The sequence below is a fragment of the Emys orbicularis genome, chromosome 9 (genome assembly GCF_028017835.1).
Source record: "Emys orbicularis isolate rEmyOrb1 chromosome 9, rEmyOrb1.hap1, whole genome shotgun sequence".
Lineage (NCBI taxonomy): Eukaryota > Metazoa > Chordata > Testudines > Emydidae > Emys > Emys orbicularis.
This window is the reverse complement of record NC_088691.1, coordinates 71,701,486-71,761,873: the sequence shown is the minus strand read 5'-3', so window position 1 is coordinate 71,761,873 and position 60,388 is coordinate 71,701,486. Positions and strand designations below refer to the sequence as shown.

General features: G+C 43.6%; 2 protein-coding genes across 6 annotated transcripts; both read right to left on the bottom strand.

Moving 5' to 3' along the window:
* Positions 1-13,924: 13,924 nt before the first annotated feature.
* Positions 13,925-23,620, bottom strand: MRPL44 (mitochondrial ribosomal protein L44). The gene is made up of 4 exons (XM_065410778.1): positions 23,445-23,620; positions 19,518-19,986; positions 16,332-16,510; positions 13,925-15,267 (listed from the first exon to the last, which is right to left on the bottom strand). Exons 1-4 carry the CDS (start codon positions 23,618-23,620, stop codon positions 15,096-15,098), a joined length of 996 nt encoding a protein of 331 aa, XP_065266850.1. The 3' UTR covers positions 13,925-15,095.
* A 1,916-nt stretch (positions 23,621-25,536) lies between these two features.
* MFF (mitochondrial fission factor) lies at positions 25,537-60,158 on the bottom strand. Of its 5 annotated transcripts, XM_065410699.1 has the most exons (10): positions 60,018-60,158; positions 56,235-56,281; positions 55,935-56,100; positions 52,239-52,456; positions 50,314-50,486; positions 47,552-47,640; positions 39,148-39,306; positions 31,276-31,338; positions 26,981-27,065; positions 25,537-26,418 (listed from the first exon to the last, which is right to left on the bottom strand). In XM_065410699.1, exons 3-10 carry the CDS (start codon positions 55,970-55,972, stop codon positions 26,287-26,289), a joined length of 957 nt encoding a protein of 318 aa, XP_065266771.1. In that variant the 5' UTR covers positions 55,973-56,100; positions 56,235-56,281; positions 60,018-60,158; the 3' UTR covers positions 25,537-26,286. The 5 variants fall into 5 exon arrangements, with proteins under 5 accessions (XP_065266771.1, XP_065266773.1, XP_065266775.1 ...); XM_065410701.1 differs by lacking the exon at positions 31,276-31,338; XM_065410703.1 differs by lacking the exon at positions 39,148-39,306.
* Between the last annotated feature and the right edge of the window lie 230 nt (positions 60,159-60,388).

Here is a 60,388-nt window from a genome sequence, read left to right as displayed (position 1 = left end):
GTGCTGCGCATCAGAGAAGCTTTGAAAACCAGTTTCATGACTGACCAGGCTACGGTGTGAAAGTTCTGTTTGTTTCTCCTTGATGAAAACCCGCCCCCTTGATTGAGTCTCCTTGATTGACTCATTCCCTGTAAGCAACCCACCCTCCCCCCCTTTGATCACAGCTTGTTTTCAAAGGAAATAAAGTCACTATCGTTTAAAAATCATGTATTCTTTATTAATTGATTATAAACATAAGGAGAGAACTGACAAGGTAGCCTGGGTGGGGTTTGGGAGGAGGATAGGAGGGAAGGAAAAGGCCACTTCAAAAGTTCAAAATAATGACAGCCTTTTGCTTGGGCTGTCCACTGGGGTGGAGTGGGAGGGTGCACGGAGCCTCCCCCGCCTACATTCTTGGGCATCTGGGTGAGGAGGCTATGGAACATGATGCGGGGCGAGAGCGGTCATACAGGGGCTGCAGCGGCACTCTGTGATCCTGCTGCCGTTCCTGAAGCTCCACCAGACGCCGGAGCATGTCTGTTTGATCACGCAGCAGCCCCAGCATTGCAGCCTGCCACCTCTCATCTCGAGCATCCCTCATGGCCTCACATTCACTGGCATCTTTCCTGTACTTTGATACCGTGTCCTTCCACTCATTCAGATGAGCTCTTTCATCGCGGGTCGATTGCATGATTTCCTAGAACATGTCGTCTCGCATGCGTTTTTTTCACCGCCTTATCTGAGATAGCCTTCGGGATGGAGGAGGGAGGCTTGAAAAATTTGCAGTTGTGGGAGGGAGGGAAAAAAGGGAGAGAAGTATTTTAAAAGATACATTTTACAGAACAATGCTTATACTCTTTCACGGTGAAAAACACTATTCACATTACATAGCACATGTGATTTCGGTACAAGGTCGCATTTTGCACCTTAATATTGAGTGCCTGCGGCTTTGGTGTTAGAGATCACAGATGCAGGTCTGGGCAACAGAATTCGGCTTGCATGCGGCCATGGTATGCCATTGTCTTTCGGCTTCTGCAACCTTCCTAAAAGCAGCGCCCTCCTTTCCCACATACCAAGCAAAGCCCGTTGAGTGCTGCGGTTTTCCTGTTAACGTGCAGCAGCAGAAACCAAACTAACCCCCCCCCCCCCATCCAATTCTCTGGGATGATCGCTTTATCCCTCCCCCCACCGCGTGGCTGGTATCAGGGAAGATCCCTGCAGAAACCAAACTAATCCCCCCCCATCCAATTCTCTGGGATGATTGCTTTACCCCTCCCCCCACCGTGTGGCTGGTATCAGGGAAGATCCCTGCTACCCAAACGCGAAAAGCTCAGCACCAATCCCCCCCCCCCCCCCCGCTTGGCTAACTACAGGGAAGGATTTCTTTTCAGCCACAGGCAAACAGCCCAGTAGGAACTGCCACCTCTGTCCCCTTCATTAAATTCCCGTATTTCAACCAGGTTACCATGAACGATATCACTCTCCTGAAGATAACACAGCGAGATAAAGAACAGATGTTGCTTGAATGCCAGCAAACACTGGGACCATACGCTGCCAGGCTTTGTCATGCAATGATACCAGATTACTTGCTACTAGCATGGCGTGGTCAAGTGTCCTACCATGGAGGACGGAATAAGGCTGCACTGCCCAGAAACCTTCTGCAAAGGCTTTTGGAGTACCTCCAGGAGAGCTTCATTAGATGTCCCTGGAGGATTTCCGCTCCATCCCCAGACACGTTAACAGACTTTTCCAGTAGCTGTACTGGCCGCGAATGCTTCCCAAGTCCTCAGGGCAAATTAATCATTAAAAAACGCTTGCTTTTAAACCATGTTTTATATTTACAAAGGTACACTCTCCAGAGGTCCCTTCCATGGCCTCATTGTCTGGGATACCACCTTGGGAGGGTTGGGAGGGTACTTCAGTCAGGCTGAGAAAAAGATCCTGGCTATTGGGCAGAACGGAGTGCTGTGTGCGCTCCGCAAGCTCGTCCTCCTCCTCCTCCTCATCTTCCCCGTCGGCAGAATCCTCAGGCATGGCTGAGATTACCCCCTCCTCGGAATCCACAGTCAGAGGTGGGGTAGTGGTGGCGGCCCCCCTAGAATTGCATGCAGCTCAGCATAGAAGCGGCATGTCTGTGGCTCTGACCCAGAGCGACCGTTTGCCTCCTTTGTTTTTTGATAGGCTTGTCTGAGCTCCTTAACTTTCATGCGACACTGATATGAGTCACTATTGTGGCCTCTCTCCATCATGCCCTTGGAGATTTTTTCAAATGTTTTGGCATTTCGTCTTTTGGAACGTAGTTCTGCTAGCACGGAATCCTCTCCCCATATAGCGATCAGACCCAGTACCTCCCGTACGGTCCATGCTGGTGCTCTTTTTCGATTCTCGGACTGCATGGTTACCTGTGCTGATGAGCTCTGCGTGGTCACCTGTGCTCTCCACGCTGCGCAAACAGGAAATGAAATTCAAAAGTTCGCAGGGCTTTTCCTGTCTACCTGGCCAGTGCATCCGAGTTCAGATTGCTGTCCAGAGCGGTCACAATGGTGCACTGTGGGATAGCTCCCGGAGGCCAATACCGTCGAATTTCGTCCACACTAACCCTAATTCGAACCGGCAATGTCGATTTCGGCGCTACTCCCCTCGTCGGAGAGGAGTACAGAAATCGATTTTAAGGCCCCTTTATGTCGAAGTAAATGGCTTCGTTGTGTGGACGAGTGCAGGGTTAATTCTATTTAACGCTGCTAAATTCGTCCTAAACTCATAGTGTAGACCAGGCCTCAGAAAAAAGGAGAACAAGAGGCAGAAATTTTGCAATACAAGCTTTTGAGATTGCTGAGCAGAACATACCACTTACCTGTACAGATGCTGATAGCTGGAAAAAGGCACATGCCAAATATAAAGCTTTGAGTTTTACCATTGGGAACAGAGTTAAGCCAATGTTGAGAACTTTTGGAATCCCATTCTTTAAACCCTCCCTATTTCCCTTGATTTATCAAAGCTCTTAAGCAGTTTGATGAATAGGCTTACCCTAATGGGTCAGGAGCCAAAGTTTGCCAACCCCTGAAATATAGGGTTGGCTTATGAAAGGGTCATACAGTTTTTGCTATTTTTACCTAACCATCTTGGGGGGTCGGCTTATAAACGAACGGGCTGATGAACAAGTATATACTGTACTTAGATTCCTAAAGTTAAGCAAATGTTTAAGTACTTTGATGAACTGGGGACCATAGACCTTACTGTCATGAATAGTTAAACTTTCTATTTACTTTACTGGGAACACTCAGGGCCGGTGCTACCATTGAGGCAAACTAGGCGGTTGCCTAGGGCGCCAAGATTTGGGGGCGCCAAAAAGCGGTGCCCCCAATTTTTTTTTACAGCGTTCCTACGCCCCCTCCCCGAGCATGCGGTCGCCGCTCCACTTCTCCCGCCTCCCAGGCTTGCGGCGCCAATCAGCTGTTTGACGCTGCAAGCCTGGGAGGGGAGGAGAATTAGGGGAGGGCGGTGTGCTCGGGGAGGAGGCGGAGCAGAGGTGAGCTGGGTGGAGAGCTGCCGCACGGCTCCCCAGGCCGAGGGGGTGGGGAGCTGCCGCGGGGGTGCCTCAGGGTGGGGGGGGAGCTGCCGCAGGGCTCCCCACCCCAGCTCACCTCTGCTACGCCCCCTCCCCGAGCACGCCGTCGCTGCTCCACTTCTCCCGCCTCCCAGGCTTGTGGCGCCAATCAGCTGTTGGCGCCGCAAGCCTGGGAGGGGAGGAGAATTAGAGTGGGGGCGGCGTGCTCGGGGAGGAGGCGGAGCAGAGGTGAGTTAGGGTGGGGAGCTGCCGCACGGCTCCCCGCGGGGGGGGGGGGGGGAGCTGCTGCAGGGGGGGCGCCTCAGGGCAGAGGGGGGGCGGGAGCTGCCGCAGGGCTGGGGCGTGTCGCAAGGTGGAAGTTTCACCTAGGGCGCGAAACTTCCTTGCACCGGCCCTGGGAACACTCACAGTAATGAGAACTAGATTTAGGAGTAAGTGCTGGCAGCACTGGGCCCTAAAGTCACATATTCAGTGGGCCTGACCCTGCAACATTGGAGTAAAAGGGATTTTTGCCATTGATTTCAAGGGGAGCAGGAATAGGCCTTAATCCTTTATATTAATTTGTGTTGTACATCTTAATCACTTCTGGTAAATACAGGAAACCCAACTCATTTCTGAAGATATTTCTCCTCAAAACAAGCGGATATTTCCTCATTACCAAAGAAACATGCTGATGCCACAAAAAGCCACATACTGGCTATTGAGCAGAAGCCAAGTGGTGAAATGCAGAAACTGTGTGACAGCACACCGCAGAGCTACAGGAGAGGAAGGGAGGATCAGCTGATTACCAGATCCAGCTAGAACTAACGGGAGGCAAAATATATTCAAACTGGAGCTTGGTCTTACTCAAAGTTCCACCGGACCTCTAACAACCCCAAGTGGTGATGAGCCTAGTAGTCCGCAGTTCAAACCTTCATTCCATGGTAGGAAATTAGTTCAGGTCTGATTTGGCCATAGAGCCTCTAGCAGTACTCAGCCCCCTAGATTCATCCCATCATATTCCTGTTTAGTTTATAACAGCTAGTAAGAAGAGTATGACCTGAGCATCAGGCAATGTGTGAATGGCTTATACTTCCTGTTCTGGTTGCAGACAGAAGTATTTAGTCAAGAACATTCACATTCACGTCATGTCAAACTCTCCATTGCCTGAGTTTTTTTGAAAGGTTCCTGTATTACAAGCACTGGAGCCAGGGAACAGCCGTGTGCATGACCTTGTAAAAAGTAGCAACAAAATTAATTCAGAAAATAATTGGAAGGATCACTCACGTCTCATCTGCAGCTTTGCTAGAGATGGGCCAGTTAGTTATTTCATAGGAAAATATTACACCACCGAAAAAAGGGGGACAAATACAAAGTAGAAGAAATTTGAAGACATTGTATTACAGATATTTTTAATGGGAGCACTATCCTTTAAATGGGATAATTTTAGCTTTAAAATAATAGTCATGTCTCTTCAGACTAATTCGTAATCTGCTAGTAATAATATTTAGTCACATAATGCCAGAATGTTTCAACATTTACATGAAGCTAGCTATCTGGCATCGTCGTCTACTTTTGGTCCATTTTGGTTTTTTGATTAGATTATTTACTCAGTATGTACTTATTCTTTTTCTACTGGGCCCTAAATCCTGAAATGCTGAGCCCCACCAACTTTCAGTGAAGTCAATGGGAGGCTAGGGCTTACTCAGCGCTTTGTCAGATCAGACTGAATTTGTGTAATATTTCTTTGCAAACTCAAAATATAAGACCTAAAAGAAAGTACATGATGGAGATAGGAATGGTTAACATCCTTGAACCTAGCTGTAGTCTGTTTCCCTGCCATATAAAAGGTAAGGAAGTTCTCAAGTGGCAGTAACTTAATCAGGGGAAGATGTGTAGTGTACTGAGAACTGTGCTGGAATTGCAAACTATTGCTCTAAGGGTTTATCTCAGGGGTGGGCAAACTTTTTGGCCCGAGGGCCATATCTGGGAATAGAAATTGTATGGCGGGCCATGAATGCTCACAAAATTGGGGTTGGAGAGTGGGAGGGGGTGAGGGCTCCTGAGTGGGGCCAGAAATGAGGAGTTCAGGGTGCACAAGGGGGCTCTGGGCTGGGGTGGGTGAATGGGGTGGGGGGAATGAGGTCTCCGGCTGGGGGTGCAGGCTCTGGGGTGGGGCTGGGGATGAGGAGTTTGGGGTGTAGGAGGGTGCTCTGGGCTGGGACCTAGGGGTTCGGAGGGTGGGAGGGAGATCAGGGGTGAGGTGCGGGGGGAGACTCAGGAGTGCAGGCTCTGGGTGGTGCTTACCTCAAGCAGCTCCCAGAAGCAGTGGCATGTCCCTTCTACGGCTCCTAGGTGGAGGTCCAGCCAGGCAGCTCTGCACGCTGCCCTGTCTGCAGGCACTGCCCCTGCAGCTCCCATTGGCTGCGGTTCCTGGCCAATGGGAGCTGTGGGGGCAGCGGTTGGGGCGGGGGCAGCTTGCAGAGTGGAGCCCCCTGGCTGCCCCTACATGTAGGAGCCATAGGGGGGCCATGCCGCTGCTTCTGGGAGCCGCGTGGTGTGGCCCCTGACCCTGCTCCCTGGGCGGAGCACCGGAGCAGGGCAAGCCCCAGACCCCACTCCCCAGCGGGAGCTTGAGGGCCGGATTAAAACGGCTGGTGGGCCGGATGCGGCCTGCGGGCTGTACTTTGCCCACCTCTGGTTTAGCCACACTGCAATTAAAAACCCACAGCTGGTCTGTGCCAGCTGACAGAGGCTTGGGGGGCTCAGGCTAAGGGGCTGTTTAATTGCCGTGTAGACATTCAAGCTCGGGCTGGAGCTGCAGTCTGCGCTCTAAAACCCTGCGAGGTGGAGGGTCCTCAACCTCAGGCTGCAGCCTGAGCCTGAATGTCTACATCACAATTAAACAGCTCCACAGCCGGAGTCAGCTGGCATGGGCCAGTCATGGGTGTCTAATTGCAGTGTAGACGCACTCAAAGAGCAGCGGGTATGGGAAGGGTTCTAGGTCCTGCTTGTAGGCTAAAGCAGGGGTTCTCAACCTTTTCTTTCTGAGGCCCCCACAACATGTTATAAAAACTCCATGGCCCACCTGTGTCACAACAACTGTTTTTCTGCATATAAAAGCCAGGGCTGGCGGTAGGGGGTAGCAAGCAGGGCAATTGCTGTGGGCCCCACACCACAGGGAGCCCCACAAAGCTAAGCTGCTCAGACTTCAGCTGCTGTCCTGAGTGGTGGGACTCAGGGCAGTGGGGCTTCAGCTTTCTGTCTTGGGCCCCAGTGAGTCTAATGCTGGCCCTGTTTGGTGGGTCCCCGGGCCCTGAAACCTGCTTGCAGTTCCCTAAGGCAGGAGTTCTTAACCTTCTTCTGTCTGAGCCCCCTCCCCAAACATGCTATAAAAACTCCATGGCCCACCTGTGTCACAATAACTGGTAGCAAGTTGGGCAGTTGCCCGGGGTCCCATGCCACCAGGGCCCCCACAAAGCTATATTGATCAGGCTTTGGCTTCAGCCCCCGATGGTGGGACTCAGGGCTGCAGGCTTCAGCCCCATGCAGCGGGGCTTCGGATTTCTGCCCCGGGCCCTAGCGAGTCTAATGCTGGCCCTACTTGGCAGCCCTCCTGAAACCTGCTCGTGGTCCCCTAGGGGGGCCCAGACCCCTGGTTGAGAACCACTGCTCTAAGGGGCCTTGGACTCTTGGTTGAGAACTGCTGGGCTAAAGGGCACTGGACTAGCAAAGAGTGGGAGTGGGAGCACAGTCAGTCTGGAAAGAGCCTGCTTAAAGCTAGATGGGGTGTGTTGTGCCTCTCTGCCTGAGGGATTTGCCAGGTTTTTTCTCTTTCTATTTGGGTTCTTGGGTGTTCTGAATTCTAACCTGAATTCTGAATTCATAACATTGTGTTATGTTGCCACCTTCCTGCAAGAGTATTTCAGTTTTTATCTAATTTCTCTGTGTGTATACTGTGAACATAACAAGAGGGAGGCTCAGGATGCATGTTTAGAAGCTCTATAGCACGTGGCAATGGAGCAAGTACAAGGTTCCTTCTTAGCCTTCTTGCACCCCATTACATAAACTCTCTTACTTCTGTAGCTGCTCCACAGATTGTCTTTTGGTGGCTTGGTGCACAGACTGTGTAAGCTTCCCCGCAGGACTAACTCATGTGCACAATGTGCTTTGTATATACCAAGCTTCACTCAAAGGTGGATTTGTAGAGTCAGGTTATAAACCCATGGAAGAGGGCAGCATTTTAAAAGAAAGACTCTTTTTGTTTACGACAGATTTAATCTCTGTGTTTTTTCACCGTGACAGCAATATAAGGGTTTGTTAGACGACAGCTAGAAACTGTTATTAGTGTCATCAGTAAGGATGATAACATATCTATGTTGTTAGCTTTGACCATTTGTTCTGTGATGTCACATGCATAACAAATCAAGAGACATAACTGGTTAGCTGGAAGGGTGGGAGCACAATGACTCAGCACAATGCGTCAGTGGCAGGCACCAAGGTCTTTTCCTCAGGGATTAGTGATTATATCAAGAAAGTAAAATAATATAACATGATCCTCAGTAAACAGAAAAATTCCCCAGCTGGGGCTTCTCACCCATTCTTATGACCTTTGGATGTCAGCCCTACCTTCCCCAAAGCAGCCTCCTTCCTTTGTCTCCCAAACAGCCATTCCTTTGGCCCTTTCATTGAGTAGCAGTGACTGGAAAGGGGCAGCTGTGCTGGAGTTGATTGCTTGTTCACCAGCTAAACAGATGTTAACCCCTCCATCCCCTCGCAGAGGGCTCCTTTGCCTTGAAATCAATCTGGCAAGTCAGGGGGAAAACTCACGCTGCAAGAGTCTGAAGACTTCCCTCTTCTTCCAGTGACTTCAAAGGTACTTGGAGGGGGGCATTAAAATAAGGCTAATCAAAATTCATACTTACAGATGCAAGCTCATTACTGGCATGGTTTACAAAGCACCTTTCCATGCCCTCCCATGTAAAGCCTCACACAAATGGTGAGGTGTACTATGTATGAGGTTTTGTTCTGTCTACTTTTTCTTAACATTCGGGTATTGACTGCTACAGAAGGCAGGAGACAAAGACTTCTTAGATAGACCAATCAAACCCATGGTCTGATGCAATATGGAAAAGCCTGTGTTAAGATTGCCTTTTGTCACCTTTTTTTGCTGGTGAAAATAGTGCAGCTCTTAAAAAGATGGCAAACTGGTGTAATCTGAAGAAGCTGAAAGCATTCTGCACTACAAAAATGTGTCTTCCCACAATTTTTGATGAAGCAAATAGAAGATTTTCCCCAGTTCTAGCACTGAATATTATGCTGGGCTATCAGGAAATGTTATTAATCCAATTAAATTAGATGATAAACACCTGAATTGCTTTTTTATTGCTCATGTATGTTTCAGCTGTTAAAAGGCAGACAAGGTACTAACTAGGAGGGTGAGAGTTAGTGTTGAATTCTTGAGTCTATGGTGTGGGATGGGAATAACAGGTGGAATATTTCAAAACTTTAGTATGTTAGCCCAGGGGTTGGCAACCTCCAGCACGCGGCTCGCCAGGGTAAGCATCCTGGCGGGCCGGGCCAGTTTGTTTACCTGCCGCGTCGGCAGGTTCGGCCGATCGCGGCTCCCACTGGCCGCGGTTCGCCGTCCCAGGCCAATGGGGGCGGCGGGAAGTGGCGCGGGCGAGGGATGTGCTGGCCACGGCTTCCTGCCACCCCCATTGGCCTGGGACGGCGAACCTCAGCCAGTGGGAGCCGCGATCGGCCGAACCTGCCGACGCGGCAGGTAAACAAACTGGCCCGGCCCGCCAGGGTGCTTACCCTGGCGAGCCTCGTGCCGGAGGTTGCCGACCCCTGTGTTAGCCTATGAAACTGCTTTTTAGAACAGATAAAATGGACTGAGACCGAGGAGGTAAGACTAAACTGAGGGTAATAGCAGTTATCTATGTTAGGCAGGAAGAAAGCATAGACTTCATCACGCTTGTTTAATGAGCGGAACTTCTTACTATATTACCAGCTCCAAGTGTTCAGGACTCAGGCCTCAAAAAAAATCAGAAGACTGGCTTAAAAATCGTAAGGGATTTTTAAAATTAAAAAATGGGTTTTTTAACCTTTTGAGTTCACATTTTCAAGTTTTCTCTGAAACCACAAAAGCTAGAAATTTACATTTTAAAAGAACGAAGGCTGAGATTCCCATGTAATCACTTGACTCCAGGAGCTGGGGCTTTAAAGAAAATATCAGCTATCAAACAGTTGGCCCCATGAATCATGCTAGCATTTTTTAAACTTCAAAACTATAGCTCTGTAGAGGACAGAAATTCCATTTTGTGACAGATTTTGAAATTTAGTTTCATTCCAAATCAGAACAAAACCCTATTTTGAAACTCTCCAATTTTTTTTTAAAAAAGTGTTTTGACAAAAGATTTAATTTTGACTTTTTTATTCTATAATATAAAATTAGAAAATTCAAAATGAAAAGTAGTGACCCTTTTATTTATTGTTTCTGTGATTTATTGGTGCTCCCTGCAGTGGCAATGTCTTTGGCTGCCAAAATCAGAGCAAGTTGCATCTTCAGAATAGGGGTACGTACAGAGCAGAGGTTGTGATACTGAATGGTTTAAGGTGCAGCACCAGCAACTCTTGAGATCAGACATAACTTGTTAAAAGTGCACAAAGTACTGTGTGCAACAGCAATTTATTCATTTTAGATGCCCAGCCAGGACTTCAATACAAGGAAAAGTATCTTCCCTTTTTTAAAATAAAGTCAGCTTAATAATATGGTGAGAGAAAGGAAGGAGAGTTCTCATGGTTACATATAAGGAGAGATGAATCACAATCAGAATATTTGATCTTAGGGATGAATTCCTGATTCCAAACAGCAAAACTCCCTACTGACTTCAGTGGAGTCAAGATTTCACCACTGATATTCAATCCACTTTGTATATTTATAAATTGACTTAAATCCACACTAAAGTATATTTGCATGTTAAATATCAATAGAAAGTTCAAGGCAGGGTATTATTTATTAAAGAAACTGGAAAAGAACCAACACAGAATACTGTGCTTTAGGCAAATTTGATTGTTAAAATAGAGATGACTGAATATTGCAGGTTATGTAAGAAATTATTACTGTGACCTGATGTATTAATTGTAACTGTTTTATAATCCTTACTAAATGCGAGGTTTGAAAGAGTTAAAAAAGTGCAGTATAAAGAAAAATGTAACAAGTTGACTAATTAGGTGATTTTAACAGATTATATATTTCCATGAGTGCTAAGTATCTAACACATCCTTAGTTCATGCCAAGTTAATTTAGTGGCCATGATAATTTCCACAATGAACATCAGTGATAATGGAACTGGATTGCAGTAATGGACTGTATTGATTTTTTAAAGTGACATATACATTTTAAAAGCTGCTTGATTTACTATCTTCTCGGCCTGTCACATGAAAAAATATATGAGGGAGGATACATTGGCTGAATGCGACCTATGCAGTTGTGCTGAATACATGCAATCAGAATCTTTGCCAGCTAGTTACATGGCTCCTTCCACAGGGCTTAATCCTGCACCCATGGAAGTCAGTGGCAAAATTCCCACTGACTTCAGTCATGCACAATCACTCCTGTAATCTCCATTTTCAGAGGAAATGAGCATTTTTATCAGACTCTGTAGAAATTGACAAGGGTCTTTTGAAAAAATGTTTTAAAGGTATTTCCCCCTAGATATTTGTTATGGCCGGATTTCAGCAAAACACTTAAGCATGTGATTAATTTAAAGCATGTGAATTATCCCATTCCTATAAAGCATTTAAGCACATGCTAGTCCCACTAAACTAAATACATTAGGTATGTGCTTAACTGCTTTGCTGAATTGCAGTCTAGCTCAGACTCTTGGAAGCTGGAAAATAAATGTTTTTTGGTTTTTTTTTTTTTAACCAGAAACCCTCTTTTCTGTCATCATATATCCACACTCTAGTCTGTTGACAGGGTTATTTTGGGTGCTGAGCTATTGACCCACATAATACAGCATTGTAACATTTGATTTGAAAAGGGGCAGGGAATGTAAAGCTCTTGCTTTCCAAACATTAGCTACATGTGAAATAATACATAATGGGGTGGTGTGGGCTTAAGCTTTTATTAACATGAGTTTGGGATAGCTTTTACTAGACCTGAGTTACTGCAAATTATGACAAACTCACGAAACCAATGAAATCTTAAAAAAAAAAAAAAAAAAAAAAAAAACCCACCACTGGGTATTCTGTATATACCCTGGGTCCCACCCAACTTCTGTCTAAATGAATGGAAAGACTCCTATTAACCTGAATAGGAACTGGATCCGGCCTATGAGTCCTACTGTCTCAGAGGAAAAGAAAAATAACATTTTGGAAACCTCAATTACCAGAGCAGCCTTTCTAGACATAATAATGTTAGTTTTAAAGTCCAATATCTCAGGATCGTCCAGAGCTAGAAACAATAACCTGTCGGAAACTTAGGCATCCCTGGCTTTCCAATGGCATAAATCTTACAATGTTAGTTCTCACCTTAAACCAGGGGTCGGCAACCTTTCAGAAGTGGTGTGCCGAGTCTTCATTTATTCACTCTAATTTAAGGTTTCGCGTGCCAGTAATATTTTAACATTTTTAGAAGGTCTTTTTCTATAAGTCTATAATATATAACGAACCTATTGTTGTATGTAAAGTAAATAACGTTTTTAAATGTTTAAGAAACTTCATTTAAAATTAAATTAAAATGCAGAGCCCCCGGACCGGTGGCCAGGACCCGGGCAGCGTGAGTGCCACTGAAAATCAGCTCGCATGCTGCCTTCGGCACTACCCCTGCCTTAAACCATCACTGGTCCAGGGCTGAAAATTGCTTACCCTACATCTCAGATCAGTGTAACTATTTTTCTGAAGAGTAAAGGAAGCCTCACTTCACCAGGTTGTTTGAAAAAGACATACACATGTGGCATATGAAACACTGCAAAGCCAATTGAAAAGTTCTTGCTTTAATATCTTCATTTTGTTTGTTTCATTCCTTAAATCCTCTGCTTCCTTCCTTCCTTCCTTCTGTCTCCATTTCACTTCATCTGTTCCCAAACTGTCCTTTACTCAGAAATCCAGGCTTCTGACTGGAGCAATTCCACATACTTATTACACGATAAATTCAATATACCCCGCACCATTCATTTTCTCACCTGCACTCACCCCCCAAACTCATTTCTACTATGACATTCTAATTTTCTGAACTGTGGAGTAGCTTCATGCAGTTCTTTTTTAAAGCCAATCTGCAGGCAAAATGTTTTCTTTTACACACACACACACACGCACACTAACCTTTTGGAGGTAAAAATTCTGAGAGTCCTTTTAAAACAGAAATACTGCACAATTGAAAAATAGAAGCATGAACTCTTTTTCAGTTTCCTCTTTTCAGATGCTATCATCCATTCTGAATGGAGTGCTGCATTGTGGGTAAATGTCTATTCTTTTTCAGTGGACCTCAAGTTTGTCATAGCGAGAGCAGCATTTTCTTTAGCTGTAATTTTTCAGATAAACCTAAGGTAGGCAACCAGACCTTCCTGAGCCCATATCTTATTACTCTCATTTCATGCTATATTGACCATGATGCTGTGCATTTTAGTCAGAAGCTATTTTTTCCACATACGTAAATTGCAGTACTAGAAGCAAGCAGAAAGACTACACTTATCTACTCACAAGCGTTTCACATGTGCAGAGATACATGTCAGAACAATGACAGATTTGTGGCTTTCTTTGAATTGACTAACTAGGCTACAGTTTTATTATAACATATCTTAGGGCCAAACCTTCACCTCTGAAAAACAACCCTGGTCAGTAGGACTTGACTAGGGAGCTCCGTGGATATTGTGGGATGGAATTCTCACGCCCAGGCTATAGAGCTGTTTCACAGTCACTACTGCAATCTCAGGACGGTGGAGGATTTTGTACCTGCTTTGCCACTGCTCCCGCACCCTACACTGGGGTTTTGGCCAGCAGATACATATGGCTACTTGCCCCCTCCGTCAGGCAGCACAGCCACCCATAACTGCTCAAGTAGATACACCTAATGAATGCATTTCTCAAGTACCATCAGCATGGTATCAGGCAAGGGAGCACCAGTGAACTATCCTCTGAATTTCCCACACATTCAGACTCCCTCCACCAACACCACTATGCTGGTTCTCTCCTTTTATGGGAGTTTCATGCATAGATCAGATTTTGGCCATAAATGACCATTTTACCTGGAGTGGAGTCTTACTGGTGACTGAGATGAAAAGCTCCATATCACAAAACCAAACCTGAGTTATCTAGTCCTGCCTGACTACCCCTGTTCCAAACTGTAGGTAATCACAGACTTATTTGATAAAGATGAGTTAGACTAAAATGAATTCCAGATGCAAATCTTTTATTCACATTGGGAATGTACAGATGCAAACTTTCAGAGATTCAACTGCACACAACAGATTTTGAATGTCAAACGGAAAAAAAGTTATTTTCTGTATGATCAACAGTACCCACTGCTAAACCATCAGACTGTATTGAGCATGTAATGATGTAGTAGCATCCTCATTAAAGCAGCTTTTTGAGCCAAATGTTTTGAGTGTTAGAAAGGGGTGGTGCAAAGGCAAATAGATTTTCATATAATCCAATATTGTGCAGGCCTAGAAAACTGTTCAGTCTGAGCCGTTCAAAAGAAGGGGTGAATTCTATTGGATGGGTGAAACAAAAGTTAGCGAATATGAAGCACCAAGATCTTTTGTCAACCTAATATTAGCAATCACCAGGCCAACAAGAAAAGAAGGTACTCTGTTGATTTACTTTTATATCATGTAGAAACTTAAGCTCTTTCCTCCCTGTCACTCCAAACACAATTTTTTCTAATTAAGAATACGCTCTCTTTCAGTGTCTAGAAACAAATGGCAAATGTCTACGGCAAATGAACAGTAAATTACCAAATTAGCAAGCAAACTGTTGGTAAGGCCTTAACAGCATCAGTGTATGCAACTGATGTCAGAGCATATCCTGTATTCTGATCTGTGGATTTTACCACAACTCAAGGCCAACTGACTTCAGATGCACATCTCATGCTAATGTTACATTTTTAATTCAATGCTGATTAGTTGTTAATACTCTCAAAACTGGTCCAGATACCCGTACATAAGTTTTTTTCCTATACGGAGACAGTTTGTTTAAAAAAAAAAAAAAAAAAAGGCAGTCACAGATTACAATACATTCTTAAGAGTTATGTGCTTGGACATATGATCAAGTTCTTAGACAAATAGTGGGAACTCAGTGGGGAAAACCCTCCTGCTTTGTTACTGACAAGAAATATCACATTTTCCTCAGTTACTTTATAATAGGAAACATTTTACAGAAGGAAATAAATCTATTCTAGTTTGGAGAATTCTAAAAGTATATGGATGGCTGGAATTTTCAAAACATATCCTTTATACCAAAGAACTGAATTGCTGAAGTTTGCTTTTCTGAAACACATTTATACTTAGCATGGAGAACATGGCTTTTGTGGATAGAGAGAAGAAGTAGGCTTAGTTGTCTAAGTGTTGCTAATAGCCTTTTCTGCTCTCCATCCCTCTCTTGGTTTAGAGTAGTCCCACGGTTGCCTGTTCTCAGTGAATCCATACAGTTTCCGCAGTGCCACACGGGCAGCTTCTTCCTCTGCAGCTAACACTGTTTCGCCAGGACCTTCAGCTATAAGCTTCTTATCGCTGGGAGAAAAAAAAAATCAAGTAAATGTCCTCATGAGAAAATTGTGAACACCACCGTGCACCATTAATATATAATAGGAGTCCTCTAACCAGCATTTCATATTTACTGGAGGGAAAACATTTAGATTATAGTGGTCTTTTGGGCAACTGTACATAGAATCATAGAATCTCAGGGTTGGAAGGGACCTCAGGAGGTCATCTAGTCCAACCACCTGCTCAAAGCAGGACCAATCCCCAAACAGATTTTTGCCCCAGATCCCTAAATGGCCCCCTCAAGGACTGAACTCACAACCCTGGGTTTAGCAGGCCAATGCTCAAACCACTGAGCTATCCCTCCCCCCATACATGCGTATATACTTATTGATGGACACTCAAGTAAGAATTACACTGAATTCCTGAAGAAGTACAACAGTGTTAATTCAGATTCACATTCCATTACCAATTGCCTGAACTATCCAATCTCTGTTAGAACTTTAAAAAAAATATACAAGTACATCATCGTGATATCCCTCTCTCTTTTCCTTGTAAACAATCATTTTAAAGTGTCCTTTCTTTACACAGTTCAGCAATAGATTTATTCAAAAATAGTTCAATTAGCAGAGAAACAATCTTCATGGCTACATAAATGAGGCCATGATTTGGCCTTAAATACTCTAAAATAACTCTTGTACTTCGAGGATTCTCTTGTCAATCCCACTTCCCTTTTGCATCCTCCTCCCATGCTACCCCTGAAGCATGGGACAGTTTCATTCTTTTTCAAAGCTGTTCAACAACGTCTGCAAGAACCCTATTAAAATTTGCACCTGCATTCAATGTACTGCATATGTCTATACTAGATTATAAACTCCTTGAGACAGGGATTGTCTCTTTATACATTTGTATGAGAAAAAACATGTCAATCCTCAAACGTTTATATAAAGTCCATTGCATAAATTGCATCTTTCTTCTAAAATTATTTTTACATGGCAACTTTAACAAGGGCAACTTGTGAAAAACAGACCATTTCCTTCCTCCCTCCCCCCAAAACTGGAATCCGTTTGACTTCAGATGAACGTTTTACTAACCAGTACAATCCAACAAAGTACAGTGGAAGAACTGTACTGGCTCCTGACTGCCTGGTAAGTCTTGGTTCTGGAGCAGACATATTCCTCTTGGCCAGTTCCTCCACTAGCAAACCCATTGGGTTTATAACATCCCAGATCTCAAAAAGGTCTTTTCCAATCAGCTGAGGAATTAAGAAGTCCTGAACAAAAACATTACAATTATCAGAAAGGAAGAGGAATGAATGCTCTGGTGCCTGGTGTCCCTGCCAACAAAAGTAATATAAGGGGGAAGGGAGGAGAGGAGCAGTTAACAGTAAGTTGCTAGCTTCGCTATGTGCAGTGTGCCTTTAAATTAAGGTTGATGAATTTTTATGGTACCAGAGTCTCCCATGCATTCTTATAGTGAAAGACAACACAGCTCAGCGGATCTGGTGCCAACCCATGTGCCAAAATACATACTCATGTAACTCCCTAGCTATAGTTCCTACAGAATACTTATGAACGAACCTGTAGGGATATTTTGCGTTTTCTAAATGTACATTTCTGAAATAAATGGTACTTTGACTGCTCTGTGCTTGTGAGGCACTTTAGATTTTAATTCACTTTTACCTGGGTCACTCCTTTATTCAAAATTACATTAAGAAACCACCCAAGGCTAAATATCACTGCCATATAAGGGATTCTAATTAAAGGGAGAAATGGGATCAGGCCACCTGGAAAATAAAAGCCTTCACAAAATCCAGATTAAAATCACAAATATTGAAAGTGCTACTCAGGGCTTATATAGGATGGTTGAGAACTACAATGAGACCTCTCACCATCTGAGACATTCAAATTGCTAGGACTTAACATTAAAATAGTCTTTACAAACTGTTTTGCAAAAAGATTAAAGACACTTCACTTTTTGTTTCTTTTCAAATATTTTGCTAAATAATAGCATGAAGAAGGATAACTACAAAAAATTAATTCTTAACATAGTTATGAGACCAGCAGGGCTTCCACTACCCTCCAATTAGCCTGCTGCCTGTTGTTCTGTACTGAAAGGCAGTACAAGCTGAAATTCCTAGGTCGCAACTAAATTAGCATATCTTGTAGCTCCAGTTCACCACTGGTGACAGCGACAGTGGATGCTGTAATATAAACAGGACTCGGGTGGTTTAGACAACAGTGGAAAAAATTCATGTTCAAGTCCTCTAAACACTGCAGCTTCTACCATTGCTACCACTGGAGAAATAGAACCAATGCTGAATCATGGCTATAAAGCTAGCTAGTGTACCCAAGCCCTGGAACTTTAGGCTTGACTCTGCCATTGACTTGCTGCTTGGCTTGGGCAAGGTCACTTAATCTCTCTGTCCCTGTTATTCCCCCAATTATAAAATGGGAATACCACCACCTGCATTCCAGGGATGATGTGGGGATTAGCTACGCAGTACTGAGTGCTTTGTAAGTGCTAACTAACTACAGAGTTGTGGTAGAAAATCCAATACAGAAATGTATTACAAGATATTTTGAATGAAATTCATGATCCCTTGAACAATGAGACAGAATTTTCTAAATAGTTGCTTTTTCCTACAGACATATCTGAATGCTATGCAGCAGAAGTAACATGGTTTTGGTTGTTTCATATTATGTCTCTTAGCTGACATTTCTCTGATACAAAATAAAAGTAAGTAAATGGCATAAACTGGAAGGATAGCAACTGCTAAAATGACTTCCTTCTCACAATATATTTTAATAAGAAACCTTTCGATGTTTGATTCCAGAGAGACTCTTGTTAACAAATCTCTGAACTGATTTGACTTTCTATGTATAATGTTAAGAAACTGAAGAGTTTTTCGGGAACAGTTTCATGACTGTACTAACCATCAAATAACTGTTTTAAAAGTTATACTGTAGCCACTGATTAAGCCATAAAATATCTAACAAATCAGGCCAAAAGCAAACAGTGCTACTTAAATAAATAAGTAAGTTGCTATTCCTTGAAAAGTAGAAGTTGGCTTAGGTAAAGTAGAATCATAGGACTGGAAGGGACCTCTAGGTCATCTAGTTCAGTCCCCCGCACCATGGCAGAGCTATGTATTATCTAGATCAGTGGTCCCCAACCTTTCCATGTGGTGGGGGCCGGATGACTAGCCGCCAAGGAGCGTGGCCGCCGGACAAGCAGCTGCAGAAATGCCGCCAAGAGGCGTCGCCGCCAAAAATCAGCAGCATTTCAGCGGCAACGCTTCTTGACGTTGCCGCTTCTCGGCGGCTGCTTGTCCGGCGGCCAGTAGGCGGGCGCACATAGATGCCCCGGCGGGCGCCATGGCACCCGCGGGCACCGCGTTGGGGACCACTGATCTAGACCATCCCTGACAGGTGTTTGTCTATCCTGCTCTTAAAAATCTTCAATGATGGAGATTCCACAACCTCCGTAGGCAATTTATTCCAGTGCTTAACTTCCCTGACAGTTAGGAAGTATTTCGTAATGTCCAACCTAAACCGCCCTTGCTGTAATTTAAGCCCATTGTTCTTTTCCTATCCTCAGAGGTTAAGGAGATCAATTTTTCTCCCTCCTCCTTTGAACAACCTTTTATGTACTTGAAAACTTATGTCCCCTCTCAGTCTTCTCTTCTCCAGACTAAACAAACTCCGTTTTTTCAATCTTTCCTCATAGGTCATGTTTTCTAGACCTTTAATTATTTTTGTTGTCCTTCTCTGGACTTTCTCCAATTTGTCCACATCTTTCCTGAAATGTGGTGTCCAGAACTGGACAAAATACTCCAGTTGAGGGCCTAATCAGCGCAGAGTAGAATGAAAGAATTACTTCTCATGTCTTGCTTACCAAACTCTTGCTAATACATCCCAGAATGCTGTTTGCTTTTTTTGCAAGTGTTATACTGACTCATATTTAGCTTTTAATCCACTATGACCCCCAGATCCCTTTCTGCAGTACCCTTTCCTAGGCAGTCATTTCCCATTTTGTATGTGCACAACAGATGGTTCCATCCTTAAGTGGAGTATTTCTCCTAGCTCTTGCATATATGCATATGTCAGTTAGACCTGAATGAGGGAAATAAGTTTGTAGGGGGTCTGGCTTTTGCTGGCTGTCAGAGATAAGCTACTATTTATTTATTTTTGGTCTTATAATTTGATACTGGGATCCCGCTACAGCCTTAGAGAGGTGCCAAAGAAATAAAAATAATACCTGTAACTGGTAGTACTTACCCTGATAAATATCCCTGTTTTCTGCGGCCCACTGCTTTCAAACAATGCCCCTATTACAGCAAAGAAAGTCTGCTGCAGCACACTGGGTGGGACAGGAAACTCTGCACAAAGTGTTAAATCCTGTATGGATAGGTTTCTGGCCACATAAGACACAAGTTCCTGGCGCGTGAGAAAATCAACGAGGGCTTGTATCCCTTCAGAGGGCATCTTTGGATAAGCATCTTCAAAGCACTGAGTGAGGTAAGAGCGTGAAAGAGATACCCCTTGTTCAGAAAGTTTGTGATTATCCTGGAGATTGAGGGCAACCGCTTCTTTGTCTAGCCCAAGTTCTTGGCGTCTGGTCTCCTCACTTTTAATATAACAAGAATTAACAAATGCAGTTTTGAGGAGGTCCAAGGAAAAGGTTTCCTGTAGTCGGTGGCTAAAAGCCTGTATCTCTGCATGGTAATCCCAGTTAGGCTTCTCTGAACTATAAACATACAAGAGAGAAAGAACTCAAGAGTAGAACAGACCTTCCAGACAGATAGTCATCTGTTCCACTAAACAGCTTAGATATGAAACCATTTATTAAAAGGAAATGTAAAAATAAACAGAATATTTCAGACATCTTCAAGTAGGCTTATTGCTAGAGCCCTTGAAATCTATGGATATCTGCATCCGGACAGTTTTTGCGGATCGTGGTTTTGATGCTGATACAAATTTTGTATCCATGCAGGGCTCTAAATATAGCATCTCAAAGGCTGGGAAGAAGTTGTCTGCCGCTCATAGCCTATGAGGCTGCTGGCCCTTAACCTGCCCTTCTCCCTTCTTCAAAAGACATGTCCCTGTGTGAACCCTTTTGACAGATGCCATGCAGGGCTGCCAGCACCTCCTCCCACCAGATCACATGCCCCCAAATATTATTATTTGTTGTTTGCATAACTATAGTCCCTAGGAGCCCTGGATCAGGACCCTGTTGTGCTAGCCCTGTACAAACACAGAACAAAAAGACAGTCACTGCCCCCACACTGCTAATAATTTAAGTATAAGATAAGAAATGATAGATACAGAGAGGGGAGTAAAAGGAAACAATGAGACCATACGCCTCAGCACCATAGATCAGGGGAGGCCAAACCACGGCTCGAGAGCCAAATGCAGCTCTTTTACAGTTAAAGTGCAGCTCACGGAGCCCCCCACAACTTCCCATTCTCCATCTACCAGACGGGGGGGAGGGGCTGACTCAGGGCTTCTGCCCTGCAGCAGAGTGGTGGGGCTAGGGCAGAGGTGGGCAAACTACGGCCCGCGGGACCGTCCTGCCCAGCCCCGGAGCGCCTGCTGTCTCCCCTCCCCCACAGCCTCAGCTCGCTTGCTCCGCCGCCGGCACAATGCCCTGGGCAGCGGGGCTGGGAGCTCCTGCGGCAGCGCAGCTGCTGAGCCTGGCCTGACCCGGTGCTCTGTGCTGCGTGGTTGATGCTGCGGCTGTAGCGCTGCCAGTCACCGGTGCTCCAGGCAGCGCGGTAAGGGGGCACGGGGGGGGGGGGGGGTTGGATAGAGGGAAGGGGAGTTCGGGGTGGGGGTCAGGGTGTGGGGGTGTGGATGGGGTTGGGGGGGAACAGGGGGTTGAATGGGGGCAGGGGTCCCGGGGGGGCAGTCAGGAAGGAGAGGTGGTTGGATGGGGTGGCAAGGGGCAGTCAGGGGACAGGGAGAAGGGGTGATTGGATGGGGCAGGGGTCCTGGGCGGGGCCCGTCAGGAATGAGAGGAGGGGTTGGATGGGGTGGCGGGGGTCTGAGGGCAGTGAGGGAACAGGAAGCGGGGGTGTGTGGATGGGGCAGACGTCCCGGGGGGCCATCAGGGAACAGGGGGGAGGGGGTTGGATGGGGCAGGAGTCCGGGGTGGGGGGGAGGCAAATAGGAGCAGGGCCAGCGCTTCCACTAGGCGACCCTAGGCAGTCGCCTAGGGCGGCAGGATTTGGGGGGCGGCCTTTTGCTGTCCTTGGCGGAAATTCAGCAGCGGGGGGGTCCTTCACTTGCTCCGGGACCCGCCGCCAAAGTGCCCTGAAGACACGGAAGGACCCCCGCCGCCGAATGCTCAGAGGAGGAGCGCTACTGCCTACGGCGGCAAAAACCCGGGCGCCGCTCCTGAATAGGAGGTGGGACTAAGCCACGACCCCCTCCCCTAACCGGCCCTCCATACAATTTACGAAACCCGATGAGGCCCTCAGGCCAAAAAGTTTGCCCGCCCCTGGGCTAGGGGCTTCTGCCCCATGGGGGGTGGGGGTTTTGGGCCTCAGACCCGGGGGGGCCCTCCCATGTGGCTGACACCCCGAGCCTCGGCAGGCCCCTCCTGTGTGGCTGACGCCCCGAGCCTCAGCAGGCACGTGCCCCATCTCACAAAACTAAGTGATTGGGCAACAAAATGGCAAATGAAATTTAATGTGGATAAATGTAAAGTAATGCACATTGGAAAAAATAACCCCAACTATACATACAATATGATGGGGGCTAATTTAGCTACAACAAGTCAGGAAAAAGATCTTGGAGTCATCGTGGATAGTTCTCTGAAAATGTCCACGCAATGTGCAGAGGCGGTCAAAAAAGCAAACAGGATGTTAGGAATCATTAAAAAGGGGATAGAGAATAAGACTGAGAATATATTATTGCCCTTATATAAATCGATGGTACGCCCTCATCTCGAATACTGCGTACAGATGTGGTCTCCTCATCTCAAAAAAGATATACTGGCACTAGAAAAGGTTCAGAAAAGGGCAACTAAAATGAATAAGGGTTTGGAACGGGTCCCATATGAGGAGAGATTAAAGAGGCTAGGACTCTTCAGCTTGGAAAAGAGGAGACTAAGGGGGGATATGATAGAGGTATATAAAATCATGAGTGATGTGGAGAAAGTGGATAAGGAAAAGTTATTTACTTATTCCCATAATACAAGAACTAGGGGTCATCAAATGAAATTAATAGGCAGCAGGTTTAAAACAAATAAAAGGAAGTTCTTCTTCACGCAGCGCACAGTCAACTTCTGGAACTCCTTACCTGAGGAGGTTGTGAAGGCTAGGACTATAACAGCGTTTAAAAGAGAACTGGATAAATTCATGGTGGTTAAGTCCATTAATGGCTATTAGCCAGGACGGGTAAGGAATGGTGTCCCTAGCCTCTGTCTGTCAGAGGGTGGAGATGGAAGGCAGGAGAGAGATCACTTGATCATTGCCTGTTAGGTTCACTCCCTCTGGGGCACCTGGCATTGGCCACTGTCGGTAGACAGGATACTGGGCTAGATGGACCTTTGGTCTGACCCAGTACGGCCTTTCTTATGTTCTTATGTTCTTAACTTCTGTAGATTGTCCTATGCAGCTCAGAGGGTCAGTAAGTTTGGCTACGCCTGCCATAGGCCAGAGCCTCAGCACATCAGCACTCTAATGGTCAAGTTTTGTGTTGGCATTATGCAAAAGGAGCCTGTGAGGGAGGATTTTGAAGGAGGAGAACGAGGGTCCCATGCACCTTGTCTGCACTAAAACTGAGCTGCGGGGGGCAGGCCCCAGCCCACGCTACTGTAATAGTGACAATAAACAACAATGTTGGTCTGGGCCGGGCGCCTCCGCGCCCTGTGCTGGTTCCCGATGGGGCGCGGGGGTCCAGCAAGAGGAATGATGGTGATAAAGCCCCAGTACGGGGTGTGTGTGCGAAGAGATGCACAGACCCGGGACAGCCTAGCATGGGCCTACCAATGACCTTCCTCCACCTACGCCCGGACTCGGGGGCCAGGAGCGGCGGGAGCTGGGGGCAGAAGCGGGAAGGGGCGAGGAAGAACGGAGCGACCGGGAACGAGGCAGGGGAAGGAGCCGGGCCCCGGGGGGAGGGGGGGAGAATAGGGAGCCCCCAGCACGGGGCGGTAGGGCCGGGGGGACCCAACCCGGGAGCGCTGGATCCGGCTCTTACCGGCGGGTAGCGGGCGCCCGCAGCCGCTCCTGCTCCAGGTAGGCGCGGAGCCAGAGCTTTTTGTCTCGGCGCTGCTGATGCTGGAGGCAGAGCGCGGCCCGCCCGGCCCCGCCGGCAGCGGCCAGGAGGCGACGAGGCGCCCGCAGTAACAGCCCCTGCAGCAGCCCCGTCGCCATAGCTGTTCGGCGCGGACTGGGAACAGGAAGAAGTTCACCATGAGACCCGGCCGCGGGAACCAGCCCTCGGCTCTTCAGTTCCGGGAAGAAACGTTCCGGGCGCGCCTTAGCGCGTGACCCGCCCCAGGGACAGGGCGGCTCTGGGGACTTCAATTCCCAGCAGGCGCTGCTCCAGCCACAGCCCTCCCCCCATGCCTGCCGCGTGCCTGGAGCTGTAGTGCTCTGGGTCCACCTCTACCCAGCAAGGGCGCCCAGGCCAGCGTGTGCACGGGCGGGGACAGCGCCCTATAGGGTGACCAGATGTCCCGATTTTATAGGGACAGTCCCGATTTTTGGGTCTTTTTCTTATATAGGCTTCTATTACCCCCCACCCCCATCCTGATTTTTCACACTTGCTGTCTGGTCACCCTAGCGCCCTAGGCCCAAGTTAGCCCGATGCTGCGCCAGGCCTCCAGGAGCTCAGGTTATGCCGGTCCCTCCCCCCTTTGCAAGCTCAGAGTCCCCGGACCCCGCCCAGGCCGCGTTCCTGCCTTGGTGCCCCAGGATCACTCACAGCCAGGGGAAGAGGAGGGACCCGCCCCTTTACCGTAACCTCTTCCTGCCCCTGCCCTGTCTAAGGGCTGGTCTACACTAGGGGGTGGGGATCGATCTAAGATACGCAACTTCAACTACGCGAATAGCGTAGCTGAAGTCGAAGTATCTTAGATCGAATTACCTGGGGTCCACACAGCACGGGATCGACGGCCACGGCTCCCCCGTCGACTGCGCTAGCGCCGCTCGCTCTGGTGGAGTTCCGGAGTCGACGGTGAGCACGTTTGGGGATCGCTATATTGTGTCTTAACGAGACGTGATATATCGATCCCGGATAAATCGATTGCTACCCGCCAATACGGCAGGTAGTGAAGACGTACCCTAACAGCTGCCTAGGCAAGGGCATATGCACCTGGGCACTGCTCTGACCCCAATTTAGGGTTGCCAACCTTCCAGGATTGTCCTTGAATCTCCAGGAATTAAAGATTATGTCATGTGATGAAACCTCCAAGAATATGTCCAACCATAATTGGCAACTCAGGCCAGAAAGCTGCAGTGCTGCCTCATCCCAGCACACAACAGTCTTGCAGTTGCTGCATTAATGCAAACAGCAGCACAGCACCCAGCTAACTCTTCTCAGGAGCTCTAAAGCACTCACCGCTGTCCTAGATCAACAGCCTACACTGCCAGTGAAGGGCTGCACTCTCATCTCATCCCACCCTCTTTCAGCTGATCATATACATTTTAAGGATAAAGACTGGTGGGGGAGGCCAGGCTGTTTAAATAACTAAAAATAAACAAACACACTAGGCAATTGCTTGTAGCACAGTGTGGACAAAACCCAAAGGGTGTGCATGAGCGGGGTGGTGATGAACATATAACATTCAACAAAATGGGAAACCTGCTTCCAACCAGAAGTTACTGAACGCTAAGATATTTTGCCTTTAATACAGACCCTACAGATTTTCTTCCTTTGCCTTTTAGAAAATTCTTTGGCTGCCTTTTAAAGTTAAAGATAATTGATTTAAAATTTAAGAAATAAAAAGCACATGCTGAATCTCAATAAGTTTCCAAATTGGATGTTATGAATAGCAAGTTCAATAAACTTGTTTCTACCTATGAGAGAGGTAGATGAGATATCTATGAAGACACTCAACATCTCTAGTTTTACGTAATGAAACAGATAAATAGTTTTGGGACAGTGATTCTGGAAATGATGCCTGGCTAGAGGAAGTGAAGAGGAAGCATATTTAGCATTTTGAAGGAAGAATATGTTTTTGTCTGAAAATACAGGATTCCTGCACATTTGAATGAAACAGTGTTTAAGAATTCCCAAGATAAGACAGGTAATGAAAACCTTTTAAAAACTTACATTAAATTCTGCGTTGGTTTGACAGATTTATTAAATACACTACATTGGTACCTTATATTTCATAATCTTTAGATCACTCACAGACAGACTCGCTTAAAAATGTCTTTTATAGAAAAACATCTGCAAAATTAAAGCTAAAATATGAAAATACATATTACACACTGGATAATCTGCTGAATCATGTTAGCAAAGAATGCCTTTCATTCAATCTGTACATGTGCATAAACAAGGGATATATTCATGAACTAAGGTTGCTGGGGTTTTTTTGTTTTGTTTTGTTTTTAAATCTGGCACACTGCTGTAACTAGTTTGGCTAAAGGAAAACTAGTGCAATAATGTTTAACCATAAAATTACTGCATCTAACAAGAGAACAACAATAAAAAAACCTCATACTTGTATTATGTAATTTGTTTACAGAGACTTTCTTTTCCAAATCCATTCTCTTCCTACCACAAGAGAGACAATGATTATTTCTGCAGGTCACCATCCTTACATAGCAGAGAAGCAAATTCCTTTCCAAAATGAGTCTATCTATATTTACATTGAGACATGCAAAGGGACAATACTGTAAGTATGTGAGTACAAACTGATAAAAATAAATATTACTGAGTCACAGAATGTCCCTTTAACACTGTAACTCTACAGCCTTTTTCTGTGGCAGAAGTTCTCAGTGCATGGATTATAAAACAGCATACCATTTAGAGACAAAAAATTTTGCAAATTTTTATATTTCCAGCTATTAAATCTTTTGGAGAGCTGTGTCTAGCGCCGAAACCATAGCCAGCTATTGAGTAGCCAGAAAGCTACAGTAATTGAGTACATGATCATTTCTCTTTTAGCGCGCTCTTTGTTTTCTTCTTCCAGAAGCTGTAGACGGCGATTAAGTTTGATTATCTAAAAAAAGAAAGTCTGCTTTAGTGCCTGGTATAAGACTGCTAGATTCTCTAAAGAATATATAAAAAAGTATGTAGACTGCATTATTCTTAAAGATTAGATTGCACAACCTCATTGTTTAGGAGGTTCATTGACTGAGGACAAAATTTTCCAGTTTTTGTTCAGTTCTTTATTAGGAAAATAATTTGCATTGATCTTGTAGAAAGCTGGGTCCCCCTCCTCTTAACTGTTACATAGTCATGCTATATTTAACTCTTTTCTTCTTTCCTCATCAATCAGTCCACTGATCAATCAATCAAGACCACTATACACCATACTTGTTATTCTTCTATGAATTCCTTTGTGTTTGCCAACATCCCTCTGACATTGAGATGTCCAGAATAACACAGAGTATTTTAGGTGCAATTGCGCCAGTGAATACAGAGATGACCAATTACCACAGATGTGATGTCAGAGATATTCTGCCTTTGCAAATTATAGAGAAATCACATATCTAACCTGTTCTCCCATTTTCAACTCTAAATCTTTTTCTTTATCTCACCAGCAAGCTTATTTTAAATACCTGTCTTCTTAAGGAAGCAGCATCCACAACTGACATGTCATCTGGAGTTCCCTCAAGTGTTGTGTCCAAGTTTGAAAGACCATACCTATCAGAGGGGGGGGAAAAGTTTAGATGCTCTACATGTTGAGTGAAGAGTAATTGGTACATTATTTGATGTTCTTTGTAACAAACAGGAATGTTCAGAAAAAAAGCTCTTTTCCAACTTTTAAAAAAGCATCTGATACTTTAGGGCCCTAATTCAAGAAAACACTTAGACACGGGCTCATGTCCCATTTACTTTAATGTTTGCATGTGCTTAAGTGCTTGTCTGAATTGGGGCTTTAATGCTTTCCAGGACTAAGTATTTTGTAGATGCTCCACAAAACAAAGAGCTGGGGGAAGTAATCTTTATTGTGGCTTGGACCGTAAGGTAAATCTCTCAGAATTGCTTGATCTAATATTGAAACCTGCAAAGAGCTTGTGCCAAAACCTCAAAAATATATCCTACATGAAGGAACAACAAATAAATACGATATTCAAACTAAATGCTTATTTTGACAAAAAAAATAAACTTGAGAATGTGTATTAGCTTAGAACAGGGGTTCTCAAATTTCACTGCACCACAACCCCCTTCTGAGAAAAAAAATTACATGACCCCAGGAGGGGGGACCGAAGCCTGAGCCTGCCAAAGCCCGGCTGCCCCGGGCTGGGGGGTGGGATGTCAAAACTGAAGCCCATGGGCTTCAGCCCCAGACAAGGGTTCTGTAACCTAAGCGCTGCCACCCAGGGCTGAAGCACAGTTTGAGAACTGCTGGCTTAGAAACTTTGCAAACAAAGAAAAGCTACTATCCCTGAGGTCATAATCCAACAAAGAGCCTTCTAGAGAAGAGTTCAGAAATAAATCATTTTTATATAATTCTGAAGATGCTGGAAGAGAGTATTTTACCCTAGAGAGCTAATAATAATCTCCCCCAAACTGACAGCTGTTGAGGCTGGAGCTCCTGATACTCTTAGCTCTCAGCCAGAGACTGGGAAGCTATTAAAGCCCTTGCCAATGAGTTCTGAATCACTGCCACTGAATTTCATAAACCCTTAGGGTACAGCTACACTGCACACTTCTTGCAGCAGCGTTTAGAGTACATATGCTGCATGCCTCCCCAGCATGAATATAAAGAACAGGATAGATGATGAGGCACTGCTTACACAAGTGAAGACTTGCCTGAACACTGTGGGTGTGTACCCTAGCAGGCTTTCTACATGCTCAAGCAGTACCATCCCCATCTGCACTGCTATTTTTAGCAGTGTAGAGTCCCACTGCCTCCCCGCTGCCAGAGTGGAAAGAGAGCTCTCCACTGCCACAATCTTTCCTTGCTGCCTCTCCCCGACAGAGCCTTTCACTGATGTAGCTACACACCAGAGTGTGAATGCAGCGTGTAGCTACATGTACCCAACTGCCATCAGTGGCGTGCAGTATAGACGTACCCTTTAGAAAATAAATTAGTTTCCAGGCCACTTCCTGGACAGCCCGCTCAATATGATGATTATTTTATGCTTTAAAAGAAGGACAAAGAATGCCCTAATTTAACTCTAGTGTAGATTTAGCTAATTAACTCTACATTAATCAAGAAGGGTTTCTATCCAAATTAACCCTGACTAAAGCACATTTATTAGAGGCTGGCATGGTGCTTACAGTTCAAGAAACCTGGTAAACCTGGTAAATGACCATCAAAGGCAACCTCTTAATCAGATTTTCTTGCAGCAAATAACAGTTACAAGTAATCTCAGGTACTACACCTTTATCTGAGTGTCTGACCTTTTTTTTTTTTTTTGGCTTTAAAGTCACATTTTCCTATTTTATTTATTTATTTCTCTTTCCTGTGGTGATGTTATGATGTGGGGAAAAAAACCCTGCAAACAGCATGGGAAACTGACTGCTTAACTGGAAAAACAATGAGACTTAAGATACAGAGTGCTGGTAAATGCAGAAAAGAAATAAACTAGAAAATGAATTTTTGTACATAATCCCTCAATTATAGTAAATGTAGGTTTCACTTAATAAAAAATCAGATGCAAGTGGGATTCTTTTAATTGGCAGTGTCCCTTTAAATAAGGAAAGTTCTTTTGTATTTAACATTTTCTTGGGCCACTTATAGCGAAACAAGTTTCTGTAGAGTGCAATTAGCTGAATACACAATTGAACTAGAATTCATAATTTCTTCTAGTTACAGATCAGTTACCCTGTAGTTTGTCAATATTTTGGTGGTTTAAAAAAATTAAACTGAAGCTTTGATAACCATGAGAACCCTGAGAGATGCTGTGTCTGAAAGAGATTGGCAGGATTATCAATTGATATGTGAAAAAACTAGTTTTTGAAAGGCAAGGAACTGTAGTGAACTTTGTTAAGGAACAACCTGATTAGGCAACCTCCTGTCAAAAGAGCCACTGTCATCCTCAGTCACTATACAACAAACATTTCCTTACCTATAAGGATAATTAAAACAGGGGGACTTTTAAAATTCAATTTACTGTGTGTTATTTATGCTGTTTACTATTTCCATTTCCCTCAGCTTGGACTATATGAAAATCAATAAAGTGTTTCACTTTCAGGATCTCTCTACTGCAGCAATCAGGTTGCAAATACAGCAGAGGAATGTTTAAATCTACATTTCAGTATGTTAAAAACCACTGTGAAGATTTCTGCTGGTCTAGGTTTTATAAAACATTGTAGAAAAAACTAAATTTGAATCCAAGGATCCTTTCTCAGAGATAACCAGTATCCATAGACTTGATGAGTACAATTGTGTTTCATCTTTATTGGGCAGATTTCCTGGAGGAAAAAAATATGAACTAGGCACAGTCCCCTAAACCAGAGAGGGAATGTACCTGTCCTCGAGCTGTTTTAAGGGGATAATCTCACAGGCCATCTAGGAAATGAATCCTCAGGTTTTACCTAACTATAGCCTGGAGAGAATAAAAATACACATCCTCGATGGACCTAACTGCCCCCATCCCTTCCAGAACTGCAGGAAGCGACACTGGCTGGAATTCAAAGACAACTCTGCATTAGTCCCCTCAGTATAGTGCTGTTATGCCACAGAGGTAGAAAGCTCTATCTGGATTGGAGCAAATTTATATGTGCAGAAACCTGAAAATCCCTCACAGCAAGGAAGACTTGATACTGAGGCCAGGTGGAGGCAGCTTATATTAAATGGTTCCACATGGCATGATTTCCTAATGTTGTGATGACACAAAGGCCTTTTTCTTGCTTCGGATATAGCTGTGGCATAATACTTAAATGGTATAAATCACTCAGACTTTCCACTACAATTGCTCCAGCCATCTCCCTTTGCTTAATCTGTCACAGGTCATTTGTAAAGGAGTAGGGAGCTTTTAGGGGCTACTGCATTAATGGATGAAGAAAGAAAAGAAAAAAAGAAAAAAAAAGGCATATACAATTCCCACCAGACCACTTGCAGACCAGTCTGTTGGCACCACAATCCTATCCCTCAGAGCTGGCTGAAACCTCACTGGTTCTATCAATCTCCTCAGATGGCATATTGAAAACAGATCCATCACTCCAAAGACACAGGTGCACTCCAACCTCAGACTGCAGCAGTTATGGTAAGTCTATGACAAGTGTATCATTATCACCTCACCAACCTCCAATCCCCTTCCAAATATGAGATCCAGATTGTAATCAGCTATACTGGCAGAGCCAGAAATCACTCTCAATTATGAAAGCTATAAATTCCCAAGTTAACCCAGAAGAATGATCTGTATGGATCTGGACTTGGAGATCTGTTGAGGGTTATTTTTATAGACCAATTTTTCTGACTTTAAAACACTAATGTTTAGATAACAGAAAAAGGAGTTACCATCCCTACTCAGCTTTCAAAAATCTTTATAACTTTTGTATATTCAGGATGTCTACTTTGGGGAGATGGCAGGGGTGGTAAAGAGTGGGAGGTGGAAGATGTGATATTTCCATAATATGCAGAAAGAAAGCTTTATTTCTCAGAGTCTCAGCCATCAGATCATAAATTAGGTTTTTACCCACTATTGACATATTGAAACTGAATTCTAAAGCTTACATATTTTAAGAACCTGAACCTTAATGAGAGCTTTGCTAATGACTGTGATGGGCATACGGTCATGCCCTACAGAACATCTCTATGCACAGAAAGAATGTTGATCAAGTGTTATGTTAAGCATAAGTGGCCCAAAAACTATTTTGGGATTCAGTAATCAAGAACAATTAAGTCATGAAATTTTAAAGCCTAAAATAGTGCACCCTGACTAAAAAGAAATACGTTTACCTGGTGTTTTCATGATGAGGGTTAGAGGAAGTGGCAGCAGCCGACCCACCTCGTAACACAGGCCTATGGCAGGTTATTGCAGATAGGAGGCACACGACAGAAGCAGGAAACAGCATAAACACAGAGAAAAGATACAACAAAATAAACGAGGACAAAGAAATGTCAAAATATTTTCAATTATATTGTATGGTATTTCAATACAATATAATATCTAGTTAATATGTTGTAAACTGTATTTTCAAAATACCCCATATAATATTCTTTTTATTTAATATAGTACTAACAATAAAAGTATGCAGCTATCGTAACAACCTAGTCATTCTTGATGGTATAGACTGATTTATGGGAATATATGCTGTTGAGATACAAGTCTGTGAATAAGAGCTCTTGATATAGGCTTTTTAAATGTTAATAATGAAAAACAATCTCAGCTCTTTCTCTTCTCCCCTTCACTTACTGTCTTTCTTCCCAATTTCTTTTTTAACTCTTTCCTTTCTATCCTCTTCGGATCCATCTCAGGAGAAATTGAAGAGCCCAGGCTTCCCAGGTTGCTACAATTGTGTCTAGTATGCTCATGGCTGCTGAACAGGTACTAAGGTCCCGATTTCCAGAACTGCTGAGCACCCACAGCACCTCCTAACTTACTGTGGAGTTGCGGGTGTTTAGCACTTCTCAAAATGAGGCTGTAACTCACCTCTAGCATCTGTCTGTTTGCTGAAACATCTATGATGTGTAATCACTTCTCCAAGGGCTTGGGGTCTCTTTTTTTTTTTTTTTTTTTTCCACTCTTATCTCACTTCTGGGCAGCTGCAGACATCTGCACAACATGCTAGTCCCAAGTATATACTAGGCTCTATAATAAGACTAAAGAATCCAGGTGTGATGACCTTTAGAGCAGAAATGTGTGAGCAAGAGGATACACACAGCCCACAGGTCTGGCGCTGAGAAGGCTGAGAGAACACTCTCCGGAGAAGGAGTAGAGGTGAGCAGCCGTGTGCACAAAAGCACACACAAAAACCTCACAATTAGTAGTTTCATTTCAAGAAGATGAAGATTGAGGTGCACAAGCAGAATTGTGCAGAAACCTTGAACTGTGCTTACTTGCACTAGGCCTGGCTCTGATCAGTAATAATGGTGCTTAACTTACATCAGCAACAAACTCACCCATAAAATTAAAAATTAAAAAAAAAGTTTGCACAACATACTCCGAACACTAGCCAGCAGAATGTGAAATCAGTGCAGAAATAGGGTTGCCAACTTTCTGATTGCCGAAAACCGAACACCCTCGCCCTGCCCGCTTCCTCGCGGCCACACCCCCACTCACTCCATCCCCCCTCCCTCCCTCTGTTGCTCTCCCCCACCCTTGCTCACTCGCTCATTTTCACTAGGCTGGGGTAGTGGGTTGGGTGCGGGAGAGGGCTCCGGCTGGGGGTGCAGACTCTGGGGTGGGGCTGGGTTGAGGGGTTTGGGGTGCAGGATGGGGCTCAGGGCTGGGGCAGAGGGATTGGGGTGCGGGAGGGCTTGTGGAGTGCAGGCTCCAGGAGCGGGTGAGGGGAGCAAGCTCCTGGCAGCGCTTATCTCAGGCAGCTCCTGGAAGAGACCGGCATGTCCCTGTGGCCCCTAGATGCAGGGGCAGCCAAGCAGCTCCACGCGCTGCCCTCACCTACAGGTGCTGCCCCCACAGCTCCCTTTGGCTGTGGTTCCGGCCAACGGGAGCCTCGGAGTTAGCACCTGCAGGTGGGGAAGAGCACTCGGAACCGCCTGGCTGCCTCTACACCTAGAGGCCGCAGGGATATGCTGGCCACTTCTGGGAGCCGTGCAGAGCCAGGGCAAGTAGGCAGCCTGCCTTAGCCCTGCTGCACCACCGACTGGACTTTAAGTGGCCTGGTCACCAGAGCTGACTGGAGTTGCCAGGGTCCCTTTTCGACTGGGTGTTCCGGTCAAAAACCGGATGCCTGGAAACTCTATGCAGAAAGTTATTTTACAAAAGAAAACAAAAGACCCCCGGCCCCGCTAACACACACATAACAGGACAGCATTCTTGCCCAAAAGAATGAGGTCTGTTGTATTTGATAACGATCATTTGCTGCAAATATTTCCTCTTCAGAACAGAGAGTTTATTTAATAAGTTTATAAGACCATAGGAACTGCCATTCCTGATCAGACCAGTGTTCCATCTAGTCCAGGATCCTGTGTTGACAGAGGCCAGAACTAGATACTTCTGAAGAAACTGTAAGAAACCCTGTAATGGGCAACTGTGGAATAGATTGCCAAGACAGGAAATTTCTTTCCACTCAGGCAGTTAGTGGTTAGTTTACACTATGATGCATGAGTTTTGATATCCCTTATTCATTTCTTATCCCACCTAATATAATGTTGGTGTTCTCATTATCCACAATTCAAGAATTTTCAAAATCTTTCTAAGTTCTTGGCCTCCATAATAATTTGTGGCAATTTAGTTCTGTAGCATCTGCAAAACCTTGTTATCTAACTGATCTCAAACACACTACCCTTCTAGAGGTAACTACATTTTCTAGGAAACAGCTATCTGGGGGCTAGAGACTGGGAGCTAGAACACCATGAGGTTCTAATCCAAACTAATATTCTGATTTAATCTATGGACAAGTCTCTAAGGCCCAGATGTTTAAAGATATTTAGATGTTGCTCTGTTCAGTATTGCAACACTTAACTGCATTAGGAGCTTAAGTGCCTAAGTCACTTTTGAAAATGAGACTTCAGCCTTCTAATGCTGAGCAGGGTAATGCCTAAATACCTTTCAAAATCTGGGCCTTAATTCCTCTATCCAGATCAAATTAAATGTAAAGCTGTAAGTGAATTAAGTTCCTGGGAAAACTGGATGGGTAGAAGTACTTTGCCCTGCCACATCTTCGTTGATTGCATATTTCAAAAAGGTAACATTCACTTCAAGTACACGTTCCTCATATAGCACGCAGCAGCCACTAAAATCAATACAACTAACTTTTAGGACTCTTTGCACTTTATCTAAAACTAGCAATTAGGTTTTTTTTTTTTTACAGATCTAGGAGTACAACAGGCAGTTAGTCTGGTTATTAGCTTTCTATATGGGCTTCCTTAATGACTGGAGTAACTTTTGTCATAAATTATTTAAAACTTTGAATTTCCTGGCTGATATCATTATGGTCACCACATTAAGTAGATTTAATACTAATAAATGATCAAAATTAAACACATCCCTGATGCCATCTGTACATAGCATATCACAATATTCCATTGCAAACACAATGGAACATGGAGGGAACCATGCCGCAATGTGTCGCAACACAATAGGGGAGGCGAAAACAGACAGTAGTACAGTGGCTGAAATGGTCAATCTGAGCTCATCTTCCTTTGTTTGGAACAGAGCACATTTTGGGGGATCCCATAACAAAATAATTCAGTAGCGAACTCATGGATGTTGAGGAAAAAAAATAAGAAAGACACTGTCTTTCATTCAGACTAAGTGTGAATGTCTTGGCTTTCAGTTTGTGTTAGTGTGTGTGCACATGTGAGAGAGAGAGAATGAGAACGTAGTGATCATTAAAGGTTTTGGTTTGACACCCCTGGAAATCCACATCCTCTCTTTATACACAAAAAAGTAGCAGTAGTGTCAGATTCCCTATGCTGACCCACCAATGCTGATTTACAGGTCAGAGTGCCTTAAGTCTGATCTGGAAATCTTTGGGGGAGTGAGGTGAGGCAGGAATGATGCAAGGCCATAGGGGAACTGGAGGTGGGTTGGGTGAGAAGCTCTGCTCTGATTAATTGGTTACAGTACATCAGAGAGGAGCTGTGAACTGACAGATTACAGGCATCGGACTAAAGCTGCTCTCCCCTGGCTCCTTTCAGCACCACCAGGAGAGCCCTTAATGTGCTAATGCCTTGGCAGAGACATTAGGGGTATGTCTACACTTCAATGTCAGCCCAGGGCTAGTAGAACTTGAGTTAGCAGAACCTGGGTTTGTTAACATGAGCATCTACACTCATTTGTAACCCCGGGGTAAGAATTGTTGAATATTGGGTTCCAGCCTGTGGCTCCAGTATCTACACTTCATTATGCAGACCCGAGTCCACCACCTGTATCCCAGACTTCCTAGCATCCTCCCAAAATGTGGCCACTCTAGCCCTTTGTTCATGGTGCAGTGTGATAAAACTTGACTGTCCACCAAACTTGACTGTCCAGAGGACAAAGAAAGTAGGCCTGTGGGATACTTTTGTGAACTCCCAGAGCACGAGTCCAGTGGGGCTGCATCTGCACTGCAAAGCAATAAGTTTTGAACCCTTGGTCCCAGCTTGACTTCGACCCTCCACTCTCATGAGGTGCTTGGTCCCTGGGTCTGAGTCCTGGGTTAGTGTAATTTGTATGTAGATAGAATGGGGGTTAGGCTTGAGTCTGAGTTCGAACTCTGGGTTTACACTGCAGTGTAGACATACCCTAAGTTTTTACCACTTCCAGACCCTTATCCCCCTGCACAGCCACGGAACTACAACTCCCCACTCTAAATATACTACCCCCCAACCTCCATGAAACCTCTTCCTATCAATCTCAGGTTTCCCCAAACACTGCCAAATTCACAAAGCCCTTCTCAACTCGTCATGCCCCACAGAACCCCATTTACTCTCCCCTCTATGGTCTCATCTCAAATCCCGTATCTGAATGGTTCTGTCGGCTAATCTTAGCTTCGCTAAAAACAGTTACGCCAAATAAGGTGAGCAATTGTTTAATTCAAACATTTCAAAAGCGGCCTGTTCTGAGATGTTGAGTGAGCATGTTACATTTGTCATCTGTGGGGGACAGTGGTTATTTAGCTAGACTCTAAAGGATTCAAAAGAAGCGTGTGGAAAACAGAGTAGAACTTCAAAGAAGGAGCATTTTTAAAATGTCTCCTCTGAAAAATGTTAGTAAATATTTTACCTGAAAAATTATACAGAAAATTCAATTTCCCTCTGAAAAGTTATTGGTCCAAATGTGAAGTGAAAATTAAAATTATTAGAGTGGGAAAGAGTTATTTTAATTCTGATGCAAATGCAAATCTCAGCTCTAATTTAACTATGGAGTCGCTACCAACATTTTAGGGGGTGTTGTTATAAACGCGGGTCAACCTAAAAGGGACACTAGTTTTAGGTCCCAAGCTTAAGTTGTACCAAAAATAAAAAAAGGTTTCTCAAAACTTAATTTAAAAAATCTGGTTGCACTGAAAATTTAAACATTCCCCTGTAGCTTTGGAAACACAAAACAGACATTACTGCAGGAGAACCAGAAAGTAAAGACTTGTTATAAAGAAAATGAAACTGACCTATTTTCATTGTCCAAGCTGAATAAAATGCAAGAGTAAACAGACAGTATAAATAGTGAGAATTAAATTCTATTTTCAATTTAAATAGTCTAATAGGTTAGTAATACTGACAAAATTCTAAGAATAATTCCTTATCTACAATAGTATAAAACTACCATCAGCAATTTTACTAGACTGGGACATCAACTGGCAATATTTTGAAACAGAAAAGCAGCCAAAACCAAACCAAAGAGTATTTCCAGTAAATAGAACAATCAAAACTTGTTCATTTAAAAAGATCTCTTTCAGTGACACCAAATGACAAAAGTATATAATTAATATTAAAATAAGAACAGATATGCCTTGAAATACATAGGGAACACTATGCTACATACAGCAAAGAAAAACAGTTTGAAACATTTAATATATATATCTATTTTGTAACCATGCATGTGGATTATCCAAATTTCACATTCCCACTTTAGTCACAGAATAGTCTGGAAGATCTAAACATCTGAAAATATGATTACTCAAGAAAAAAGAAAAAAAGACCATCCCTTTAGTCCATCAATAGTTTTATATTTGAACCCTGCCAAAATTGTAGATGGATAGTAATAGTTTGCAGTTTCCTTTAGGAATTTCCATAAAGAAATACATCAAAATCAAAATAAAATCCAGAAACAGTAAGGCTGTTCTCTGAAATTTTCAGGGAAGCTCGTCAGATAATTATGAGACGAGCAAACAATATTTGAAGGTTCTATTTTTTTCCATAAATCCAAGAAAATATGGGTGAAATCCTGCCCCATTGAAGTAAAAGGCAAACCTCTCATTAACCTCAATGGGGACAGTATTTCACCATATATTTTTAATGAGTCTTCTACATGCTATAAATCTTTAAATGTTATTTTTTTTCATAAGCTTGGACATTTAACTCTGCCTTACTTGGGAGGGGCAATTTTGCAAAACTAAAACATACTACAGTTATGTTTAACCTTTTATTGATATGGATATGAAAATGTTAAGTCATTACTATCCACCAAACTGTTGGACAAGGATCAAAATCTTGGTAAAAATTATGGGTGCGGTTTTAAAAAGACCCTAAGGGAGTCATTAGGTGCCCAACTCAGTGGAATTCAATAGGAACTGGGTATCTAATTAACTCTCTTAGGCCTCTTTGAAAATCTGTCTTTGAGCATAAGACCAACAAGTCTGGAGTGCTTCACAATTACGTGACCTTGAGATAGATAGATAGTTGTGTGTGAACATGTTGACAACTCTATTAACTATAGGAGGGGTCAGTTTGAACACTGACCACACACAATAAGATTGGCTTGACAGTCATGATACGATCCCTTACCAAAATGAATGGGAAAGAAACAGCTTAACTTAAGCCTTGTCTACACCAGGGAATATTATAGAAACATTTCATTGGGATGCTAAAATCGAGAGGGTGAGGGGCAGAATTTTTAAGAATTCCCTGATGCAGACAATTCCAGTGCTAAAATGCTATTCCAAGAATTCCCCAGTAATTACTTCAAAGGCTTTTGGGTCAACTCCGCAGGAACTGGAAGCAAGTTATGTGTACCTCTCTAATGCAGCCCATTAAATTAACAGATGAGGTTTGATAAATTAACGTCACCATTATTAGTCTTTATAAGTGATGTTATATTGTTGGATGCATCAATCTTACAGTACTAACAAATTAAGGATAAAGGATCAAATTCAGCGTACAATAAGTGGCACAAATGGGCTAATTCTGGCCAAATTACCCTTTATAAACCACCTTATCCATAAAAGTGTAAAACATATTACAATAGTATACTTATCAATAAGATGGTCACCAAAGAATGGAAGTACTGAATAGTTCTCAGAATACCATCCAGAAAGTATTTCAATAGCAATGCAGTTAATACCTATCACTTGAGCACAACATGTAGACAAAATGACAGTCATCAGTTACATAATTAACTTATCTACTATTTGGAATAACAACTGGCACAGGTTAAAGGTCTCCTAACATTTTTTCCAAAAATATTGTTTGGAAAAATATTGGATGTGAATTATCTTAGGTAAGTTTCCAACTTGCTCCTTCATATTAGTTCCACTGAATCATGAGAACGTCAACCCAATCTTATTGATTTGTTCCAACAGTCAGCAACAGAAAGGTCAAGGATGTTATAAGAAGCCTGCAGACTTGTGATCCATCATCATTTGGATTGCCAAAAGCTACAGAAAACATCTAACAAATTAACAATTTGCAAACAGCACATAAACCAAGCCTTCCAATCACCAGATTAGCCTTTCCTATTTTGATTTTTACATGAAGGGAAATAGAAACCAAACACACACTCTTTAAATGCTATATTTGATTGAAGTAAGGTACTAGATAATGGAGCCTTTTGAAATGTGAATTTTGGACAATTAAGTTATTTATAAACAATGAAAGCAAAAGAAAGCAAAGCAAAGTAATATCATCCCATATTAATTAGTAAACAGATACCACACTCCACTAAAAAGGAGAAAAAAGAAAAAAGAAAAAAAGCAGTAAGAGCTGGCAGAATCACTGATGGCCAATCACCTGCGATTTTCATCCAGCACATCCAAGACCTGCTGGTAAGCCCTACGAGTAGAAGACTGGATAAGCGACAAAATGCCACGAGCAGAGTAAATATTAGATCCATCTTCAGGTAACATATGAGGAGGACAGACACGAGCCTGTTGTAGTGATGGTGTCACACTGTTTGTACAAGCATAGCAAATGAAGAGAAAAACACTGTTGTCAGATTTTAAATAAAGAACTTCTTCAGCCAGCCCCAGTTCCAAAGTTTAAGTGGATTCCATTTGATCTTACCCTTTGCCCACCAATACCAGGTAAACACTGTCAAAAAAGAGTAGTAGATGGATTCACAGTTACATTTGTTAATGATCTTAGGAACCAAATACAATTTACATTACACAAGGCTGTGATTTTGGTACAGATATAGAGGGTGTTTTTTTCAGAAGTCCTCAGTATTCACTGACATCAATGGGAGCAGAGTTAGGCCAACATCTGACATTTTTGAAAATCCCACCCATAATCTCTTTTGAAGTATTACTTCAAGATAATTATGTATTAATGCAACCATGACAACCTGGCATAAGTCCATCTCTTGAAGCAAAAAAAAGTCTCTCACATTTAACAATGAAAGAGTGAGATTATGATAGTATTTTGATTTGATTGTGTCTGACGGTTAAAGAACCAAGGTTTAACTGTAAGAAGTTAGAATAAAACTACAAAATTCATCTACCAAAGATGACGAAGTGTATGAACTGAAATTCTGACCATTCTATCAAAGAAAAGTGAACTGCGTTTAAAATGTAAGCATTACAGGGGATTTTTTGTACATCATTTATTTTACAAACATTTCTGCTGGACACTATTAAATTCTGATCAAACATCTTTGTGTTGTATATATATTCCTCTTATTAACTTGCCATTTGCCATATAAGCCTTTACACCAGGATATTTATTTTTAGGAAAATAAAAACAAATTTTAATTAATAATGACATGCTTGTTTAGCCTGAATTCATTCTTGTTAAGTTGATAATTTAGTACAGTAACTCCTCACTTAAAGTCATCCTGGTTAACGTTGTTTCGTTGCTGATCAATTAGGGAACATGCTCATTTGAAGTTGCACAATGCTCCCTTCTAACGTTGTTTGGCAGCCGCCTGCTTTGTCCACTGCTTGCAGGAAGAGCAGCCCATTGCAGTTAGCTGGTGGGGGCTTGGAACCAGGGTGGACCGGCAGCCCCATCAACTCCCCGCTCCCCTAAATTCCCTGTGCTGCAGCCGCCAAGCAGGCTATCAATCGGCAGTTTAGCTGTCCCTCCCCACACTGCCATGTGCTGCTCTTGCCCTCTGCCTTGGAGCTGCTCCCAGAGACTCCTGCTTGCTGTGCAGGGGGGGAAGGAGAAGGGGGGGGCTAATGTCAAGGTGTTCCCCTCCCCCCTGCTCCTGCCTCCTGCTTACCCCTTCTCCATATAGAGCAGGGAGGGGACACAGCTGGAGAGAGAGAGAGAGAGAGAGAGAGCGCAAGCGAGCTTGGGGCAGCAGCTGCTGTCTCAACTTCCTGATCCACTTAAAAAGACAATGCACTTAAGAGTGGGTCAGCTTACTTAAAGGGGCAGTGTGCATCTCTCTCTCCCCTCCCTCGTGTTCGTGCTGCCTTGTGTGAGAGGCTACATTAACAGCAATGTGTTAACCCTTCAGGGCTCAGCTGAGTGCTAGTTCATCATTTAGCAGCAAGGCATTCCCTGGGAAATATCCCTCCCTCTTCCACCCTCTAACTTCACCACCTCAACCACGCTTCACAATCATCATAGCTGTGAACAGTATTCAATTGTTTGTTAAAAAACTATATATTATATAGACATACACACAGTATATATTTTAGTCTGGTGAAAAAAAAATGTCCCTGAAACCTAACCCCCGCTATTTACATTAATTCGTATGGGGGAAATTGGATTTGCTTAACATCGTTTCGCTTAAAGTCGCATTTTTCAGGAACATAACTACAACGTTAAGCGAGGAGTTACTGTGATTATATTTGAAAGAGTCTGATTCACTGTACTCTTTAGAATTCTGGGATGGTTTGTAATTCAAGACGATTGCTCATGACCAACACTGGATGTTCCTTTGATCTTCTTTGTCTATCATTCCTGCTTTACTGCTACAATATTCTGAGTTTGAGTTCCAATCTTTCTGAGCTTTTGCCTGTGTTCCCAAGAAACTGTTATTTAAGTAAAGCTTTAACGGTGGAAATGAGTATACTTGATACTTGGATCCCTCCTTTGCTGGATCAGAGATTTTCATTGTCTCTAGTTATTCTTGGATTGTGGAAGGTGTGTTCAGCTGATGATACACAATTACTAAAGATAGTTAAGACCCAGGCAGACTGCAAAGAGCTACAAAAGGATCTCTCAAAACTGGGTGACTGGGCAATAAAATGGCAGATTATATTTAATGTTGATAAATGCAAAGTAATGCACATTGGAAAGCATAATCCCAACTCTACATATAAAATGATGGGGTCTAAATTAGCTGTTACCACTCAAGAAAGAGATCTTGGAGTCATTGTGGATAGTTCTCTGAAAACATCCACTCAATGTGCAGCAGCAGTCAAAAAAGCAAACAGAATGCTGGGAATAATTAAGAAAGGGATAGATAATAGGACAGAAAATATCATGTTGCCTCTATATAAATCCATGGTACGCCCACATCTTGAAAAAAAGATATATTGGAACTGGAAAAGGTTCAGAAAAGGGCAACAAAAATGATTAGGGGTATGGAACGGCTTCTTTATGAGGAAAGATTAATAAGACTGGGACTTTTCAGCTTGGAAAAGAGATGGCTAAGGGGAGATATGATTGAGGTCTATAAAATCATGACTGGTGTAGAGAAAGTAGATAAGGAAGTGTTGTTTACTACTTCTCATAACACAAGAACTAGGGATCACCAAATGAAATTAATAGGCAGCAGGTTTAAAACAAATAAAAGGAAGCATTTCTTCACACAACGCACAGTCAACCTGTGGAACTCCTTGCCAGAGGATGTTGTGAAGGCCAAGATCATAACAGGGTTCAAAAAAGAACTAGATAAATTCATGGAGGATAGGTCCATCAATGGCTATTAGCCAGGATGGGCAGGAATGGTGTCCCTAGCCTCTGTTTGCCAGAATCTGGGAATGAGCGACGGGGAAGGATCACTTGATGATTATCTGTTCATTCCCTCTGGGGCACCTGGCACTGGCCACTGTCGGAAGAAAGGATACTGTGCTAGATGGACCTTTGGTCTGACCCAGTAGGGCAATTCTTATGTTCTTATGATAACAAATATAGAGGTTGGTCAAACTACAGAATGCTTCCCTCTCCACACTCCCTCTCCACACTCCCTCTCCCCCCCCCCCCCCTGCCCCGGTCTATAAATACTAAATACCACAGTAATGTTATCTATATACAAAAGGTTTTGTAAAGATTTCAAGGGAACCGCTGAATAGAAACATATATTGTACTTCTAGTAGACATTTTGCATTAACAGCTGTACTGAATAAATTGAAGGTCTCACAACAAGCACTAGCTGCTTGAATTTGTATACCATCAAATTATTCTGAATTGTCTCTGAGAACGTCAATTGGCTTTACAAAGTGGGTAAATATTATCACTCAATTTAATGGAGGAAAACTGAGGACCAGAGAGATTAAGTGACTTCCACAATATCACAGAGCAAGCTAAAGTCCGAGCTGAGAATATAATCCAGAGCTACATGACTAAGGCCTGGTCTACACTAACCCCCCAAATCGAACTAAGATACGCAACTTCAGCTACGTGAATAACGTAGCTGAAGTCGACGTACCTTAGTTCGAATTTACCGCGGTCCAGACGCAGCAGGCAGGCTCCCCCGTTGACTCCGCGTACTCCTCTCGCCGAGCTGGAGTACCGGTGTCGACGGCGAGCACTTCCGGGATCGATTTATCGCGTCTAAACAAGACGCGATAAATCGATCCCAGAAGATCGATTGCTTGCCGCCGAACCAGCGGGTAAGTGTAGACATACCCTTAGTCCTTGATCTAATCACTAGTCCACTGTACTACATCCAGTTCAGCGAGCCCCAAACTGGCTACAAGAAAGGATTGTTTTATAGGCTGCTTGCAAGGACAGTCTCAGAGATTATTCAAATCGTAAGATTTATTTGCTTTTGGATAGGAGCCAAACTACACAGGCAGAAAGACAATTCTAATTAAGAAAGTTTTCTCCACAAAGGCAATTTGTTAACTTATATATCCCTCTAAACTAGATAATCAGTGTAAGAGAAACCCTTCTGTTTTGGTTCTGACCAAGCTTGGGAATTATTACGCAGACACAGCTTGAAGTTTCAGGGGCAGAAAATGAATTGTATGTGAAAACAGAAGTAGTTAAGGAAAACTGAATTGAGTTAATTCCCCTTCTGTGATCTTCCCTCGGGATTCAAGGGCATACAGCTATAATTGATTCATTTGTTAAGTCTCTGAAGGTACTTCTACACAGCAATTGAACGCTTGTGGCTGGCCTGGGTCAGCTGACTTGGGCTCGCATCGCTCGGGCTACAAGGCTAAAAATTGCTGTGTAGACATTCGGGCATGGGCTGGAGCTTAGACTCTGGGACTCCGTGCTGTGGGTCTTTTATTCCAGTGTAGATGTACCCTAAAGTATTCTATATACAAAGTCAAGCAGATAGTATGGAGAAGTGGTATATGGAGTAAACATTTCATGTACAGCTCTCCCAAGGGAATTACATACAAGGTGCTCCTACATTTCAGTGTCTCACACTTGTCATTAGTTACTCTAACTACTGTACTATCTACAAAAGCTTTTCCTGCCTTTCTTTTGTCTTTTCTATTTTTGTAATTAAACATTCCTGGGATTTAATACTATTTTGCTGCAGAGATTTCACAAAAGGCATTTTCAGGAAGCATTTTAGCAGGTTTGTAACTATAGACTGCTTAAACATGTAAATGAAGGATGTGCATTTGGGATGAAATTGAACCAACTGGGAAATTATTGAAATAATAAACTAGTAGAGCTCAGCAACACTGTAAAATATTTAAGGTTTATGGTTGAACAATGTTTGCAGGAAGGCCAGTTAGACAACTGTGGAAGACGTAGAGGTGTCTTACTTATTATTCAGACTTGGATCTGCCTCATGCTTCTAAAGGAGCAAATTTCCAGTAAATAGATTTAGATAATCAGGGTGATTAAATAGCTTTAACACAGATTAATTAAGATGTATTAGGAGTTAAAGCATGTTCCATTTCTAAAATGTAAACTCCATCACCTCCTTCCCCCACAAGTTGCCAGAAGAACAGCATTTCTCAAACTATGAGGTTAGTCTCCCTGAGGAGGCACCAGCCTCTTGCAGGGAAAAGGAGAGAGTCTAGAAAAAATTAAATACTCTCCTCTGCCACATATTCTTGCTGGACCACTTGTTTTAGAATAAAAAGTAATCAATCCTTGGATTCAGTGTCAGTTGGTAATAACCAACATAAAGCTCTGTTTCCCCAGCTAAGCAGAAATGGCCAAGGAATGTCCATACGTTGAACATATTCTTCTGTTTTTTGCTTTGCAACTACACCTCTACCCCTATATAACGCTATCCTCGGGAACCAAAAAATCTTACCGCGTTATAGGTGAAACCGCGTTATATTGAACTTGCTTTGATCCGCCGGAGCGTGCAGCCCCACCCACCCGGAGCGCTGCTTTACCGCGTTATATCCGAATTCGTGTTATATCGGGGTAGAGGTGTATGTTCTGAGTGGAAATTCTCCCCTCTTAACTTCTGCCTCCGCTTAAATTAAGAGAGAGTTTCCACTAATATAAGCCCAAACATTTCTTTACCCCAGTACCTTACAGGAAGAATGAGGTGTAAAGTTTGAGAAATCCTGCAACAGAATTACAGGTAGAAGTCAGGCTCTCAGCATACTAAGAATTATTTCAAGTATTATGCATTGAATTACAGACACTCTGATTATAAGATTAGTAGTGCAGAGAGCTACATAATTAAAAATACTCTTGATTTTCATGTACTGTAATTAACAGTTAAGGTTATGTGTAGTCCTTAGTCGAGAAGGGTGACTGGAATCGTGACATCTTATTTCTTGGGACAGTATCTGATCTGTGCCACCTTAAATAATAATTGTGATTCTCTTAAATAAGCATCATATTAAATAAATGGAAGGTAATTTAGAGAACCATCATTACTGCTCAACAATTAGTTATTGTACCAACACGTGCCTAGTCATTACCACGTCAACTGGTCCTTACAAACATTTGAGAATCTAAGTATTACTGTCACTGTTCAACTCCCATCCAACTACAAATTCTCATGACAGCCACTGCATGCAATAGGGTAACAAGGAGATAAATGACAACACATTCAGCAACATCTGTCAACTCCACTCCGACCCCCCACACATACAAAATCAGGAGCAGTGCCAACTCCTTCCCTCAAATCTGGGCTGGCTCTTCGAAGAAGGTTTTTATTTCTGTCACTCTCACAGCACACATACTGGAATGTCACACAACCCATCAGCCCATCTTTATTCCAAAATACTATAGCTGTTAAGAGTCAGGTATTTAATGTACTTTAAGGACAAAATCTCTCTACATTGTTATCACTGTAGGGTTTGAGTGTACAATGACTCTGCAAAGTCATTTGTTTATGTGATATTTTGGAGGAAAAGATAAAAGCCCAAGCTGCAATTTGCAAAGGAACCTAAAAGTTAGGCACTCAACTCCCATTGACTTTCAGTGGGATATGGGTGCTTAATTCCTCTTAAATTCCTTTGAAAAATCTCAGCCATAATCTGTACAGTGTTATAGCTATTTGAGGTACAACATGCTTCCAGAAAGCTTTAAAAAGCAGAATAGAAAAATCTTTAACTCTCCCCTTCCCCGTTTTAAAAATAGTTCCTAGAAGTGCATGAGAATCACCTTATGCCCTAGTTATGTAGGAATTATACCATGTTAGCAGGACTAGTTTAAGCATGGTATAAACAGTTTGTCTGGCCAGAGTGGATATTGAATAAGATTTAAAAATACAGTGTTCCAGGCTATGCTTCTGTCACTATGTTCTAGTCTAGAGAATATTTTTAAATGGTTTTGCTCCATCTGCACTAGTTATGCAAATTGTATTTACAATGGATTCTGAAGATTAATCTCCAGGTTAGATGGAGCCTTTATTGAGACACCAAAGTGGACAATGCACAATGATACTTGGCTGTCAGTCAAACCAGCACGTAAAGTTAGACCAAGAGGACAAGATAAGCAAGGGTTAAACATCCTAAGAGGCAAAATGTTTTGACAGGACTGTCTTTTTAATTGAAGGGTTTAATGTAACTTGAATTTAACCTGCGAAGTGTGGGCTCTTCTCCTGTTTGTGGAGGAAAGTGAATCAGACCCATCCAATGGCAAGAATAAAAGCCTAAAATGACTCAAATACGCTTCTGTCAATAATTCACTATACCATGGAAACTGTGATCCTTACAGCTGAATAGAATGGAGAACTAGCACATATTTCATACAATATATAGGCTTATTATCCAAGTCACAATTGTTTAGATCCAGCAAACACATTCCTAATTCCAGTTAGAACACAGGGGTGGCAATTTCAGACAGTAGCAGAAGGAATACAAGGCACAATTGCAATGATTAAAAAAACAGCCAGCCTCTTGTGTTTTTATACCCTGGTGAAAAAACTTAACTGAAGTATACTCAAAATTTAACTATTTAAATGTTCTATTAAATGTCATCAAAAGGGGATGAGATGTACATGATTACAACATTTCCACATCCACCCACACCCAATAAAAAGGGGTGTCTGCCACTCGCCCGCTTCTCAACATGAAGATATATTGATAGATTTCAAATAAATTATATTTGTATGACATTAGAGAAAATTACTTATGTAATTATGAGGGTGCACCAATTTCTTTGCTCTTATTCAATGGATCACACAAAAAGGTGGGGACATCTTTGAGACACAATATAAAACTCAATTTCTTGGAAGAAAGTATTGCACACAAAATCATGATCTGATAATCTCTTTCAAGTTACAGGCAGACAACTAGAAGTCACATGGAAAAGCAGTTGAGCTAAAGTTGTGATCTGCAGCTCATGGCAAAAAACAGCAAAACCACAACTGAAAAAAGATCCTAAACTCCAAACAGAACAGGGAGATTGTATCGTAAATGAAGTCAGCCAACTGCACACAAAAAACAGGGTTAAAGAGTTGATTATTCAGGAAACATATTGCAGTTCTATAATGTTCAAACTTGTGTTACTTACCTGGGATTCAGTGTTTGAAATGAGTATACCAAACATCAATGGGAAAAGCAAACAGGAGGAAAGACAGAGAACAAAATACTAATCAAGTTGCCCTTAAGTCACTGCATCCCAGATCTCTACTCACATGGAATCGTTTCTGACCAATTGACCATTTTGGCGAACAGCGTTTTCACTCATGGAACGTTCTCTCTTCAATCTTCCCACTGAACGAACCTGCAAAAACAAAAAGAAGTGGAAGAGGGAGACAAAGAGAGGAAGAGAGAGTGTTTTTCAGGAGTTTTCCTCAAGCACTGTGCTAAAGGCTGTTCACCGAATCTGCTCTCAGAACACATTCATAGCTCTCATTGATATCAAAGCAAGTACAGAAGTGCACCGGATGGCAGAATCTGGCCCTGTTTACAGTATATAGAATTGAGTTTCTAATACAGTTGATCCCAAATGACTTGGTGCTGTCCAAGACACTTGAATAAATGGAATTTTAGATAGACAAAGTGGGAGAGGTAATATCTTTTACTGGACAAACTACTGGTGGGGAGAGAGATGAGCTTTCAAGTAAGTTTCCCAGACCTGAAAAAGAGTTCTCCGTAATCTCAAAAGCTTCTCTCTCTCCCCACCAGAAGTTCGTCCAGTAAAAGATATTACCTCACCCACTTTGTCTATCTAAAATTCCATTTATTCAAGTGTCTTGGACAGCACAAGTCATTTGGGATAAACTGTATTAGAAACTCAATTAAACGATATTACCTCACCACCTTGTCTCCAACTTCTGTGGGTGAAACAGACAAACTTTTGAGCTACACAGAGCTCTTCTTCAGGCCAGGGAAAGGCACTCAGTGACACAGCTAAATGCAAGGTAGAACAGATTGGTTAGCATAAGTAATTAACACACATTCTAAGGCCGTGTTTCTCAACGATCAGTCAATGGACCGGCGCTGGTCCCTGAGAGCTCCCTGACACAGATTAGGAAAGCAGCAAGCCTGTCCCTGGTATCAAACAGGTTCAGAAACACTGTTCCCAGGGTCTATTCAAGATGAAGTGGCCTGTTAATACCTCTGCAGTCATAGGACACAAAAAAAAAGGGGAGGGTGTGAAGACTAGTGGGTTACACATTGTTGTAATAAGCCATTAATCCAGCATCTCTCAAGACCATGATTTTTAGTGTCTAGCAAAGTTATGAATTTAAGCTCTCAGGCTTGTCTTTTGAAGGTGTTGCGAAGGCTTCCTTTGAAGATGAGGACTGAGAGGTCAGATATGGAGTGATTCTTTTGTGCAAAGTGTTCACCTATGGATGATATGGTGTTTTTGTTTTATTTTTCTGTGAGAGTTCATTTGAGAGTGTAGCAATTATCTGGTTTCACCCACACAGTTGCTATTGGGGCATTTAGTACACTGGATGAGGTACACCACATGTTGTGACAGCATGTGTAGGACCCATGGATCTTGAAAGGTGTGTTGTGGGAGGTATTGGAATTTTAGATGAATGAGGAGGCAATCCCCTATGCCCATTACTGCTTCTATTAACCATCCACACAGTTACTGTTAGAAAGGATAGTAGAAGCCCATCAAGTCTGAAACAATAAACAGTAATTCTGTGTTTTACATATGCAGTTTAACAAACATTTGGCTGCTTAGAAAATTGGAGACAGAACATATCTACTAAGTCATCTTATCCATCCCTAAGCCAGTGCTGTCTTGTTCCCTGAAACACATTTTTACAGCTTTATTAACAACATTTTGCTTACTGTTGATTATATCAACAATGGAAACTGGTTTTCATGCAGATCTGATACTTTTTTAATCCCGCTATTCTCTTGCTCTCAATAATATCCTGTGGCAATAGTTACACTGGTTAATTATATACTGTGTAAAAAAGAATCCCCTTTTATCAGTTTTAAATTAAATTAGTTGTCTTTCAGTTTCATTTGTTGTCCCTTTGTGCTAGTATTATAAAGAAAGGGTAAATAGGAGCTCCTGATTTACCCTCTCTAAACTGCATTATTTTATACCTTTATCACGTCATCTCTTATTTATCTGATCTAAAACAAAGTCCCAATTCCTTTTTAATCACTCCTATTATTGAAGTTTTGCATGTCTCTAATCACTTTCATTGTCCTTTGCTGAATCCTTTCTATTTCTGCCATGTTCTATTTGAGATGAAGTGACTGGAATTGAAGTATTCAAGGTGATGATTTAAACAATCTTATGTCATTTGCCTTTTTGACTCCCGTATGCATTTATCAAATATTTTAATTAAACTGGCTTTAAGTACACTTAGTTTCCTGAGTCTCAGACTTAATTTAGAACCTACTGATGCATTTTCAACACACTGACATAAAATTCTGCATTGATCTGGACACCAAGATTTTTCCTGGTGCAATTTAAACATGGCCAAGTTAAAGCATACGCATCTGGAAAATAGGGAATAAAATGAAAATACTGACAGCCATGGCTATAAAATAGACACTTACCTATTAGAGCTGGTTAGGAAATATATTTTATTTCCCACCAAATAATTGAGAAATTTTTTTTGCTTTCACTGAATTTTTAGGTTTTCGGTTTTCTGATAACCTGAAAAATGTCAGTGAAAACAGAATTTTCTTGTGTAAGTTTCCCTTTAGTCAAAAAAAGGCATTTTGTTCTTTTATTTTTAAACCAGTTCTAACGATGGTATCTAGGTTCTATATTCACTTTAACTGCAAATGGTTAGAGGGTTATCTTATTACTAGTAAGTGCACACAGTACTTTGTAAAAATATTTTTATATCTACCCATTTTATGGTAATAAACTCATCTGGATCACAATGTGGGGATCATTCACCATTCCATTTTTCTTCTTCAGTAAACTTTCACAACTAGGAAAAAGTTAAAAATAAAATAAAATACTAGCCTCTTCACTCTGAGGTGTCTGCGTTGGGGGTCTTTCTAGATCCAGAAAATCTAGTGGTCGCTCGCTAAGTGAGATAACCCGGGGAGGAGTTTTCAATGACAGAGGTTTGAATGGAGCAGACTGTATAAGGTCCAGATCTGATGGTCTGGAAAATGGAATGTCTTCACTATTACCTGCAACAACATAGTTGAGATTACTTTAATCAATATCAAGTAAACACATTAACAGGTGAAAAGTTAGTGAAAAAGTTCAAGACGACAAAGACATCCCTCACACTTCCACGAATAGACCAAATGTTTGCAAGAAAATTTATGCCATAGGAACTAAGGAAATATAACATCAAAATATAATCAACTCAGAAAACCAAACAATTATGAAAGAAAGCTGCTAGTAGTCCCGCAGTTAAGGATATATTGAGATTTTTTAAAAGTATTTCCCTTAACTATATTTCTGTGCTCCAAAATATCCTTACCACAACCTGTTTCTTCTAGACCTAGCCGTTATTTGCCTCTGTATCCCCACTGAGATATATTCCTGTGAATTCCTGTTGACCATGATGAGTGTGGCCACACATTCCACAACACCTGAGGAACATAACTTCAGTCACCTTTAAACCTGCTGCGTGATGATAATTATTGAGTGACTTGACCACATTCTCATCATCCAAATAACCTGTTCATACAACTCAATTTTTAGACAGTTGTTTAAAAAACCCCAAACATCTGAAAGGTTTTCCTTTATTGACTTGGCAAATTATATATAAAGATAAAAATGCAGGAGGGACATTTGATACACAATTTTAATGAGAAATTTTTTGGGGGGAGGGAGGGAGGGAGGAGGTTTAAGATAGGTGTTATGTATATGATGGCTAACCTTAGAGAATATGATTAAGCCCACCTATCTCTCACATGGTTTTTGCTTATTACAAGCCACGGTTATAGCCCTTTGACACACTTATAGCTTTTGTTCACTGTTACCTGTGTAGCATTCTCTGGACACATAATTCATGATCCTGGAAGCACCTGATTCACTGAGAGCATTCTCTAACCTGCAGAATTAGGTCTTACCAAAGCTCTCTTTGTTCAGATATAAAGATGAATAGAAGTTCGAATGTCTGAGTATTTCAAACTGTGGGACAAATGCGTACCAGCAACAAGCACAAGCTTTGAAAAGATGTAAGAACTGCAGATGTTCTTAAGCTTTATCATCATAGTATGATCAAATGCAGATTATTATATACCATAAGCTTATTATCCGTAAGGCCAACTCAGCAGCAGAGACATCATCAATATGATGTTGATGCTCCTATTAATCAGAATAATTTTGCATTATATCTAATTGGCCAGACAAAGTATACTTTTAGAATATACTGCAGTTACTGTAGCTTATTCCTATTATATTAAGAGTCAGAAGTCAGTCAGTAGGTATGGGTGGGTGAAATTCTGTGGCCTGCAATGTGCACGAGGTCAGACTAGAAGATCACGATGGTCCCTTCTGGCCTTAAAGTCTATGAGTACAAAGTAATTTTGCTGGGGTCCATTTGTAGTACTCATAATTCAGGCATGAAAGACACAGTAAGAGTTTGGTGCATGTAATTATTTCAGCTTATTGTCAATATACATTCAGACATAGCACATCAAAATTATGAAACAGTGCATGTCAACATCTTGCCTTAAAAAATTATCCCAATGTCTCCGGTTAATAAAGCATTTTTCATATTTTAAGAAACTTTAGAGGTCATAATTGATCAGCAGCTCCTATTTGGAAGATTGGGATAAATTTCACAAGTCTTTGTTTTTGAATAATATTTTTTTCCCAGAACATCACTAAATGATTTTTTAATCCCCCAAAACAAGCTAAATTGGACATAGAGCAAATCAGCATAATGCTTTAGTTGCTACTTTTACCCTACAACGTACACATACCTGCCACTACAATCCTCTCTGGAACCTGCATAGTTACACTGGCATTTGGAAGTCCTTCTTGGATACCTTGCTCAAGGTCAGCAGTTGGTGGAGCTACCTTTAATTTTTCTGGTACCCTCATTCGCTGGCTGATCCCTTCAGTGTACTCAATTTCATACTGAATTCGATTAATTTCTGCCATCTCAGCAGCTGGAGATGGGAACACTGCCCCATTCATTCTGATGAAAGAAAACCAGAAAGCCGTGAATTATTAACTGACAGCAAAACTAATCATTAGGTGGGTTTCTTTCTCGATGCACAGTAGAGTTAAGTGGATAAATTTCTCCAATAACTGGGCAAGTGTCAGATCCCCTTGACTGAGCACACACAATATTTAGTGAGAATAACTCCAATGTAAATTCAAAGAGCAAAAGTTTCCAGCTGCAAAGGACTACAGCAATGACCCATATGCTACCCAAACCCCACACTGGGGCTGTGCAGGTGATCTGTTGGCTCAATGGCGACACAGGGCTGCCTGCAATTCCTTACACAACATTGATAAAGTTTCCATGCTAGCCCCCACATAGGCTAGGACAGAAAGCTACATTGAATAAGAAGTCAGGGGCACAGATGTGTTTATGCAACACCAGTATCCCAAACAATGGGAATACAGGGGCTGTGGCTGCTATTTCAGCCTATAGGATGGAATGGTGACTGCAGGCTGCTGGGTGGCGGACAAAGGAAAGGGACACAGGGCTGCACAGTAGCCTCGCAACATGGCCCTGAGTTGGCGGGGATATTCACTTACACAGAACCCAGTTTTACCAAGAAGGAAGTTTCTCACCAATAAGCTGTCAAATCAGTTTCAGAAATTCAGCATTCCTACAACACGGCCCATTTGATTTATTCAGAACTTCTAGTTTAAAGACAAGTTACACCTCTACCCCGATATAATGCGGTCTGATATGACGCGAATTCAGATATAACGCGGTAAAGCAGCACTCCAGGGGACGGGGTTGCTTTACCTCGTTATATCCAAATTCGTGTTACCGCAAGCGGTTCCTCTGTGCCCGCCCGTTACTTGCTGCAGCCCTCCCCGGGGCCCCCCGCCCCAGCTCACCTCCGCTCTGCCTCCTCCCACGAGTGTGCTGCAGCTCCGCTTCTCTCCCCTCCCTCCCAGGCTTGCCGCGCCAATCAGATGTTTGGCGTGGCAAGCCTGGGAGGGAGGAGAAGCGGAGCCGAGCGGTGCGCTCGTGGGAGGAGGCGGCGGCGGCGGAGCGGAGGTGAGCTGGGGCGGGGAGCGGTTCCTCTGCGCCCCCCCCCACTTGCTACGGTCCTCCTGCCCCAGCTCACCTCCTCCCACGAGCGCGCTGCTCAGCTCTGCTTCTCCTCCCTCCCAGGCTTGCCACTCCAAACAGCTGATTGGTGCAGCAAGCCTGGGGGGGGGGGGGGGGAAGCGGAGCTGCGGCGTGCTCATGGGAGGAGGCGGAGCGGAGGTGAGCTGGGGTGGGGGGGGGCCCGGGGAGGGCCGCAGCAAGTAAAGGGGGGCGCAGAGGAACCGCTCCCCGCTCCAGCTCATCTCCGCCTCCTCCCCTGAGCGCACCACCGCCGCTCCGCTTCTCCCCCCGCTCTTTCCATGCTTGCCGGGCCAAACAGCTGATTGGCGTGGCAAGCCTGAAAGGGAGGGAGAAGCGGAGCAGTGGCGACGCGCTCAGGGAAGAGGCTGAGGAAGAGCAGAGGTGAGCTGGGGCAGGGAGCGGTTCCTCTCCCTACCCTGATATAACGCGGCCTCACCTATAACACGGTGAGATTTTTTGGCTCCGAGGACCGCGTTATATCGGGGTAGAGGTGTATTTTGTAAACTTACAGACTTTTTACTAATATGTATCCGATGATCTGGACAGACTAAAAATATATCTACAATATACAAACTGAGTGCTCCCGAAAGTGGAAATCCTATATCTGCAGAACAGATACACCATGGGAAGAAGCAGTAAGAGTTTTCCCACACTGCCAAACCAGAGTACAGTATTTCCACCCTGAGATGGAGGGGCCCCTCTAGGAGCATGAAGGGAATTCAGTCTGCTTGACCATGCTCTCTTGCCTCTGTGATGAGACTAACAGTAATGGTGTTTTTTACAATATGGATAGTACAGATCCTAGTGGCCCAAATGAGACTACTCACTTATATCACATTCTCAATTTAACAACTTTCTGAAAGGAAAAGGATATCTGAGTATTTCCATAAAGCTATCAAGCACTGGAATCCAAACATAGAGACAGTTTCTCAAAACAAAGCATCTTCTAAGATCTGTAAGTCATTTGGGTACCTTTGGTTAATTTGCATATTAAACCTCATATAGAGAAGTCAGCCCATTGCTGATCTGTAATTATAGTGAAACTAAGTTATTGATATATTTACTAATAATATATAGGAGAGATGCCTTTCGGCATGTCCCATTCATACCCTACCACCAAAATTAATCTCTGAGTTTTGTATTTTGGGTGACTCAAAAAAACAGTTAGTTTGATTACACAGGAGACAGGATTAAATTATGAAGTGGAAACAAATGTAAGTGTGCCAGAGATAAGATCCACCTTGGAACCAATACAGGGATACTCAGGGTGGTGATGGGGATTCCCCAACACACTATACCCCTGGCAATTAGAAGGAATCCCACCAACCTGAAAACACATAACACAAGAACCAGTGGTCAGGTCACCCAATGAAATTAATAGGGAGTAGATTTAAAACAAATAAAAGGAAGTACTTCTTCACGTAATGCATAGTCAACCTGTGGAACTCGTTGCCAGGGGATGTTGTGAAGGCCAAACTATAACTGGATTCAATAAAAGAATTAGATAAGTTCATGGAGGATAGGTCCATCAGTGGCTATTAGCCAAGATGGTCAGGGATGCAATCCCATGCTCTAGGTGTCCCTAGACCCTCTCACTGCCAGGTACTGGGACTGGACGACATGGGATGGCTCACTTGATGATTGCCCTGTTCTGTTCATTCCCTTTGTAGCATCTGGCATTGGCCACTGTCAGCAGACAGGATACTGGGCTAGCTGGACCACTGGTCTCACCCAGTATGGCCATTCTTATGTTTATGTCTTATATGTTTATATTTAAAACCTCACACCAGTAATCAGGGAAGGAAAAACACCCTGGTTTATGCAAGCTTGCAAAAAAATTACATTTCTGTTCCTTCATTGGGCTGAGAACCATGCAGAGTTAGGCTGTCTGTATTAACTCCTGCAGGTTGTACAGCTCCAATAGAAGGAACTGACAGAACCCAAAAATCAGGAGCAGAAGTGGGTCCATATCTCATTGACAGGCGCTCACCAGTTGCTCAAGCAGCTCTGCCACACTTAAATGCATAGACTTTAGCCTCTCGCTCCACCCCACCCTTTTGGTCTCAGAGAGCAGATTTACCCTTCCTGCTACAATAAAGTAGACTGATGTATTGTGGCCAAAGTACATACTGTCTTCTGAGATTTCCACACCCCCAAAAGGCCATCTACAGTTCAGGCAGTAGAAGCAGTAAAGCACTTCAAGATCTTTTTGAGCTGAGAGTCCCTATGCAAATGAAAATATTTAATTTTAACAAGAACTTAAAAATACCAAGAGTATCCTATGGCAACAGCCTTGTTAAATAGCCACAATCTATTAAGTGTTACATGTACCAGATGAGTTCTATAAGATTTCACTAACCTCCCTAGAGGTGATTCACTGCTTGTTCTTTTGTTCATTTTGAAATATTTGCACAGCTATAATTTTGTAATCAAATATCACTACACTGCAGCACAGTTTACTTTACAACACAGTAAAGTTTGGATCTGTTTTTGTACATAAGACAGCATGACAACTGCTTTTCCAGCTGTAAAAAAATAATAAAGAACAGCATTAGAAGAGTCAACTTCATAAATATTTAGAATCTAAATATCAGTTTCATAATGCGAGTCTGGCAGTACTTGCCAAGTATCTACAAATACAATACTTCAATATGCTCACATGCGTCTTAAGATTCAGACGTAATTTCTGGAGAATTCATTGATTTTCTAAATGGCAGAAAGGAAAAACAGTGAGATTTCGGCTGCTGAATCCTTACAATATTGAAGCTTACTAATTAAACTAGAGATGTATGTGTACGGGGGAAAAGAAGAGGAGGTCCGTAATAAAAGATGTTGCTCGATATTAGAAAGCAGAATAGTTAGCACAAAGACCTAAGGCTGAGATCCTGCAACCTGCTCCATAGTAGGCAGATTCCTGCACCTGTGCAAAACATTGGGTATGTCTACACTGCATTTAAGAGTGAGCCTCCCAGCCCGGGTAGACAAACCTGTGATAGCATGCTAAAAATAGCTGCATGCCCCTGGGTCTGAGCTTGGATGGCTAAACTGAGCCTCCACTGGTGCTACAATGTCCACACCGTTATTTTTGAGCATGCTAGTGTGAGTCACACTAACCCAAGTCTGTTTAGGGGGCTTGTTTTCAGGTGCAATGTAGACAGCCTTAGTGACCCCAATGGCAGTGCACTTGTACAGAGCAGTTTGCAGGATTGAGGCTTAAGTCAGAAGATGTAGATGCCCATTCCACTCCTGATTTAGTGTGTGACCTTTGACCTATCCGTGCCTCAGTTTCCTGTGTAAAATAGCAACAATATTTAAACCAACTTTGTAAGCCATATTAGATCTTAAAATAATAACAAAAAGTTCATTACCATCAAGAGATCTCAAACTGAAAGCACAAATTAGAAAAGTAAAATTCTTAGCTCTTTTATGGTAAATGAAAAGCAGAACTGTCATTATGGAAAAATCTGAGTGGTTGAACAGTATTCAAAGTCAACAGGGAAAAGGACGTTTTAAGATGACATTTACAGAACTCAGTGGTTGTAAAGGTGGGGGAGGAATGAAAGTTTGAGAAAGATAAATCATCACAAATAAAAACATGACTAATTATACAGAATCATGGAGAAGGGACAGAGGAGGCCAATGAGAGAGTGCACACAGGAGTGTAAATAGGAACCCAGGAGAGCTATTTTGAATAGGATTTGGAGATGAACATGAATCAAGTAGATCGAGGAGACAATACAATATGACACAGACTTCTTGGAGCCAGAAAGTAGCATGCATATCCCATTCTGGATCTCCTGAAAGGGATTGTCATTGTAACGGCAGTTTGTGATTAAGGAGTGTATATGGATGTGTATATACAAAGTTAAACAAAAGATGAATTTGGACACCATGATATGGCAATCGCCAGACACAGACAAGAGAGATGAGGGAGAGAAAAAGTTTGTCATAAACGACATGACAGTTTTGGGCTTTGGAAGCAAAGTTAAGAGGATGTATTATGGGACACAGAGGATTGCTTAACTGTCAGCGCATCAATCACTGAAGCATTTAGAATTAGAAGCTATGACGTAACAAAGCACTATCAGGGTGATTGGAGGGGGATCATAGAATATCAGGGTTGGAAGGGACCTTAGGAGGTCATCTAGTCTAACCCCCTGCTCAAAGCCGGACCAATCCCCAGACAGATTTTTGCCCCAAATCCCTAAATTAACAGAGCTACATGTCATCTGCACACAAGGGATAAATACTGAAATGCATTCATCATGATACATGTGTCAGACCTATTTATGCACATCACCTCTTCACATCATATACATGGAAGGAATGAAAAAATGTTAGCAAGGCTTTGGGTTCCTATAATATTTAACGAATGCAAGAGAGCGAATGCCACTCTGCCAGCAGCAGCTCTGAAGCTGCAATGCATAGCGAAGATCCCAATTGGGGCAAAGAGGTAGCTTTACAAGCAAACATCTTTATTTTTCTAGTAGAAGACAAGTATTGTAAAATTAGCACAAATTAGAAAAAAGGCTGTAGTTTGATAAGCTGCTACTTTGAAATATCCAGGTTGTCACTGAGAGGCAACACTTCAAATAATGCTGCTAACAGAGTGACAATTACTAAAGTTAAAACAGAGTAAAATGGAAATTCACTGGGCCTGAGTCTGAGCTAATACTGGTATCACAGCACTGTTTTCTGCTGAATGTGTCCTGATTTACGGGGGCATAAATGAGAGGGAAAAAACAGGCCCAGCAGGTTAGAGTATTACATAATCCTAACCATTCAGGTCTCATAACTATTTAAGATGACATTTAAAACTATTTTGTTGATAGAGGGTTCCCCACAATGTAGATATACCCTTAATGTTTAGGATCTTTCAAAATGTGAAGTCAGGGGCATCCAGCCCCTGAGGGGGCTACCGAAAGCAGCACCCCCTATTAAGCTAATATATTTAAATTAAAATAGTGTGGGCAGAGAAAATGGAAACACGTGGGGGGGGGGGGGAGGGCATGAGAAAAAGAAAATGGGCCAGCTGGGGGTATAAAAGATAATAGATAGGCAAAGAGGAAGTGAGAGTGGCAGAGAAGATGGGATGGGCATTAAGAAGATGCAGGAGGGCAAAGCTGGCTAGGCAGTGAATGTGAGTGGGCACAGCTGGGGGGTTGTAACAGGCCATGGAGCAACAAATGGGGGATGGGCATAACAGAGGGCTAGAGCAGGCGGGGGTAATGCTGGGGGGGCCTGTAGCTGGGAGGGGCTAGAGCAGGCGGGGGGCTGTAGCTGGGAGGGGGGCTAGAGCAGGTGAGGGTAAGGCTAGGGGGGCCTGTAGCTGGGAGGGGCTAGAGCAGGCGAGGGTAAGGCTAGGGGGGCCTGTAGCTGGGAGGGGCTAGAGCAGGCGGGGGGCTGTAGCTGGGAGGGGGGCTAGAGCAGGCGAGGGTAAGGCTAGGGGGGCCTGTAGCTGGGAGGGGCTAGAGCAGACGAGGGTAAGGCTAGGGGGGGCCTGTAGCTGGGAGGGGCTAGAGCAGGCGGGGGGCTGTAGCTGGGAGGGGCTAGAGCAGGCGAGGGTAAGGCTAGGGGGGCCTGTAGCTGGGAGGGGCTAGAGCAGGCGGGGGGCTGTAGCTGGGAGGGGGGCTAGAGCAGGCGAGGGTAAGGCTAGGGGGGCCTGTAGCTGGGAGGGGCTAGAGCAGGCGGGGGGCTGTAGCTGGGAGGGGGGCTAGAGCAGGCGAGGGTAAGGCTAGGGGGGCCTGTAGCTGGGAGGGGCTAGAGCAGGCGGGGGCCTGTAGCTGGGAGGGGGGCTAGAGCAGGTGAGGGTAAGGCTAGGGGGGCCTGTAGCTGGGAGGGGCTAGAGCAGGCGAGGGTAAGGCTAGGGGAGCCTGTAGCTGGGAGGGGCTAGAGCAGGCGGGGGGCTGTAGCTGGGAGGGGGGCTAGAGCAGGCGGGGGGCTGTAGCTGGGAGGGGGGCTAGAGCAGGTGAGGGTAAGGCTAGGGGGGCCTGTAGCTGGGAGGGGCTAGAGCAGGCGAGGGTAAGGCTAGGGGGGCCTGTAGCTGGGAGGGGCTAGAGCAGGCGGGGGGCTGTAGCTGGGAGGGGGGCTAGAGCAGGCGGGGGGCTGTAGCTGGGAGGGGGGCTAGAGCAGGCGAGGGTAAGGCTAGGGGGGCCTGTAGCTGGGAGGGGGACTAGAGCAGGCGGGGGGGGGGGGGGCTGTAGCTGGGAGGGGCTAGAGCAGGCGGGGGGGGGGGGCTGTAGCTGGGAGGGGCTAGAGCAGGCGAAGGTAAGGCTAGGGGGGCCCGTAGCTGGGAGGGGCTAGAGCAGGCGGGGGTACGTCCGTGGACCCTATAGTTGGGGTTGGGGGCAGAGTAGGGGGTGTATTGCTGGGGGGACAGTTAGGATCTTCCCACCCTGGCTGCGGGGGTCTGGCGGAGCAGGCCCCGGCGTTACCGACTCACCCAGAGGCCGGCGGGAAGCCGCCTGGCAGGCCCCTCTCGCGCTCCGGACACTCAAGGGCTCTCTCTCAGTGATAAGGAAGCGCAATGCAGCCCGGGCCGCTTAGACGGAAAAACGGACTGAATTGTCCCCATCGAACCGCCGTAGCCACAACTGAGCAGGGAGCCGTGTAACGTCACGTGACCTAAGAAGGGCGGAAGTGACTCTCTGGCCGTTCACCTGAGAGCGAGCCACGGGGAAGCCATATTTACTGTGGTCAGACAGATCGTGAGCGCTGTGCGCCATTGTGATGCTATTGCTGTAATTGCCGCCACAGGCTCCTAGCTACCTATACAGTGCTGGTCAGTAGCGCTGAGGGTGTAGTATTAGGTGA

Bases quoted from the DNA above. Each gene is read 5' to 3' on its own strand.
- MRPL44 (XM_065410778.1), bottom strand. From the start codon at position 23,620: ATGGCGACGGGGCTGCTGCAGGGGCTGTTACTGCGGGCGCCTCGTCGC. The intron at 19,987-23,444 runs GTAAGAGCCGGA...GTATGTTTATAG, and splicing joins CGGGCGCCCGCTACCCGCCG to TTCAGAGAAGCCTAACTGGG. The intron at 15,268-16,331 runs GTTAGTAAAACG...TTTTTCTCCCAG, and splicing joins TACTTTGTTGGATTGTACTG to CGATAAGAAGCTTATAGCTG.
- MFF (XM_065410699.1), bottom strand. From the start codon at position 55,972: ATGAACAAAAGAACAAGCAGTGAATCACCTCTAGGGAG. The intron at 50,487-52,238 runs GTATGTGTACGT...ATGTTGTTGCAG, and splicing joins AGAGAGGATTGTAGTGGCAG to GTAATAGTGAAGACATTCCA. The intron at 47,641-50,313 runs GCTAGTATTTTA...TTGTTTTTGCAG, and splicing joins AGACACCTCAGAGTGAAGAG to GTTCGTTCAGTGGGAAGATT.